Below are 72089 nucleotides of genomic sequence, written 5' to 3' on the forward strand. Positions count from 1 at the left end.
AATACTGGATATTCAAGCCCGTATGGATATTCTTTAGCCAGAGCAAGAACAAGCATGCTCATCAAAACCAAAACCCTAGAATCCATGGCTCTCATCTTTCAATTCTTTGACTTTTCAGCTAGCTTTATTGTTAACCAACAATTTATAGTAGAGGGTGAAGACCCCCTTTTCTAATCTATTTATTGGAATGATTTGTACATAATATGAGTTAGGAGTAATAGAGCACAAATTACGTCCTTTGATTTGTTAACTTCAGTCACATTATAAGGGAAATTATAGAATTAGTGCTAGTTGATTGATAATTTGGATAAACTTTGCTTGCAAGATAGTGGAGTACTTACTTTTCGCCTTAATATTGCCCTGTTGTAGAGAAACTGAAATTGAGAGAAATTTGCTGTGTATTCTCATTGATAACAGGGGCCTCTTTATATAGAGGATTACAATGCATAGAGTCTCAATCATACAAGGAAAGATAATCTCTAGATTCTTCTAATTAAACCCTATTACCACTAGGTCAAGTAACCTAGAGTTTGGGCCAAACACAAATTAGGGTTTACTTGAACACTCCCCCTTGTGTTGCCCAAACGCAGTACTTCTCTCGTTGCCTCGTTAAAAACCTTGCCGAGTAACAAAAACCCAGGGGGACAAAAATAACCTCGGTCGAAGGGGGAAAAGAGCACAACACACCCTTCACGTTTCGAGACGAACATGTAGACATCTCCCCCTGATGTCTGCGCCTCCCCCTGATGACTACGATCATGGGAGTTCAGATAATTTCCGCAAGCCAATTCTTGCCACATGTTTCTCGAACGTGGATTTGGGCAATGACTTAGTAAACAAGTCTACCACATTGTCCTCAGATCGAACCTGGTTCACTTTGATCTTGAGGAGCTTCTATTGTTACTGATTGTAGAAGAATTTAGGCGATATGTGCTTGGCCGGTGTTGTCGCCTTTGATGTAGCCTTGCTTCATTTGTTCAATGCAAGCAGCATTATCCTCATAAATGCTTGTTGGCTCATCTGTGGTAGACTTCAAACCACAATTGCTTCGAACATGCGTAACTATGGATCGAAGCCATATACATTCACGAACTGCTTCGTGAAGAGTAATAATCTCTGCATGGTTCGAAGAAGTAGCGACTAAGGTCTGTTTTGTAGACCTCCAAGATATCGCGGTCTTTCCCATGGTGAAAACATAACCAGTTTGGGAGCGACCTTTGTGTGGGTCAGAGAGGTACCCAGCATCAGCAAAACCTTCCAAAACACTTATATCGTTTTGGGATGGGGAGAGGGAACGCAGTCCACCATGTGTGGCGTCCCTGGTACTTGATGAGTCTGAATCCATCTTCTCTTTGTAGGGATAGAACAAGCCCATATCGATTGTACCACTTAGGTATCGAAAGATATCTTTAACACCAGTCCAATGGCGTCGTGTAGGCGCAGAGCTATATCTAGCTAGCAAGTTCACAGCGAATGAGATATCCGGTCTTGTGCATTGTGCTAAGTACGCCTATTGCACTTAGGTAGGGCACTTCTGCCTCTAGCACTTCTTCATCGTCATCTTTTGGACGAAATTGATCCTTCCTTGGATCAAGACTACGGACGACCATTGGGGTGCTTGAAGGCTTAATCTTGTCAGTGTTGAAATGCCCAAGCATCTTTTGGGTATAAGCTAATTGATGAATCAGGATACCATCTCTACGGTGCTCAAGTTCTAAACCGAGACAAAACCGTGGTTTCCCAAGATCTTTCATCTCAAACTCAGATTTCAAGTGTTCAGCGGTTTCCCTTAACTCTTTAAGGGTGCCAATTATGTTCATGTCATCGACATAAACCGCTACTATTGCAAATCCGGAACTTGTCCTTTTTATGAACACACATGGGCATAGTTCATTGTTGACATATCCCTTTCCAATCAAGTAGTCACTTAGACGGTTATACCACATCCGTCCGGATTGTTTCAATCCATATAGTGAGCGTTTCAATCTAATCGCAAACGCGCTCCGTGGTTTAGAGCCACTTGATTTGGGTAACTGAATTTCGTCTGGAATCTTCATGTATATCTCTGTATCTAGATCCCCATATAGATACGCAGTAACCACATCCATAAGCTGCATGTTCAGTTTTTCGGAAACTACCAAACTGACAAGGTAGCGGAACGTTATGACGTCCATTATGGGAGAATAGGTCTCCTCGTAGTCGATTCCAGGGCGTTGTGAGAAACCTTGCGCCACAAGGCGAGCTTTGTACCTTACAATCTCCTTTTTCTCATTACGCTTTCTAACGAATACCCATTTGTGACCAACTAGTTTGGTGTTGGGCGGTATTGGCACAACTGGTCCGAATACCTTTCTTTTTGCTAGAGAATCAAGTTCTGCCTGTATCACATCTTTCCACTTTGGCCAATCAGCTCTACGTTGGCATTCATCAACGGAGCGTGGTTCGATGTCATCGGTCTCAATAATCTCACGCGCCACTGAATACGTGAATACATCATCAATGATGATGGAGTTTCTTTCCTACGTCCCATGTACACTAGTGTAATTAACAGAGATCTCTACGTTCTCAGGGATAGGTTCTGACATTGAGGCGTCCCCCAATGATGTCTCTTGGACATAACCATAATCCGGAACATTCTCATGGGATGGATTTTGAGTATCGATGATCAAATGATTTGTTTGTGCCTCATTAATTCGCTCTCTTTCTCGGGCTAGTATCCTTCGACCCAATCGGTCTACCGCGCTTTCTTGCGGGACCTGCGGCCATAGATGCCACATCATTGCCATGTTGGGCAATGGCGCCATCTCCTGGTGTCACAGGAGTGGCGTGATGTCCAGTATTTGGGACATCGATCCTTGCAGGCACGTTTGCAGCAGGTATGTGTGATCTCGTCACTTTGGCAACATCAGAAAACGCATCAGGCATAGTGTCTGCTACGATCTGGAGCTCGATTATTCTTCGCACTTCAAGTTCAGACTGTGCGGTACGGGGATCGAGATGAGACATAGTGGGGACAGACCACGACAATTCCTGTCATTCCTGTTGAACATCTGTGTTCTTATCTCCCCCTAACGATGGGAAGACTGTCTCATCAAAGTGACAATCCGCAAATCTAGTGGTAAAGAGATCGCCTGTCAAGGGTTCAAGGTAGCGGACGATCGTTGGAGATTCATATCCAACATAAATGCCTATTCGTCGTTGTGGACCCATCTTAGTACGTTGTGGCGGCGTAATAGGCACATAAATGGCACACCCAAAAATGCGTAAGTGCGATATATCAGGCTCGTACCCAGTCACTAACTGTAACGCAAAGTAAGATTGGGTTGCAGTGGATCGTAGACGAATTAGCGTCGCTGCATGCAATATTGCATATCCCCAAGCAGAAACAGGGAGATTGGTGCGCATAACCAATGTCCGTGCTATCATCTGTAGTCGTTTGATAGCGGCTTCTGCGAGACCATTTTGGGTATGAACATGGGGAACTAGATGCTCTACATCAATCCCCAATGACATGCAATAGTCATCGAACGTTTTCGATGTAAACTCCCCAGCATTATTAAGTTGAATTGACTTAATAGGATGGTCAGGGTAGTGAGCCCGTAGACGGATAATCTGGGCGAGGAGTTTAGCATAAGCAGCATTTCGAATGGACAATAGCGCGACATGTGACCAGCGTGTCGACGCATCAACCAATACCATAAAGTATTTAAAAGGTCCGCATGATGGTTGAATTGGTCCACAGATATCCCCTTGGATTCTCTGTAAGAACGAAATGAGTATTTTGGGATCCTTTGCGTAGGACGGTCTCTGTCCTAATTTCCCGAATGAACAGGCTTTGCAGAAAGAGCGAGGGGCCTTAGAAGCAACCAAGGAGGATTTTGGTTTGGCCTGAGCGTCTGTAGCGCTATTAGAAGCAAAATGTGTGACTACATCTCCCATCATGGCATTTGAGCCATGGGAATTTCTGTTTATGGCGTCATGGCCATTGGGAGGAACAACCATGGCGTTATGCTCATGGTTGGCGCCATTGATGGTGTCATCACATGGGACTTGGGCGGCCCTATGGCGCCCTAAGACGGCTGCAGCGCCAGATGCTGCAATTGTTGCGGTCTTGCTAAGTCCTGGAATCAATTTTCGATTCTTGCTTCTTCTCACTCTGAAGAATGGATGTTCGTGTGAAGTCTTTAGTATATGGAGCATCATATCACGACCAGGATGTCCTAGTCGGTCATGCCAAAGCCAATATGTGTCTGAATCCAAGAGATCGTCTCTTATGACATTGTTGGATTCAATAGGTCGAATTGTAGTGACGTAAAGTCCACTAGATTGACACATAAGCTTCTCTAAGATGCGCTTTCTTCCGCAATCATTAGAGGTAATGCAAAGGAATTCTATTCCGTTCTCACTATGCGTTTCCGCATGGAATCTGTTGGCTCTTATATCTTTAAAGCTCAATAAGGTACGATTTGCCTTAGGAGCGTAGAGAGCTTCAGTGACTTTAATCAAGGTGCCATTAGACAAAAGGAATTGGGCCATTCCATGTCCTTGAACTAAACTTGATGGCCCAGCCATTGTAGTCACAGCTGAATATGTAGGAAACATCTCCAAGAATAATTGCCTATGTCGTAGAATGGTGTGCGTAGTCGCACTATCCGCAAGACATTGAAGTTCATCCATTCCTAAAAGAAAAGCTCGTAATTAAAAAAAGGAGTCATAAAGAAAAGAACTCAACTTTTATTAATAAGCCAAACGGAATTACATCATCGTTTCTTTAACCAAAGGAAATCTAATCCAATAAACTAGTTAATGCAAAACAATGGTAGTCGTCTAACTCCTTTCAGTAATTCCAATGTAAATGTGACCAGGTGAGTAGAGAGATGTCGGTGGAGCGAGGCTCACTTAAGTACCACTTATCTCAAAACCTTCCTAGACATCACACTCACATTGAGTACGCCTACTTTGAAGAAAGACTAATAGCATTGGCATCAACTACAAAAATAATATGGCAATTGCCTACATCTCTTGGAAATAAAAAGACTTAATCAAAATCGCCAGTTTCTTGGTCTTAATCCTTGTAGTCTTCCACCCTTAGATCGAGATCTCCATCTTGATCTTCTTGTTCCATATAATTTGCCTCCCTTGCTTCACGATACATCTTGTATGCGTTTGCAACGTTCTGGGATGCAGTACACTTCTTTGCCCAATTTCCACTTGATCCACATCTGAGACAAGCATCATTATGGTCAGGTTCCCTTGATCAAGGCGCTCTGGGAGCGTTTTGTAGACGGTTATTGCCTTTGGTGGCGTTACTACCATAACTAGAGGCTTGGCCTCTCTCTCTCTTCACACATTTACCTCCACGGTTCCGTGCACGCCTATCTTGGCGATTTCCTTCCTCTTTAGGGCGAGAATATGGACCAGAACGTCCAGAATTATCCCTACTCCTAGGGTTTCGCTCCTTGCGTCCTCCCTTAGAGGTGCGACTATAATTAGACTCCGGATTTGACTTGGTTCCCACGGGTCTGGAGTTATAGTTCTGCACAAGTATGTTGTCGTGCTTTTCAGCTACGTTCAAGGCACCAATTAGCTCATGAAATCTTGTGATACGTCTAGCATTGACATCAATCCGATAGTTTTTGGCTATCATCAATGCAGAGACGGGGAAGGTGGAGAGAGTCTTCTCGATCAACATCGTATCAGTGATGTTCTGTCCACAGAATTCCATCATAGACTTGATACGAAGTGCTTCTGAATTGTAGTCAAGTACAGACTTGAAATCACAGAAGCGGAGGCTATGCCATCTCACTTCTAAGTCTGGAAGCAGGGAATCACGGACGTTGCCAAAACGCTGCTCGAGTTCTACCCATAGTCTTCTTGGGTCTTCCTCATTGAGGTACTCATTTTGGAGCGCGTCATTCATGTGCCTTGTCATGAGAATGATGGCTTTAGCTTCATTCGCCTCTCTCGTAGCTCTATTTGCTTCAAAAGCAGCAGCTTGTTGAGGAGTACGCACGTCCTGACTTGGCTCTTGGATAGTAATCAGGATCCCATCAGCCTTAAGATGCTGGCGCACATCACGGAACCACTTGTGGTATCCAGCGCCTGTTGTCTCTAGTGGAGCGAAGCTCAAATTGTTGAGGTTACTCATCCTGAAAAACAATAAGAAAATAGGGTTAGTTTCAGAGCGAAAAAGGCTACCACGAAAAACTATAAAATTTCTGAGCGTAGTCGCTTCCAAGAAATTAGGGATTTTCTGAGCGTAGTCGCTTCCAAGACAATCCAATTCCAAGAGGGGTTTTGGATTAGATCGAAACAACGATGTATGTGGTCGATCGTTTTCTTCTCAACAAACTCTAAGTTTGGAGGACTTTACAAGCTCTAAGCTTGGAGTGAGCACGAACCCCCACAGTTCGGCTATTGGTCTCCCCTATGAAGAAGAAAGGGGGGTAGAAGAAGGGATGTTGGAAGTCCCCGAGAAAAAGAAGAAGAAATTGAAAAACTTCAAAAACGAGAACTTTTAGAAAAGTTTTCCTTAAAAAGTTGTCGGAAATCTTGACCGGAAAAATTGGCCGGAAAAAAGTCGCCTGAAAGTGGCCGGAAGTCGCCGGAAAAAGGTTGACTGGCGTTGACCAGAGGGTTGACTGACGTTGACCGGAGGTGCTGATGTGGCGGCCGGTTGCTGACGTGGCGCTCTGACGCTAACGTGGGCTGCTGACTGGATGCTGACGTGGCTGGGGTCTGACGTCAATGGGCTATGGGCCTGGTTCCTTTGCTTCTGGGCCTAGGGCTGCTGACTGGGCCTGTGGTTGACTGCTGGGCTTGGTTGACTGAAGTAGGGGCAGAGAATACAGGCGGCGGTTTGGTGATGCAGTCACTTCAGGCGGCCGGTTCGGGCAGTTGCAGGCCGGTTCAGGTGGTGATTTTTCGGCTCCAGTGATCTGGGGTTAGGCTACAGCTTCTGGTGGAGTATGGAGGCAGTAGGCTGTGAGGAAGACTTCGAACTGAGCAGAGGGGTTTTCGGTATTTCCAGGGGTCGGTCCGGATAATTTCTGACCGGTTCTGGGGGCAGTGCCGCCGGTTCTGGGCTTCTGGAGGTTAGATCTTCAAGGTGGGCGGCGGAGGTTTCTGGGATTTGAAGGCTACAAATATTAGGTTTCAGGGTTAGGGCTTCGTGCTGATAACGTGTTGTAGAGAAACTGAAATTGAGAGAAATTTGCTGTGTATTCTCATTGATAACAGGGGCCTCTTTATATAGAGGATTACAATGCATAGAGTCTCAATCATACAAGGAAAGATAATATCTAGATTCTTCTAATTAAACCCTATTACCACTAGGTCAAGTAACCTAGAGTTTGGGTCAAACACAAATTAGGGTTTACTTGAACATGCCCTTATTTTAGGCATTTTTATTTTGTTTGTCTGCTAAAATAATGGTTTCAGTGTTTATTACATGAGGAAATTGAAATTAAGTTTCTCCCTGAATTCAGGGAAAAGATACATCAGATTAATGGTCTAAACCCATATATTTCAATAAGTCTAGGGTTGTTTGATTATGTGTAAAGCGATGGGGGGACTTAACGTTAGTTTCTTTTTTCATATAAAGGGTATTAGGGGAAGAGTAGTGGAAAGCTACCAAGTATAGAATAAACTGACCATCTGAGTAAGACTGTAATGCCACATTCACAGAATCACATCAATGTTAAAGAGATTTCTAGTTTTGCTAACATAACTAAGAAACTACATGATCTAATTAAGTTCTTGAAATAGGGTGTCACGTGAAATTATAAGTTTAAGGGGCAATTTGTGAAAACCGAAAACATAGGTATAGAATTGTGATCTAAGGGTAGCTAGTAATCTAATTTTTCTGGTGTGCATGGTTAGAAGAGATTGGATTAATTGAAACCCTGGAGCTGGAATGATATAATCTCTTATTTCAATTTACAACGATATATTAGTACACATTCACTCTTTTGGATTCAGGACGGGATGGCAAACTCTCTTATAGGATACAAAACTGGGACCAATATCGACCAATTATGGATACAATAACCTTATATATGTGGTTAGAAACTCGGTTCAACCTCTTCATCTTCTTATTTTAGTTAGGTTATTTTGATATGATGAAGATGAAGCTTCTTCAGCTGTCAATACATGTATCTAGCTAATAACCACCTCCTTCCTTCTCATCACGGATGTGATAAGATCCATCTTTAATTATTACGAAAAAAAATAAATAAACAAGCAAAAGGTATATAAGGGAAAAAATATTTTAGCCTTAAACAAAAAAAGGAAATTTGTATTAATTGCTTGATTCTCTTAGTAGATATTATTCCCTCTGAAACTAAGCAAGAACAACTTTCCTTTCAAAAAAAAAAAAAAGCAAGAACAACTTTAACGCGTAAAGGGTAGTTTGGGTAGTTCAAACACTCAGCAGTTACAGTAATTTACCAGCACATTAGAAACAGTAGAAGCAAGAATTCACAATAGCAGTATAGCACAAAAGACGAGGAGCACACATTTAAGTGATTTGGATACAGTATATATATAGCTCATTCATACGTTCTTCAAATTATTTCAGATAGCAGTTTGATTTATTGTCTTTGTTCTTATAATTCTTTTCGGATTATTATTAAGAACATTAAACAATGAGAATATTATTGGGGGCACATGCATTCAAAATTAAATTAAAAAAAAAATTAAGAGTGCAGAATCACGTTTGGAGAATGTCCACAAAAAAATACTAGTTGCTCAAAATTCACTATGATGAATAATGATTATTTACTCTCTATAGCAACCTGGTTTCCTCCGTGATTAATTGAAATACGAGAAAGCTTCAGTTTAATGGCCTCAAAAACTGCATTTTGCCTCTCTTCATTTGTCAACCACAAAAACAAGCAACGATCAATCATGTCCTTGCCGCAGCTTAAAGGGGAACCTCCCTTCCCAAACCTTGTAATCCTTGCTAGATTTGAATCTGAAGGTTCGTCAGCATAGTTCTCTAATATGTGACTAATGGCACCACACCAAATTGGTCGAGCTACTTTAAGAAAGTCACGCAAAACCAAAACTGGAAGGTTCACACTACCCAGCTCAGACTCACCATGTCCACCTTTGCCATGGTAATCTGACCCTCCTAGCTTCAGAAGACCGTAAGTATCAGCTAGATCACTGTATGCTGTCAACAGAATAAGCAGATAAGATGAGAACCGAATGAAGAAATCTTTAGGATTGTAAGCATTCAAATGCCAGAAGCCAGTAATGAAGGGATTAAAGGTTATAGAACCAAGAGGCTCTACATGACAATTCATGCCAGTTGAAAGTAATTACATCCAGAATATCACTTAAAATTGCTTCATGTCTCACGGAGTATCTGGCGTTAACACTTACTAAGAACACTAAGAGTCTTAGTAAAACATACCAATTTTCTAATCTATCTTAACTCTTTAAAGGATATGTTTGGTAAAACTGTAGGCGCATCCCGGGGCCCCTAATGTAATAAGGGATACCGGATACCATATGAACTGATAATGGTCATTTCATATCCTTCGAAAGCAGATTAATGATATCCAAAAGTGTTGGGCAACAACCACCCGATCTACCCTATATGTCCTTGATTTAAAAAAAAAAAACTTAAAACACTGCTTTACCATAATATAAAATTTACATATAGGGGTAATTTTTCTCTTTAAAAAAATTACAACTCATTTAATTTATTACAGCCTACAACATACTTGTATCTATACCCAACGTTCATTCTCACTCTCATCTTACAGCAACTTATACACCTCACTACATATGGATTAAAAAAAAGAAAAAAAAAATTCAAATTTCAATATAGATAAAAATATGGAGGATGTGACGAGAAGTTGAGAACGTAGGTTAGATGAGAAACTAGTAGGATCATAGTATCCCCACCCTATCGAATAATTTCAGAATATTACCATTTATTCAGCAGTCTAAGATAAAAAGTAGATTTTAAGATTACATACCAGTCAGTTTTCCATCACTTCTGTAAACTTCCATCCCATGAAGACCAGCTTCTTTCAAACTTCTGATGATGGCAACTGTATTTTTCAATGCCCATGGATGAGCTAGCACAGCCACACCTCCCGTATCACATATCATTTTTATTGCATCCTCTGTTGGCGGTTCACTTCCCCTGAACCCAATGAAATGTGAATCTTTTATTACAAAGGTTTCTTAGTCATACATATACACAAAAGGTAACAGCATGTGTGTGTATGTAACAATAAGCTTAGAATATTACGTAGCATATGCAGGTCCACCATCGAAAAGATAGCGGGCAAAAGCTTGTTTCAGATTTTCCACATAACCGGCTTCAACCATGGCTCGGGCCACATGCAATCTCCCAGGAGCAACTCCCTTGCCTGCAACCCTTGCAACATGCTCCCACGTAAGAGGAAACTTAAGCTTGTTCAATTTGGAGACCATATTCTTTGCACGAAGATAACGACCATCCCTTATATTAGACAAGAACTTTTCAAGCTCTTCAAAACTTGTTGGCCCGCAGCTGCTGTAATATGCAAGGATGTGCACTGGTTCCTCCGGTTCAGACTCTCCTCTGAAACCATAGTCCCAAAATCCATAGTTATTGAAGAACTAAACATATAAAATTAATCCGATAAAACTGATTTATTTGATATTCTCTTGCATTTTCTTGGAAAAAAACAATTTTTATGAGAATAAGGTACGGCATTCTGTAATCGTATATCATAAACTGATAAAATTGAAACAAGGAAAAGAAACTTGCACGGAAGAAGGTAAATCACGAGTAACCAATGTAATGGTTTGCAGAGTTTGATATCATGCACAAGGCATAACTTTGGATAATTTACCTTGGTTGGAAAATTGTACTGATTTCAACACCAGGAATTATCTTCATGCCAAATCTCCGAGCTACTTCTAGGGCCTCAGGGATGCCAGACATTGTGTCATGATCTGTCAGAGCAAGAACTTTCACCTGTTATAAGCAAATATACTAATTAAACCTCACTACGTTTCAGTATGTACTCAGTTGTTCTCAAGTATTATTAATAACAATTTTGCTAGCTAAAGAACTTCTGATACTCAATTATTCAAAATTAGGAATTACAATTTTGCTATGCAAAGAACTTTCACCTGTTATAAGCAAATATACTAATTAAACCTCACTACGTTTCAGTATGTACTCAGTTGTTCTCAAGTATTATTAATAACAATTTTGCTAGCTAAAGAACTTCTGATACTCAATTATTCAAAATTAGGAATTACAATTTTGCTATGCAAAGAACTTTTGAGTGTTCGGAACATGTATAAATTTGATGCATTGTGAACATCAATTACACCACAAGATTAATGCAGAGAAGAAAGCTCAAGTATGTCTTTTTGATACTACATCCAATTCCAATGAAGGTATATCAGTTTGCCTCATTTTGACAATACAAAGAACTAGGTATGTGAAGTTGTAGACATAAGAGATTAAGACGTCCTTGTTCCCCCTGTTTGACAAGGGCAGTCACTAAGAAACTATGGTGCACATTACCGATTGCATGACTGTACTATCTAATTTTGAAAGATCACAATACAGACCAACCACTTGCAAATTATGGCTCAAACAGTAAGCTGACATGATCCTTTCTGGGTGCTCAAGAAAGCTAATTATATATATATATATATATATATATATATATATATATATATATATATATATATATATATATATTGGCTAACGGCTTCTACCATACAGTGCACGCAAGCAGTGAAAACAATTGTCAGCAAATACAAGGTTGGAATCCATCAAAGACAGTGGTTTCTTAACATCTGGAGCGGTCTCAATTAAAAAAATAAAAAAACGCTATGGTTTACTTTTACAGTTTGTAGTTTGCATCATGTTTCATATACATGCTCTGCTGACATCTATGAACAATCAAGTATTTTCCAGCATGGGATTGGTAATTGGTCCCACCATCCATATATACCATACCTCTATTGATGACAGTATAGGTGAAACTAAATAAACGACGGAAAATTCGCTCTGAAGCGTATAACTCAGAATAAAGATACAACATATGAGAAGGAATTATGATATGAGGTGAAACATTATATGTGTCTTTTATACTAGGTGAATATATATATATATATATATATATATATATATATATATATATATATATATATATATATATATATATATATCTTATAAGTCACTACTTATAAAGAATTAAGCCCAAAAGTATATGAAAAATTTACAATATATATCATTTATATTAGGTGATAATGATATATAGTTCTCAATACATAAGCCAGATACATAGACAGAAACCGATACCTATTTAATCTTCTCAATCAATCTGATATAGAAAATTAAGCCCAAAAGCGAAACATAAAAAATAAAAATAAGAAACGGATCCAGTTTTAGGTGTCCAGCTGAAAGACCAATATAAGCCAAACTGTTGGACGAAAAGAATAAATGCAAGCAGAACTCACCCCATTTCCATGAGCCCTTTCCACCAACTTGGAAGGCGAAAGAAAGCCATCACTGCATTTTGAATGTGAATGCAATTCAAACACTACCTTCTCTCCACCTCTTCCGAGAGTCTTCTGAACCCCAAAATCATCCACAACACAAGAAGCTGCAGTGGAAGCCGGTGAAGAAGCTTGATCCAAATAAACCCATTCACTCACAGACTTGAAAGCCAGAGTCTGCTCAGTGGTCATTTTCTTCTTACTCCCCCCCACGCTTTTTCTTCTTTGTTTTCTTGGGGCTCTGTTTGTTGGAAATACTTGGGGTGTGAATGACATAACTGTCGCCCATCCCTAATTGGAACAAGCAAGACTGTGGTTTGATGTTCTGGTTTGTTTATTTAGACCATCAGTCAATCTGTCTATCTATAGCAACCTATCTCTTTTGTGGGCTAGTTTGTCTCTATTTAAATACGTGGGGGGTGACCTTCTGAGCTGGTTGAAGCCTCTGATACCTTCACAACCAGCTACGATTCGAGGTTGTGCCTGGAAGAGATACATAAACGAGAAGCTAAAAATTACAACGAAAACCAGTTGACAGAAACATGCAAAAGCAGAGCAACCCATGATAAATATACAAAAAGAAGACATATGGGAAATGGAGAGCTAGTTATTTGACAAGTTCAAAACTTGGGATTTCAAAAATTTGTAAACAATCAAAATGTGTCTTCAAAAACATTCATCCTAATCAATTACTCAACTTGGGTCTTCCTCAAAACAGATACTGAATCCCACAGAATCAATGGTAAACCTTTTTCAATTGAACTTTGAGAATTACTTTTTCCAGTAAAAATTAAAAGTCCGTACACCAAGCTTGACAGACCTATGAACACATTGTGAACAAGGACAGAGACACAAGTGAAGCAACATATAAATCTCTCAAAGTTGAGGTAAGTGATAAACATAGGAAAGGAATCAAATCCAATTCGACGAGACCTAGTTCTCTATTCAAAACAAAAAGAGTCCCCAGAATCACATACCTTAACCTCGAATGGAACTCACCAATTCTGTCTTCGTGTTGGTGCGGCTCCTTTCTTCTTCTGGGTTTTGCCTTCGTTCGTTCCGCAAAACTGGGGCTTGCTTTTGTTCCAGACTTCCAGTACAAGTGTAATAATACTCTATAAATCAAACTCCGGGTTGACCCGTACGAGTGAGTCGGGTTTAACCGCGCTCCGCCTCATCTGCTACTTTTTGTTTTTGGTCTGCTGGTTCCGGGGGGGGGGGGGGGGGGCCTATTCTACATATACTACAGCTGGGTTTATTATTTTCGACTGTTCATCACTGTTCACCTGAAAAAGACATCTTTGCCCTTTCATTGTTTCTTCAATTGACGGTTGCCAATTGGCGAGTAATAAGCTCCTACAAGTATTTTGTAGGCCTAGTCGAGCTAAATGCCTGTGTATGCACTCTAAGTGCCTTGTCTGATCTAGCGAGGCGACGATCCATTCTGATTAAATGGGAGCAACCTCCTAGTGGCAGAATGAAACTAAGTGTCGTCAGATTTATTTTCCGACGGCAACATAGTAGGAAAGCTGTGAAATTGGTAATTATGCTTCGTTGTAATCGAGTTATCTTTCCGTTATGTCACCGCTATTTCAAAGCAAATGGAGTAGCTGGTAGAGCACTCTTTGCTAGTTGGTGTATGCTAGAATACATATATTTTATAGAGACTCCTGCTATTATTTTGGGACGTTCTCTAGATGCTTATTGTAATCCGGGGTTTAGACTCAATGTCCCCCCCCCTTGTATTCGGCAGTTTCATTAATCAAGACTTGAGGGCAGCCGCCGCACCAGCCCTTTATTTCAAAAAAAAAAAAAAAACTCGGTTTACTATTTTCGATTGTTCATCACTGTTCACCTAGAAAATACATCTTTTCCCTTTCATTGTTTCTTCAATTGCCGGTTACCACTTCTGAGAGATTCTATTTGTTTCAGTGCAAAGACAGAGAGAGACTGTGAAAGGAAAAAAAGAGTGATCGATCTAGATTTGTTTGACAAGATCGAGGTGCAAAGATAGAGAGAGATTGTGAAAGGAAAAGAGGAGGAATTGGTGTTGGTTTGGTTGGGAAGAGGTACGTGGATGCCAAGATTTGGATCGACTTTGGGAAGGTCCTTTCAGCAAGAGAAGAGGTGTATGTTTGATTGCAGAGACGGAGAGAGACTGTTAATATCGTTGGAGAAGAAGCTTTGAACCTAGAAGAGAGGACATCAGTTGATAGCAGGTAATTTAGAAAGAAGAAGAAGAGGGATTTGGGTCTGGGTTTGTTTTGGATTGCTTATGTATCTTCTTTTTTTTGTCTACTACTGGGTTTTTGTTTTGAAATGCTCCGGGGAATTGCAAGTTTAGTCACCGTGTTGGAAGGAAGAACAACCGGGTAATCAGTGTTGAAATTAAGATTGACTTTTTATGCTTTGCCTCATTTATCATTGATGTCAGTTATTAATGTGTAATTATCTATATTTGCAGGTGATTGTTTTGAGCAAGAATCTTGGTTTCCTGTTGTGACTAAACGTTAAGAACTGCTTTGCTTATTTTGGCCCTGCAGCACTCAGATCAAACTGCCTAATTATGCAACTGACTCTGTGAGTTAATTTCTCCAAAGTTTCATTCAGCAAAGTGGGAAATTTTGGATTATATGCAGTTTCTGAAATGTGCATATGGTTTGATGGCTGAAATACAGAATTGTGATTCGATTCCAATGCTTTCATCGCATAATCAGTTTATATATGTTGCATCTGATTAGGCCATACTTTGCTTCTCACACTCTATTAATGTGAGAAAGTGCATTATACTTATGCTTTTGATGATCTCCCATTCTTACAAATAAATGGAGTGAAGTATATTGATTACACGCATTTTTATACGTGTAATTATATCTAAAATATTAGAATTAAGTTAATTCTCAAGTAAATTATTATGTAATTAATTCATTTTTATTTATTGTGTAGGAAATAAGCGGGATTGAGGAAATCAAAGGAAAATGACGCAAAATGGAGCAATTTGGAGTTTTTAGCAAAAAGACGAAATTGTGGAAATCTTAATTAAGCAATTAAGTTAATTGACTAATTATGCAATTAAGCTTAATTGGTTAATTAAGCACAAAATGTGCAGCTATGTTGTTTAATTGCTTAATTGTTAAATTGCTTGTCACTTCATGGTAGGGCTGTAAATAGGCTCGATACAGCTCGTGTTCGACTCATATTCGGCTCGATTTTAACTCGTTCGGCTTGTGTTCGTAAAATAAATGAGCCGAGCTTGAGCTCAATACTAAGCTCGATAAAAAAACAAGCCGAGCTTGAACAAGGATATATTCGGCTCGTCTAGCTCGTAAGTAGCTCGTATTTTTCATGAGTAGTTCGAACTTGTTAAAACTCGACTCGTTTGTTAAACCTCGACTCATGAAAATTTATAGTATAAATAAAAATATAAATTTTTTAATCTCAAAACTTTAATTCGTTTTATTACCTTCCTTTTTAATTGGAAGAGAATCTGAGAATTTAAGTAAAGTATATTACAATAATCAAATTTGGATTATTATTTTAAATTTTCTTTCTTCCTTTCTTATCTTTATAATTTAAAGTCAAATGAGCTAAGCCGAGCCTATTCAAGCTCGAGCTCGTTCAATAAATCGAGCCGAGCCGAGCTTGAGCATGGAAAAAAAAATTCAAGCTTTAGCCTGGCTCGAGCTCGATAAAAAGTAAATGAGCCGAACATGATCACCCTGGTATTTGCTCTGACTCGGCTCATTTGGACCCCTACTTCATGGTCTGTTGGCTTTGTTTAATTCCTTTATTTTCTTTTGTTTTCTTAGCCGTAGATTTTCCTGGGATCCCTCGCACCCATTATAATCCAAGCGCCCATTTGTTAGCGAGAGAGAGATATATATACAACCATCTCTACCACTATGAGGGACTGACACCAGCGCCGCACTCACCATTCTCAAAGGAGCCCTCTCCTCTCCACCCTTCCATTTTTCTTATTTCTTTACTTTTCTTTTGGGCATTTGGAGAACTATTCACACAAAGCTTCAAGGAATCCATCAAAGTTTACAAGATTCAAGACTTGGGTAATTGTGAGAGTTGTAATTCAAGACTAGTCATGCTAGCTTTTTAGCTATTTGTGACTATTCTTGTTTTCTCATATTTCTATACTCTTTTCTTTTTGAATTTTGTATCTTTGATGTTCATAATTATGGGTAGTGAGTAATTTTCTTGAATTTTGTGTAAAAGATGTTTAATTTAATGTAGTGATGCAATTTTGTTAGGATCACAATGTGTAGTAGGCCAATTGTTACGATCCCCGGGATCGTAGCCATGGAACGACATCGCAGAGGAAAGGAATTAAGATTAAATCTAAAGAAACTAAGAAGATAAAGACTGATTTTTCATTGATGCCTCAAAATGGCTGGAATACAGAGAATATAAGATGGATGGTATTGTCCTTGACACTACGGTAGATCAACACGTGTATCAGGACCACAACTGAAAATGGGCTGCTCTAAATGGGTTCAGGACTTATGGGCTCATGCATAACTATTGGCCTAGTACACATTGTGATCCTAACAATCCTCCCCCCTTAAAGAAGGCATGTCCTCATGCCTTGGTAAAGAACACTGTAAACCGCAGGTCGATGTAGCTCTTGTATCTGTATGCTGACCAAGAGTATTGGTATAGTAATAGCCTGTGAGTAGAAAGAGTGACAGCTTCTTAGTAGAAAGAACATTTGTCACTGCAATCGTCCTACTTGTTGCATCCGAACTGGTGCCATTATACCGAACACTATCAACATCGGAAAATGATGTTTTTGTGCCTAAAGGAGGAAAAAAAAAAGTGACTTGAGGTACATATGCAAAGCTAAGCTCTTTGTTTTTGACTTAACCACCAAAATGCTTCTATCAGAGTGTTGTAGAACCTCATTCCTAGCCCACATTCCTCATATTTTAGTTTGTCAAAAACACACTCTACCATCTGCCAGTTAGAGTTGCCATCATAGTCTCCCTTGATCATCTCCTCCATCACTTGATGAATATCTGATACCCTATTTGTGAGCATCTCGTTCAGCAACTTAGTGACATCATCCCACTAGTCAATCCTTGCATAAACAAGATGCATCATGCAATAGCACATGACGTTGGGCAATATCCCTAAAGCTTTAATCTCTTTAAAGTGCTCCTCATACTCATTAACAAGATCTCCAAAACTCTGTTGCCCACTGAACACATGCGGCTTACAAGTCTTCTCAAAAATTGCAGTGATAACCAAACGTGAAATTTCAGAAATTTCAGAAACTGCAGTGGTGGTAAGTGCATAGGGCCAACCTTGAAGACTTTCACAGATCATATTAATTTTGGTGGCATGCTTGCAAATGTTTCCTTGCATCGACCACACAGTCACAAAAGGAAAATTCTAATCCCGGAATCCACACTAGATGTATAATGTTACAGTTCTTCTGGCTTGAAACCTTGGCAAAGAGAAGGCTTTTATCATCCATGGTAACAGTAGAATAAGAAATTTGCAGTACCCTGTGCCAAGACTTAGAAGCAATACATTCTTCATTGACGTTTTGAAAAGAACCACATTTATCAGCATATTGGTCCAGCCCGTAGCCTGAGTGCAGCTCTGTTGTCAACTTGTGTACTAACGAATGAACTCTTTGGAGTGTTCCAAGATGTGAATCAGCAAACAATTTCACTTTCAACTCTACATGATATGCTTCAATAGCACCACATGCCTCCTGATGCGCAAAATTAACTACAGGTGTGAAAAGGAAGTGTAAGGCCTTGAGAACAACCACTTTACATTCAACTTGAGGCACAGACAACATAATCTTTGTTTCATTCTTGTGTTCAGAACAACCCCATGTAGAAATAGCTCCCTCAAAATTTTGTACCATGTTGTCCTTGAAGTTTCTCAATACAAACATAAGATCACAGTAAGAAGAAATTAGGTAATATGCCCATGTACAAGTGGTGTGAGATTGTAGTGATATCACCTTTGCGTGCAGCGAACACATGTTATAGTGAGCCATTTGTGAATCTGAGTTGTTAATGTGCAAGTCTTCACCAAAATAAAAAACAAGTCTAGTAGCAAATGCTCCAGTGGGAGTGATGAGAGATATTATCAAATAGCATAGCTGGCAATAATCAAAGATAGGCTTCAAGAGAAACCATTGTGGCACCAGAGTAAAAAATGGAAATTTAAGAAGTGAAGTGCTCTTGCCAATATTGCTTTTATCTTCAGGAATCAACAGCAAGCAAGCATGGAAAGTTAGGTGCACAATAGGTTGAATAGCAATTGTAGTCATTAGAACCACTGGACAAGAATGGTACCCCGAAGATGAGAAAGCAAAATTGATTTGGAGAAAATCAATAGTTTCAACAATAGAAAAACTTCTTGGCTGAAAGATTGCTCTAATTATATTCTCAAAAATGACACCCATTTCAATTGTAATGATTATTGTACCACGGGTTTGTAACAGAACTATGTCCTTGCACATTTGAACATACCAAAAAACACTACGTGGAGCAGCATGAGTTAAATTTCTATGAGTCATCCCACAATTAATGAAGGTGGGCTTTACCTTTGGAATCAGCAAGCAAATCATCACAGAGTCAAACCTGAAAGAAACCATTTGTGCAGAGGTTGTTGGCTGACAAGGATTTACCTTCAACAAGATAAAGTCACGAAACTGACAACTAAACACTTGAGGAATAACCCTTGAATAGAGAGATAACCCTTTTACCTTTGACATTTGAATGAACATGCAAAGAGGAGGTTGATTTTGTGCACCTTTGATACCAGAAACAAGTTTTTCAACAGCTTCTTGTTTGAGCGGCTCAACCACTAGGAACAATTTGGACCCACCTTTATGAGCCACATTGCTAACCTCAATTTCAACATCAGAATCTTCTTTAGATCTCATATCATACTCTTTTTGACAAGGAAAACTATGCAAGAGTTCCTTTGACTCCTGCCCATTTATATTCTCAACTGGAGCACATATAGGATGAGATCGTTCTCCATTGATACAAGGAACAATCTTATCAATTGCCACAATTGCACAGTCCCTATTTCCATCGGTAACGGTCATCTGAGGATTCAAGAGAAAGTCAATATCATTGAATTGTGACATAGACTTGAAAAGCAATGGAGCCCTCTCAGCTGACATAGATCTTTTATCTATATGTTGTTTAATTGTTGGCCGGGGAAAATTGCCGCCTGACAAGTCCGTTGAATCATCTCCAATATAACCAGTATGAATATCAGTGTTATCATAAAGCAACTCCTGAAATTCCTTGCTTTCATCTGGGTTGAATCCATCTATTACACCTTTTTTATCAATTTTCCAACTAGTATTAACACCACCCACAACTTCCATACTTTGATCACCACAAACTAATGTAGCAATTGAAGCAGTAGGTGTACTGCCCACAACATGATTCATACTAGCATTATCACTAAATCCCAATATCACATCAGTGGAAGACAAAATCAATTCACAATCGACAGGGGTTCTACGAATAATACCATTATTAGCAGGAATAAGTGATGACAAAGCCTCAGTTGTAGCTGCAATTAATTTGGGTGTTGATGACGGTGGAGTATCAACTTGGCTCGCCGGAGATTGCGACGAACCCCTCAACAACCGTAGCTCTTCCTTGAATTCAGATATGAAGGTATCCATCGAGCTCTTCAAAGATTTTGGCATCTCACACAGCTTAGCATCTGTGTGTTCTTTATGAATTTGTAATTCGCCGGAACCTCGTGGTGGTGACAGTGGTTTCTCAGCCCTCTTAAGCTTGACCGTAGGCTCAGGTGTGAAAGAGGAGTAGGATGAATCAACAATTTGGACCTCCCAATTATGTACCCGGTCAGTTTCAAGAGAAATTCGGTCGTACTCGGGTATGGGACGGAGTCGGTTTGGATATGCAATTGTATGTGGTTGCTCACAAGCGGGAGGTGGAGGAGCAGAATGGTAAATAGGTTGTGTAGTCATGGTTTTTGTGGGGACAAACTGAGAATAAACACTGGGAATTGATGGTTCATGTGAATGGCTTTGTGAAATTGAAGGATGAATCCATAGATTTGGGTTAGGATGAGGTGAGTGGTAAGTTGGGATGTATGGGTCACGAGGAGTGGTGGTGAGAGGCTGCTGAGCAACACTTGGAAATCATTTAGGGAATAGGTGGCCATTGATGATGATTGCGGAAGGGTTGAGTTGCAATGGTGGGTAAGGGTTTGGTTGCGATGAAAATTGGGTAAACGCACAGGTAGAGCTACCGTAAGGATGATAAGGAGCGTTATAATACCCGTCGGAGATCCCACCGCCGTAACCCGCCGAAGAAATGCCCAGTTGCGGGCTCTGATACCAATTGTTACGATCCCCGGGATCGTAGCCATGGAACGACATCGCAGAGGAAAGGAATTAAGATTAAAGCTAAAGAAACTAAGAAGATAAAGACTGATTTTTCATTGATGCCTCAAAATGGCTGGAATACAGAGAATATAAGATGAATGGTATTGTCCTTGACACCACGGTAGATCAACACGTGTATCAGGACCACAACTGAAAATGGGCTGCTCTAAATGGGTTCAGTACTTATGGGCTCATGCATAACTATTGGCCTAGTACACATTGTGATCCTAACAAATTTTCATATGATGGATGTTTATATCAATTATTGTTGGGTTGAAATGCATGTCTAGGAGCCTAGTCAACTCTAGAGTGTGTATTTTGAGCATGTCTAGGACGGAGTTAGAGGCTTAATCCTCTCTAATTCCTAAGCTAGAAACCTTCAATTTCGTATTCGAGGGGTTATAAGCATGGTGATTTACACCCGTTGCCTGATTGCACGGGCGGGTCGCTTAGTAGTCTAATTCCTCGATCTCTAGGCCTCTCGATGTGAATTATGGATCCTTGAACCGGCTCTAATTCATGTCAAGTGAGTTCCTACGACCCTTGAACCGGAGTAGGAATACAATGAAAGAGAATTTCAGTCCTTGAGCCTTGAACCGCCTTGGATATGACTACCGCCGAAGTAGGAAATTTGCATCTAGATTAGATTAGCTTCTGACACATAAGATTTGGGTGAAGGAACTTCCCTATCACCCGACATTCCCATCTATTTGGTTTACACTTTTATTAATTTCTTTGCATTTTTATTAATTGTTTTACATTTCATGACATTTTGTTAATCTAAAATCATCTCTCAAAATATTGAATTCCGACTTATTGTAGAAAATCATCACTAGACTCTTAGTTTTGATTAGGCTTTGGTGAAAACTAAAGCCGAGCATTGCTAAGGCTTGGTGCCTTAGATTAACATTTTTATTTGTTTTATTTTCCTTTATTTGCTAAGTGTCTTTAGTTCCGACTACTCAAGGATTGTGGGTTAGCCACTAATCCCCGTGGTACGATAACTTTGGGCTAAATACTTCCCATACTTGACACGATTCGTACACTTGCGAGAGTTTATGCATCAAGTCATATATAATGTCCAATATGAATTTGGCTTAGGCTTTCCAGATTCAGAGTTCCCTTTCACCTTTGACTTGATAATTACCTTTTTGATTGAAGATATATATTGTATGCAGTAAATTGATAGTAAATCCATGGATGTATTGGTTAAGTAATCACAAAAATTATTAGAAAAAGAGACAACTGTAAATATCATAGATCGCTGAAATGTATTATATCATGTGTTCTAGCCGGCCTCAAATTGGTGTTGTGATTTGTATTTCTTCATTGCTAACACGTTAGTGAACTTAAAACATACTTTGGACTCTTAAAAAGTTTGCAAGAATATTGGATCTCAAAAATCAAGTTCTTCCTATACATTGTACAACAGATATTTAATATGTTAGGTAAAAATACAGGTACTTTCAAGTCTTTGCTGTGTTTTAAATAGAGTATCGACTATGTCTATAGACAAACCAATATCAGCAAGAAAACTTTTAGCACCAAAATAGACTTAAGAAGAAAAATGAAAAAAACAGCAACTAACAAGGTCTCACACTCTCACCATCTAGATCCCACCTAACCACAAATGTAGATCTAATGAATTGATACCTAAGAATCAAATTACTAGGTGCCAGATTTTTGGTGTGTCAAATTTTTTTTTTTTTTTAAGCTTTTGCTTCTAGTTCGAGTAGCTTTGTGTTAAAGTTAGTTTTGACAGCTTTATAATTAATTTTGAAATTTCATTGCCGTTTTGTTTGGATTTTCTAGATTCTATGCAAAAAAGTGTACACGTTATTCTTCTACTGCTGTTCCTCTATGTATAGTTTGCTATGACACCCGTCTTTTGCTCTTATTCAGGTATGTGCGTTTTGATATAGAATTGATGTGTTTACATTGGTATTCATTATTGGTGGTGATGTAGATTGATTAGTATTTTGAGGAATAGTTGTTAATTCAGTGATCATGTGTTTGGAGGTGCTCTTTGGTTCAGATTTTTTGTACTCTAGTCATGATGATATTGCATATACTAATTTGTGTAGAATGATATAAACACAGAAGAAATGAATTGCAATGCGTTGTTTTGAGTTTGAACTTGATAACTTTTTTTTGAATGAAATTAGATAGTCTCATAGAAATACATGATCTCATGGTTGCTCTAGAAATTGTTAAGAGTAATCCAAGTCATATAAAAAATTACACTGTAGTCAAATGAATTTTAAAAGAAGGAATACTTTGTTAGTCGTTATCTTTATAAATACTAGAGTTTTGCATTGGTTACTGATTTTCTGCACTAGAAATCATGACTCAATATTTGAGGTGAAAACCTCAGGTTTATAACAATTGATGATGTTTTTACTTTCATCATCATCTAGCTAGCTAAGTGTGCAGGGTCTGTAAGCATCTTCTGTGTTTGTGCATCTAAAGTATTATGATATTCTGTAAGTACTTTTCTTTTATTCTGCAGATCTCAGCAACAGTGTGTGACACTTCTTTAGATGTTTCGGCTTCAAATATAAATATTCCAGGTTGTTTGTTTATAGCTATTGAAATTTTTTCCCTAAATTTTTCTTTAATTAATGGTTGATATTGTTCTTTTTTCAAAAGTGAGCACAATTTCTTAACTAATGGGAATAATGATGTCGATGTTACACATTTCATTTATCATTATATCCGTATAGTCTCAGTATATTTATTTGTTGCAGAAAGTCACAGGATACATGTGATTGTAAATGAAGTTTTGTGTTGATGCATTTTTGACACTAAACTATTACAGAATTTTGAAAATGTCACTCAGCAATGTTCATGCTTGATAATATGTTTCTCAAAGTAAATTGAATGTTAGAACATAGACCTGTTTTCACTCATAAGTCAGATTTTATGTATATGTAGAAAGAGTTAAAGACCCTGTCTTGAGTTGTCTAATAAATTATAATGAGGTGCTAGTAGCAACACAATGGATGGTGAAGAAATCTGTAGGATTAACAATTTTCCTTATTTTTTACCATGTCATCTGATTTCTGAATTTAGCAGAAAAACAGAAGCAAAAAATGAAAAATTATCTTTATGTTTCTGCTTTTATAGTCATTTTATATGAACTTGAGTTTGTTGACACAAAAACTGCCGTTCATATAGATGAAGTCCAAAACTGCAGTTCAAGAAGCATCTAGAAGAAGTCCAAAACGTCATATACAAAGGTGATATGGATTGGGAGTCATTTTTGGCAAGAAAAGATGGATAAAAATCAGATTTAGAGTCCGTATTGGATGTAGATTGAGTTTTGACGAATTTCCAAGTATTTATCTAGAAGACGTCAAAAAGGGAGAGTTTTGAGGAGAATCTACTTGGTATGCAATCAGAAAAGGAAAATAAAAGAGAATATTTATCAATTAAAGTTTCCTGATTACATAAATATTGCAAGATATGCATCAAAGACAAATCCGATTCAAATCAGGAAATCTTCCTGTGTAGATCAGTCAACTTCGAAAGAGTCCTGAGAGCAGCTCAGAATGATCCAGATTATGATCCTTATATGGTTGGAAATCTACGGATGTCTAGTTTCCATATATTTTTACGGTTGATCAATATCAATTTTTTAGAATAAGTTATGGCTGATTTAGCACACGAATGTCAATCTGCCCGAGAATCTGTTTTGTGCAAATAAGGAGAGTTTTGGATGTGAATATATTTTGGACGATCTTGGGAAGGTCTCTACTCCATATTTGGTCTGATTTTGAGGATATATTGCAGCCATGATGATGTGGACCAATGAGAAAATTCAAGTGGAAATCTACATCAACACAAAGAAGGAAATTGAATCAGAATTGAAGACAGAGATCTTGGCATGGGTTGACGTCTAAAGTTTCTCTATATATACACACACCTATGTTGGATGTCCCAAGCATCTTCCTTCACCTCATCTAGCCATCTCTCTCCCTCTATATACGTCCATCCCTTCCACAACTCTAAAATCTCTCAAACCCTTAATCAAATAACGCAATCCTCCCCTTTTCTCTCTCAAAATTTCGTCATCCTCTCTTCAAGTCAAGAAGCCGTGATCAAACTCCATCAACACATCTCCTTGCCGTGGTCCTCATCTTGCCTTCACCACCTTTGAAGCTTTCTTGCATCCTTGAGATCTTCAAAAGTGTAACCATGTCCTTTTCTAGTTTAATTTCTGTTTTCTTCTCTTGTAATTCAAAACAGATTTTTGTTTTGTTATTTTGGATGTTTTGAATTCTTGTTAGATTAAAGTTTGGATGTTAAAGATTGATTTCCAATAACCATGATTCCATGAAGCATGTTTTGTTTTAGGTTTTTCAGATTATAATTTTTGATTTCAGATATGTCTTGATTGTTTGTTGATTTTGTGCTTCAATCCCACCTTTTATGTGTTCATGTTCTTTGGTGCTCAACTTAGAATTATAAGCATGTAATTGCATCCTAACTAAGATATGCTAGCATTCTAGGTCTTAATTGCTTAAGTGGAAGACCTATGATTCCTTAGGTAAATTAACAATGGGCTTTTGCATGATAAGATTAGCATTCTAACTTGTTGTCTTTGCTTAAATCAATCAAACTTCCACATGTTTTTAATGCGTTAATTGTGTTTTGTTAATGAATTGATCACTCACTAGCTTTGCATGATTAATAGGGTTGATTATGGCGTGTTCATTTAGTTAATCTAATTAAGGGAAGTAATAAGGACTTTGTATGCGTTCATCTCCGTTCTTGATTGATTTCTTTTTATGACATGTTTGATTCGAAATTTATGTTTGATAATCTGCTTAACGTGTTAATAGTTGTTAATTATATCTCTACTTCCTCCATTCATCTACTTCCACTTTTATTCAGATTTGTTTGATCACTTGTATCATATTTAGTAGTTAGATTTAAATACAAACTCTTATAAATCCCCTTATCTAGTAATTTTTGTAATTATATACTTTTTTTTATTTTTGTTTTATATTTTGTGAATAATACTTATTTGTTTAACGTTTTTGACAGGAAGTATACCCAAATCCTCGGCTTAGAACGATACCCTACTTGCTCTTAACTACAATCTGATGCAGGGTTTTAAATTGGCACTCACTTTGAGCGTATCATGCACCTCTTATTTATACATTTTTGCAAAAAGGGTCCAATCAAAGTTGAGCAACCAAAACCAACACCAACTTTTCTTGAGAAATTATTAGATCCAAAAAATGGTTCAGAAAGCAAACTTTTTCGAGAGAATATTAGAGTTTAGGGCTAAATACAAATTACTACCCTGTGGTTTAGGTCCAAAATCAATTCAGTCCCTGAACTTCTAATTTCATCAAAAACACCCCTGCACTTTCAATTTTGATCTAATAGGTCCAATTTGTTAGTTTTCCGACAATTGAGTTATTTAACTTGTTAACGTGGCTCATATATGACCTATGTTTTATGATGTGGTGTCGAGGTGGTCTGCATAGTCAATTTAAGATTGAGTCCTACTATTAAAAATAAATAGTTTTTCAACAAATAATCCAACTATAACTTGAACCCATAACAGAATATTAACGAATTGGACCTATTAGATCAAAATTGAAAGTGCAGGGGTGTTTTTGATGAAATTAGAAGTACAGGGACTGAATTGATTTTGGACCTAAACCACAGGGTACTAACTCGTATTTAGCCCTAGAGTTTATAATTCGATGTTTTCTTTTACATCAACGAGAGTAACAATTGATCGTGAAATAAAATTGGATCAGGTCCTTATGTTTTTAAAATTAGCAGTCAAGTACATCATTTAATAGGCTCTATATTACCTTCTAATGGACAATGTCCTAAATATGCTCAATTGTATATATATGATACAAAAAATGAGATTTCAAATCGTATTAATGCTATTGATCCAGCTCATGTTAATCAAAATATTAAACCAGACACTGTTGCAGGACTTATTAAAATGTTTGATGAGATTAATGAATTAGTAAAAGAATTTCGAATGAGGAGAGATAAATTTGAAAATCATTTAACATTCCTAAGAAGCTGAAAGAAATCTTTAACATCCTCAAGAAGAAGAATGACCAGGATAACGGTGATCAGAATGAGGAGGAGCTGCATCTAAGAAGGAGAAGGCTGCATCTAAGAAGAAGGAGGTTGCGTCTAAGAAGAATGAGGAGGCGGCAGCAAAGAAGGAGGCAGCAGCTAAGAAGAAGGAGGAGGTAGCGGCTAAAAAGAAAAAAGCTGCTGACACCACCTTGTATGTGAAGTATTTTTAGTTGGTTGGGTGGCTTGCCGACATATTATCACCCCCTTGTGGTAAACCGGACTAAGCTAAGTGTAGCTAGCTCTTACTCACAGTTTCCAATTGGACTGGCTAGTCATCAAAACTTTTGTTGGGGGCTATTTGGTCCTCCGAATCATCTGGTCAGTTTTGCAAGTCCTTAAGATGGTGGGGATCTGGAATAGTGATCTGGCACTGCTACAAATCTTTTTTGAGATTGCAGGACTGATACATTAATTGAAGACCTTGCCAACATATTAGGGTTAAGACAAAACAGGGTACACCTAGTACAATATGTTTATAATTAATGTAAGGGAATGGAGAGAATGGTAGAGAGACATTTCTCGTGGAGTAACGAAATTCCTTTTTGCATTTGGCATAAGCTGTTTTGTTTGAACCGATGACTAAGATGTAAATGATTGGATCATTTTAAATATATGAAGTTTCATTTTTCGGAATTGGCATGTAAATGATTAAATCTTTGCAAATTTATGATGTTTCCTTTTTCTTCAAACTGTTGGGTTTAATCTATTTCTTTATATACTTTGAGTACTTTCATAAACTGATCTAAGAGGAAAGAAACAGTCTCTCTTAGAGTAATTTCATGCAGAGATTCTTGCTGGATATTGATACGTGCAAAAGCAATCGCCAATTTTATACCCTTTAAAGATGTCAAACGTTAGTATAGAGTAAGCAGGGATAGTTCAAGCCGGGGATTGAGGGTACAACATATAACAAACGAAATCAAAGAATCAAAGAATACAATTCACACGAAATTTACAAGAACACAAAGTTTACAAGTACAATCATGCATAAAATTTGAACAACAAAGAATTAAAGAACAACACATACATGTAGCACGAAATTTAGAGAGCAAACAACAATAGAGAGCAACGAATTCTAAGTATATATACACATATATTTCGAAACAAAGAGAGCAATACAAGTTAGAATGGGTTTTAGAAATCCTACTCCTACTTATATACATTTTACAAGTCATATTCACATTAGGAATCCACATACAACAAGGATTACTAGTCATACACTAATTAGGAATACAAATATTAGTAGGAAACAAATTCTAAACCAAGTCAAACAAGGAATCCATGTACAAAACTAATTCTAACTACTTTTCCTAAAAAACACCAAAAGAATCCCTAAAATTTAGCAATCCCTAAAAAAACACAAAACAAATTCCTAAAAACCACCAAACTAATTCCTAGAAAACACTAAGAGTATAATTCGGCAAAACTTAATTCCTAAGCTATTATTTACGAATTTAAAAAAATATTTTCAGATTATTAACTTGATATTTACTGTTTACATGCTACCTAAAAACCTAAAACCAATTTACACATATACACAAACAAGCAAACGTAAAGATGGGGGTTTTGAAGATCAAAATATAAATTTTTAGAAAACATAAAGATTGAAAACGTTTTATATACATAGGTGGGAAAAGAAGAACTTTTGGAAAACAATTCATCAAGAACAATTCAAGATCAATCCATTCATGCAATCTTTTTATCTTATTAGTTACCATGGAACGTTATCAACCAAGAAACAAAGATCAAAGCAACCAATGTCCCTTATTTTACTTTCCTTTACACAATTGATCAAGCAACGCACTCAAACAATATATTTCAAAAGCAAGTATCACACAATCAACGCAATTTGTAATCTCATGTTTTCGAATCGTTAAGAACGAGTGAAAGTTTAGTCACTAAACATGCAAATCCAAGTACTCAACGCAAGTCAATTCAAAGCATGCATAATCTGATTTCGACTTATGTCCTAAGCCTTTACTACTCAATTGAATTAGGGTTACAACGCATAAACCTAATTACTAGCTTCAATTACATGCAATCATTCTATGTTTCGAACCAAAGAACAAGAACACATAAAAGATTTCAATCAAACAAAATCAGATCATCATTCCATAAATTCGGCAACTAACAAGAATCAAACACACATAAACAAATCAAACATCGAAAAGAACATCAAAATTGAATCCAAAAATCAGATTACATACTCATGGTTTTGGTTTTACACAAAGAAAATCAAAAGCAGAAATTCTATCTAAAAGAACACTAAACCGTGAAGAAAACATATGGAAGGTGGTATGAACAACCCTTAGTCACGTCCCAAAGATCCAAAGCAGCTCCAAGGTGATGGCACAAGGTAGAATTCACGGCAAGGATGGAGGATGGCACGACTAGGAACTTGAAGTTGCGAAAACCTGAAAACTCAAGAGCACAAGTGAGAAATCGAAATTGTGTAGAAAAAGTGTAATCTTGAGACGTCAAATACACTAGGTATATATAGGGAGACGTCCCAAAGCCTCTCCCAATTCGTTTCTACTTGATTCTCCAAGTTCGTGTTGATTTAGGACTTTGTTGTTAGGATCACAATGTGTACTAGGCCAATAGTTATGCATGAGCCCATAAGTATTGAACCCATTTAGAGCAGCCCATTTTCAATTGTGGTCCTGATACACGTGTTGATCTACCGTAGTGTCAAGGACAATACCATCCATCTTATATTCTCTGTATTCCAGCCATTTTGAGGCATCAATGAAAAATCAGTCTTTATCTGCTTCTTAGTTTCTTTAGCTTTAATCTTAATTCCTTTCCTCTGCGATGTCGTTCCATGGCTACGATCCCGGGGATCGTAACAATTAAAAAGGAAAAGAAAAAAGAAAAAAAAAGAAATTAAAAAGGAAAAAGAAAAAAAGGAAAAAAATAAATTAAAAAGGAAAAAAAAGAAAAAAGAAAAAAGAAATAACTGAGGGGTATATTGGACATTTCACCCAAGGCGAATTCCTAATTTCCCGCGGAAAGGACCTATTAGACGGAAATTGAGACCTCAGTGACTTTTCAGATTAAATTGGAATGTCAGGGACTGAAACGATGAGAGAGGCATAGTACAGGGACTAAACATACTTTAACCCAAAAATTAATGACTATCAAAATGAAATACAAGAAACTCAAAGATAAGACATTTGTTTTTTCCATCATAATATCATTGTTTTTTCATATAGCCAACTTTTACCATAAACCAATTTTAGATTCATGCATTTGCAGATGTTTAAATGTAACCCAGATAAAACCATTGCAGTGGTCACAGGAGGTAATAGGGGGATTCGATTTCCACATGTGGAACATGAAACTGATGACGTATTTCACATCATCTATATATTCACATCATGTATAGACTGCATGCATTAATGTATCTCACTATGGGAGCATTCCACCAATTGTGTTAATTTATGAGTTTGCCATTTCCTTTGATTCAGATGTCTATATATTCTTTAGGGTTATTATCACAAATGGTACCTGAACTATACCTCAATCTTATCGATGGTACCTGAACTTCAATTTTGATCACAACCAGTACCCGAACTTTTCGATTTCATTTTAAATGGTACCTAGAGCCAACTCCGGTCAATATTCCGACTAAAAATGGCATGTGAGGCTATCATAGTGATGATTTTGATGATTTTAAGGGTTGCGATCATATATTAGTGATGATTTTTTGGAAATAGACTTGCCTTGAACTTGATTTTTTTTTTTTTTTTTTTTTTAGATTTGGCTTTTTTGGCCGGAATAGTGACCGAATGTGGCCTTAGGTACCATTTAAAATGAAGTCGAAAAGTTCGGGTACTGGTTGTGATCAAAATTGAAGTTCAGGTACCATCGATAAAATAGAGGATAAGTTCAGGTACCATTTGTGATAATAACCCTATTCTTTATCTGTGAAGTTCAATAATCCTACAAACACATAAGTAAAACAAACTTTTAGACATTAAATCATGTAGTAGCCTATTGGAATTCCATAACACTACAGGTAAAAATCATGCATGAACTATTTTATAACATTTTTCCTGCTTACAATATTTCATAGTGTATAATATGTTTGATAATACCTCTGTGTCATCACAGGCAAAACAATAGCTCACTTACATCTAGCAACCGAGATGTGCAACATAAAGTCGCTAAGGTCTTACAAGAAGAAAGTCGCAATCTACTTTTTCATCAGCTGGATGTGTTCGCACCAAGTTTGATTTAAACTTACTGATTGTAGTTGGAAATTCAGGTAACATACTTTAATCATGCAGCTAAACAATTCAAAAGGTATAGCTGACCTCAAAGGGTGTGTAAAGACAGCTACACCAGAATGAGCTTAAGATTCAATTAGGACATAACTTCAACCTGTGTTACGACCAATTGAATCTCAGGCTCATTGTGTTGTACTTGTCTTTACACTACCCTTTGAGGTCAAATACGCCTTACCAACTACACTTGCACGATTAGAGAATGCTACCCGAATTTCTCCATCACAATCAATAACTTCAAATCAAACCAGATCTACAATTGCTATGTAATGTTATAAGATCAGTAGTATTGTTGTCTATAGAAGCAATTATTCTTCAGTTATCCCAATAATATGTAATAATTTCTTTCTGCCATTGCGTACTTCTAATTCATTGATAATAGTAAGTTCTGCGGCAAAGCGCGGGTAAATTTTCTAGTTTGTACCTAAATGTGTGTATAGGTAGAGGGTCCTCCCTTCTAATCAGTTTTTTTTTTTGGCCATTTAAAGGATTCCTTGTAGCATTCATTTTTTTATCACATTTCGGTATCTCGACCCTTCAGTTTTTAGGACTCCGTGAATAGATTACTTCTACAAATTTTCAGTCAAATTGATAACCGTTAAGGTATCGGACTAGATTAAATCAATGGACAAACCAAATCTATCCAACTTAAACCGTACATGTTTATTATTGTAAATCATAATTATGAATGTCTTAACGATTATCAATTTGGTTAAAAATTTGCATAAGTGATTTACTCATATAGAGCTAAAAATTGAACGGTCAAAATGCCGATATATGATCAAAAAATTGGTCTAATAAGCAATCTCTTAACATTGCAGAAAAATGGATCACTCAATAGAATGACCCTGGTATGTGTGTGTATATATTAATCAATAAAGCGTCAAAATTACATAATTGGATTGACACCATCTCAATAAACCTTACAATTTTTAACTAATCAAGACATTGAATTGGTTGTCCACATGAGTGAAGATTAAGCCGGTTGAAGTGCGATGGTCTTGATTTGTTAACTGTTCACAGTTGCTAAACAAACCTTCGGATTAGTAGGAAGACCCCATCCCCAAATAAGTGTAGTAAATGACACATAAATTTACCTATAGGAAACTTATAATTAATCATCAAACCTTACAACCCCTCAGGTTAGTAGGGGGCATCGACCCGTGTCATCCTCACATTACAACTTCATCAACTTTGCCATTCCAGACCTCGTAATAATTTTCAATGCAATCTAAGAATTGAGATCCGATATGACATACATAGAGCTTCAACAAAGCGGATACTTTTATTGCATATTACTCAGTCATATTTAGAAGAACTGCAACCTCCTTCATATTCTGACATACATCTAAACAATAAGCAAAGTTTTTGAACATCAAGAGCTTACGGTATACAGGGAGGGAAAAAAAACGACATTTCCACATAAAATCGTCACCATCTCTCTAGGATTGATGCAGAAGTAGATTGAGCAATGCCCGTGTGGTTTCTTTATTTATGTTCCTTCGATCTACTCCGGGGTCTACTTATACCTTGAGGCAGAACTCTGGCATCAAGAACAGTCAGCTTGGAGAGAACAAAACTACATTATCTCAACCACTGCCCGACCAACAATTTTTCCCTGGTTGAGATCCTGGAATGCAGTGTCAGACTCCTCGAATTTGTATCTTCTTGAAACAGCACTAGTGAGATCAAATATACCACTTTCTGCTAGTCTGACTATCTTTGGAAGATCCTGCCTTGCCCTTCCTCCGTATGATCCAATGATTTTTATCTGCTCCACAGGATCATTATCACAGGAGTAAGGTGTTAGTAATTCTCGACAACTTGAGCTTGGTTTAGCTCTTCTTAAAAGGATAGAAAACAAGCATGGAAGCAGATCTGGATTCAAGTCCATCGGAATTTGAATCCAATGTTGCAGTGTTTTAGATGCAAGGTAATAAATCTTTTACAATCAAAGGAACAATTATAATATCCATGTAGCAAGGATATGATACAGCTCTCGAATCACTTTTACTGTATATACATAGCTGCCAATCTGCCATTGCCAATGACTTGCACGTGTTTGGCAACTATTCTTGTTTTGATAAGATGCCAACAAGGACCAGCTAATGTCTAAATCTTTAATTGAACATAGATGACAGTAATTGATCAGAGGTAACAAATAACAAGAAGGAAAAAAAAAGGTTTGATCCAAAGCAAAGTAAGAGCAGAGAGCAAACATAATGACACAATGCCCTACATATTGCTGGAATCATAACAGAAGAGGAGGAGGACGGTTAATATCATGCTGATATGGTATCATAAACGTCATACCATGTTGCAACTAATGAGAATCAATTTTCACCAAGATAGATGATTGATCATACTCACCTTTCTACGAACAAGACGGTTAATATCTACTTCCCCAATTGCACCGGCTGCTGTAAGCCCGATGAAGACAGCTTTTCCTCCATCTCTCACACTTTGCGTGCATTGCAAAAAGGTCTGTGGTTTTCCCAGGGCTTCCACAGCAACGTCCACACCTTTCCCACCAGTTATTTCCTGTCCGCAACAAGTGAAAAATAATAAGAAAAATAGCAAATGAACAACATAAGAAAACAATGTTTGTGTTTGTATGCATATCTACCTATTTGCTGTGATAGAAGTTAGAGTAAAGAAAAGGTTTTGCCCCAATCTTAAAAATTAGCTTCATCTCTTTATTCTCAGAAACACTATAGGTAGCAATGTTGTTTAGAAGAAGAAATATCTTTCTTTACAAATCCATGTGCTTCCTGCATCTTCACTTGGAAGTGTTCTTGAGGAAGAACCTGCTGGTGCTTCTCCAGGAAGGACCACAAGTGGTTCTATAGCCCTAAAAGCACCTTTGAACTTTAGTGCTAAACGCTATGTAAATCACTTTATAATTTTAATTCTATACCTATTGAGAAGAAGAAAAATCAACCAGGATATGCTCTTATTGTTTACCAGTCAATGATTTAGCAGATCACAGTTCATAGAAGCCAATTTTCGATGCAATTATGCATAAAATATTAGGATATCCATTTTTTCCTACCACAGCTACCACAGCCACAGGTAATAGTGAATGATTTAGCAGATCACAGTTCTTTTATTTTATTTTATTTCATCTTATTTTAAAGGAAACATTTTTTTATTAACAAAACAAAAGGCATAATAGAAAGAAGCGGACAAGAAGTCCAAAGAAAACACAAAGGAAGACGGTTAGAGCATTAGAATAGACAGCTCAACTGACTTTAGAATAACAAGCAGGTCACAGTTCATAGAATCAATGTACTATAGATAGTAGGATATCCTCTTTTCCTACCACAGCCACAGGTAATACTAAATGCCTGAAGATATTAGAAGAGGAAACACGAAATCAAACCTTTTTACAAACTAAATAAATTGTCCATATTGGAATTAGCACAAAATCACATTGAGCTAGTATATTAAATTCAGGTACTGGGTCATACCAATATTTTTTCAACAGCATCTTCTTTAGCCGCATTTATAACATGAGTAGCACCAAATATCTTAGCTTTCTGCAGTTTATCGTCTTGAATATCAACTGCAATAATATCGGAGGCACCAAATGCTCTGGCTATCTGCAGACAGCTGTAGGAAGTGACATTGTATTTAATGAGCAGAAGTAAAAGCACTACCAAAAGTTAAAACCCACCCAAACTATGCCTGGATGTTGAGTACAAAATTGTACAAGTTTACCTGGATCCAACACCCCCAGTTCCAATAATAGCAACTGAATCCCCAGGACGAACCTCAGCCGCATGTGCCATAGCACCATAAGCAGTAAATACTGCACATCCTAAAATGGCAGACTCTGTATATGGCAATGACTTCGGTAAAATAGCCAATCCATTTGCTGGTACAACACAGTACTCAGCAAGGCCTCCCATACTATACATGTATACAGGTTTTCCTGCAACACAGAACAGCTTTTAGTAGTCAAACAATAATATGCATCCTTCCACAGTATCTAAACCAACCTTACCAGTGATGAAAAGTGAAAACTCATCCAAGGAGGAAGAGAGTAGAAACAGATTACATGTGACATAAAAAGATGGCAATCAAGATCAGACATGATTTTACCTGAAAGAACCTTAGTGGACTCTTTTCATTCAACTTGTTCTTTCTTTTGCCTGGTGACTAACGGCTACATTCTTTCAATTATTCAACCATTAAGTGCACAAATAAACAATCACTTCTCTACTTTTTCATCACACCAAAGAAAACTTGTATTACATTAGTTACATACAGGAAACAAAATTGACCAGATACACGGAGTGTCTACTGGCCAGGTTTTGAATTAGAATGGATAACAGGATGGAAATAAAATTCCGGTTTTAGTTGTGGAAAGGCCAGAAGATACTTTGTATACATATTCATCAAAGTCTTTGAGTACTCCGGCACTCAATCAATACTAATTCGATTGAATGAGTAATTGGCTTTTACTCATATACTTCTTTTCTTTTTCCATTAAACTCTAGTCAAGAACATAACATTATAGGGCATCCTCCGATTGTTTCATAGAGACATTTCTTTCTGTTCTCTTTTTAAAAAAAAAAGGATCTTACAACAGAAGTTAATAGTAGTTGGAACTTGAAACTATGCTTATTTCACCTACTTTACTATTAGAATCCTAATATAATGCTCCCATTGTTCCCAGTAAAATAACCAAAGTAGATTGAATTACAGGTCCCACTCAAGATTGAATACTACTATGAATCGTGTCCAATTCACTTTCTGCTACATGCTGATTCAGTTTATTATGACTCAGACGGAGTCAAAAATGAATTTACAAAACAAAAGAGTGACTATAATTACATATACATTTTATATGAGAAACATGAATTTAATTAAAAAAGAAACATACACATGTCAATAAGTAGTCTGCAGCTGCCGCAGAACAAGCCAGAACATACACCAAAAAGAACAAGTATACGTCAAATGGTATGAGCAGTTTTACAAAATAATTAAAAAATAAAAATAAAACAGATTTAAGATGGCTATTAATATGAAATCAAGAAAGATGCAATCATTATAGGATAGAAAATAAATATTGGAAGGTTAAATACCAGAAACAAAATGCTTGCTGAACAGAAGGACTATAAATGCAGTGCAGGCATCAGGCATGGGAAAAAAAAAGAAAAACAAAACGAAATAAAAAATAAAAAAAATAATAGAGAGAGAGAGAGAGAGAGCACGCTTACCACTGCTGCGGAGGAATAACCGAGTTTCACCATCATAAAGGGTTCCTTTGGCACGGTTGTAGGCAAAGAAATCCTCACATAAATCGTCGTGGCCCTTTTCTCAATTCAGTCACCAAAAAATTAAATTAAGTGATACAAAGTTTCTCCAAAAAGAAAATGGTAATTGCCACATTCCTAAGCAGTCATTAAACATTACCAAAAATCAATCAATAACTGATTAAAGACAAAGAACCAAAGTTGATCGCTAAGTAATGTTACCTTTGAACAGAAGAAACAGGTACCACAAGGCATGATAAAAGCTCCAACAACATTAGATCCAATCGGTAATCTGAAACAAATTATTTTCGTTAGAACTAAAGATCAGGTAATCTGAAACATTGAGAAGATGTTTGCCTATACAAGATACTAAGGTGAAAGAGCTAAATGCAAGTTGTTACGAGAGACCTCAGGTCATCTGCACATGCAGGTTTATAACCATTCACCACAATCAATAAGTCACTTTTGGCCAGAAGTAGACAGGCTCTAATAACTTTCCAGTGGGGCATTAGTCCATCAGTACATGCGAAACTATTTTTTCTTAAGCTTCATCTCCATCATTTTTCTAAGATAACATGAAACCAAGATTCTTCCAATGACATCTTTGGAGCGGCACTAGTATACAACAGCTCTCTCCATAAGACCTAATAATATGCGATCATCTCTTCACCTCAAACTTTCTCCGGTAGACAAATTCGAGACAGGATATCCACTTCAACTCCCAAAAAGACCTCGACCAAGTACCAACCAGTCACTTGACAATTTTCTTATACAAATAACTGTCAAATTTTCAAAATATTTAAACCGATGGACTCTTATTGACGTACAACCATAAATATGAATGACATCAAAATCCATAGAAGATTACTGAAAATACAATGGTGCACCTTACCTTTGTGTGATCTTTTTGTCTGTAGCGGGTCCATGTTCGACAACCTCACCAGTAATCTCGTGCCCCACGACACAAGGGCTAGCAAATGGAAGCTCACCCTTCAAAACATGGAGATCAGAATGGCAGACTCCACAGGCTACAGCCAACAAAAGACAATCAAAATGACAACACCCAGAGCGATGATTGGAATTTGATAAAGAGAAAAAGTGATTGTTGTACCCTTGGTTTTGATGAGAATTTCACCGGATTTGGGGCGAGGGATGTGGAATTCTTCAATGGAGAGAGGTTTGTTTGGTTCCCAGAAGACGGCTGCTCTCATGTAAGAAGGCAGCCCAACAGGTAATGACGAGCTGCTGCTCCTCCTCCTCTTCTGATGATTCCCATGGAGGCTTTGATCAACCAACTCAAACGACGTCGTACTAGTGGTGGCGGTGGTGGTGGTACTCAACCAAGCATAAGAAGATGAAGATGAGGTTGGCTTGGAGGAAAGTCTTCTGGCGATGGCACTGCGGATCATCATCATCGTCGTCAGAGGGAGAGAGAGAGAGAGAGTCAGAGAGGGAGTGAGTTTGGGTCAAACCAAACAAAACCTTTAAAATGGATGTAGTCACACGCACACGGTGACGTGGAGTTTCATTATAATACTATATATAACGGTCGGGTTCTTCTTTCTTTCTTTTTTTAATTTTCTAATCTTCATCCAATCTAATCAAGATTAGATCTAATCTTGATTAGCAGCCATATTTGTTAATTCGCTTTGGGGTTTAGGGTGATTGATGTCCAGCAGTGAGGAAAGAGAGAAGAGAAACAAATAATGAAAGAGAGAGAGAGAGAGTGAGCGAGGATCTGAGGGAGGAGGTATCGCCTTTGAAGGAACATAATAGAAAAAAAAAAATTATTAAAATTTTTGGAGGTCTAAACAACAAGGGAAATTTTCAAGAACAGCACATGAAGTAACGTCCGTTCTAACTTTTCGTGAATCAACTTTTGTTAAAATCAAAACGGTACATCAAGTTCAAATTTCTACCCAATTTGGATACATGCCATTACGAGTTCCGTTAATGAGTGTGCTTTCCATCATATTTGCAAGGGCAAATCAGTCACACCCTACTTTCCCTCCGTTTGACCAAACAGAGAGCGCCACATCATCACATTTCCCTCCAATTCACTAACCTCCTAAACAGTAAACCTAAAGTGGAGATTTCCCTCCAAAAAACCAATGTTCAGCAACAACTATTGACCTAAACTTCAATAGCAGGACTATGAATAGTAGGAAAACTACCATATTGTAACCAAATGGGAAAAAAGCAAGACCCAAACTTGTAATCAAACCAAAAATCAAAGTAACCAACTGGGAAAAAGGCAAGACCTAAATTGGTAATCAAACCACAAACCAAATATGGGAATCCAAATATCTTCCATTCAACTGGAATTTGACATATTGTTCCAAATAAAACAAAACAAAAACAATCGGTTACACAAAAGCATGGCATTTGCCGAATTTCAAAATCAAAAAACATACAACAAATGCCACCATAACAGACAGATTATAATCATTATATAGTCAAAAATACCAGTTTCAGTCAATTAACATCTATTCAGCATAGTAGGCTTTCATGGCTTCCATAGTCTCCTCTGCACTTGGTTCTTTGGAACTTGAACAGTTTGACTGGATCTATCAGATGCTACAGCAAGCCTGGGTGATTTTCTTGGCTTCATCCTCCTTGCTTTCATCTTGTATCTCTTGCCCAAGCTTTTTGGTGCAACCGAAGTTTCCTGTTATTTGGATAAATACAAGAATTACATACACCAACAACAATATCACAATTGTATAATCTAAATTCATATTGGACAAGAAAGAAAACTACCTAAGAACTTTCTTGCAGCACATTGGTCTGTTCAGATGGCATAGAACTGTCATTGTCAGCTCCAGATTCTTCATTCATAGAGACGTGGACATTGAGGTTGACATTCACATTCACATTCACATTGCCATTCCCATGGTTGCTATGATTGTGTATGTTTGGGACAGATGATGCCTGAGAGAAGACTTGGTCTGCAACTTGAGCGTTTGGTAGAGATGATGCCTGAGAGAACACTTGGTCTGCAAGTTGAGGGTTTGATTCTTGGGTGGGCTGTGGTGCTTCAGTTGGACTCTGTTCTTAATGCATGTTGGTCTCTGGCACAGGTTGTTGAGCATTTGGTTCTTCTTCTTGAATAGCTTCACCTTCATTGGGAACCAGCAAAACCAAATAGCATAATTATGAAGCAGTTGACCCAATAATGAATTACCTGAAACACAGAAGCATCCAAGTATACAAAATCCCTACTCACTCAGCTTAAGCAATTATACCTGGTTCCTTTTGTGACAAGTTCTTTTATTGTGACCTTTCTTGTTACATGTCCCACATATGACTTGAGAATAATAGCTCCTTGGCAGCTTTTCAATTTCAGGAGGTGGAGGTGCTTCACCTTCAGTTTAAAGCATATACATTGGTCAGTATTTATTAAAAATAAACTGATACACACAAGTGGATATAAATGTAGCCTAGAACCTGGTTCCTTTGTTCTCTTTGTCCTAGACCTCCCTGGTTGCCTCCTATACAGTGGAGGTGCAATCTTTCTCTCTTTGTGTTCCCATTCTGCAACACCAGCAATTAGATTGATCATCACATCATAAGCTTCCATATACTTCTTCTGTGTATACCATTCAATCACAAAATCATCTAGGGACCATCCTTTGGAGTAGATTGCAGAAATAACATGGCCACAAAGGATTCCACAAAGATCCCACCTTCCACATGTGCATGACTTTGTGTCCAACTACAACAGAGTGCTAAGCAATGACTCTAGACTCACAAACAACACCTCTCCCATGTAATTCAAATCTAAAATTGCTAGACTCAAGAGGTCTGTAGTCATTGGCCCATGATGCATTCTTCTTCAAAAGTTTCTCAATTCTTGGTCCTATCTTGCACCTCCATCTTGCAGCAGAATTCCTCCTATTAGCTAATCTCACCATGCAGGCAACCCTTATATCCTCCAAACAGGGTAGGATAGGCTTCTTCCTTGCATCAAGGATGGACTTGTTGAAAGACTCAAAGTGGTTATTGAGCAGAATGTCACATTGAAACTTTTCAGCAAAGTGAGATTTTGACCAATGCTTGGTAGGCCTGTCAACAGACCACTGCCAAGTAGTGAATGATGCCTTCTGCATATCTTCCATTGCCTTTGTGTACTGGGTCATAGTTGTTTCTCTAGCCACTGCCCAAAGCCTTTGCTTCAAGTTCAAGCCTGTATGACAATCACCTTTAATATTATTGTGCAGATGCCTGACACAATGTCTGTGCTCTGCATCAGGGAAAAGGTCCTTAATGGCCTACTCTAAGCCCTTTTGCTTGTCACTGATAAAGGCATAGTGGCTGGAATGGTGGATCATTAAGTCTTCTTTCAGGAAAAAGAGAAACAAGGTCCATAAATCCCTTCTCTCTTGCTCCACAATGGCCCAAGCAATGGGGTAGATGTCATTGTTGCCATCTATGCCTACAGCTGATCATATAATATATATTGGTCAGTAAGCATAAATACAAATTAATTTGCAGATAAAAATTTAGAGAATCAAACAATTCAGCATAGTACCTGACAGTAATTGTCCCTTATAAACAGCGTTCAAATGACACTCATCTAATCCAATGATGGGTCTGCATCCTGCCATTCATCCTTCTTTTAACGAAGCTAAGCATATATAGATTCTCTTGAATCTAGCCACTTCCCTTTCAAGCTCAGTTTGAATCCATACACTAGTCCCTGGGTTTATTCTATTAAGCTCATGAGCATAAGACTCTAGATTGTTGTACTGATCCTCAACGGTGCCCTGTGCTAGCTTGACTGCCCTTGCTTTAGCTCTATATGCAAGTTGATATCCTATTTCCATCCCAAAGTCTATGTTTACAGCACTCTGGACTCCCTCCCTAGACCATTTTGAGTCAGAAAGGAAAATTTCCTTGTACTCTTTAGCCAAAAATAGGGCATGACAATGATACACTCTCTTTGCAAATGAACTACATGTATGTTGAGGTCTGAAGGTCCTAATTTGCAGAGTTGGGTTATCAGTAGATGGACTACTTGCGTACATCTAAAATGGATAAGCTGGAGAAGTCTTGCATCTAACCAGTATCTGATGCTTTGTGTTTCGAGGAAACCTAAGTTCCTTCTTGGTCAGCACATCATGCTTCCTGACTGCATGCCTAAACACTTGACAGTTGGGAAACACCATTCCTAGACTAAATTTAGGGTTCTTCATGTCTGTCTTCTCATTGAACTCTATCCAGTTCGAGATCTCTTCTTATGCTTCACCTTAGACATGCCTACATCTTGACCATCACTATCAGATTCCTGAACACTCTGTAAATCATCTAAATCTACATCATCAGCATCACTTATGTAGCCCTCAAAGCCCATTTCATTGAACTCTGGCACAGATTGAGGGTTACCATCAACATGAGCATTAAATGCTGCTTCATCATCTTCTTCATCAAATTTGTGGTCACTGTCAAATATGGCATCATAGTCTACATCTTCTAAGTCATCACTGTCATCACTAGACTCACTCTAATGAACAGGTGGAGAAGGCCTTGAACACTCACCTCCACTTCTTAAATCATAAGGTCTTTGCTTCCTAGGTCTCCCTTTCTTTCTCTTTGGTTCTTCCAGCATTTTTTCTTTCCCCTTGCCCTTATCCCTTGTTGCATTTGAAGCTTCAGCAGAAGCTTATGTAACTTGACTACCATCAGGCTCTCTAATTCAAATTCCAGCAAAGGACCTAGTCCTTGGCCCAGCAGAGGACCTTGTCCTTGGCCCATTAAAGTTAGCAGTGCTTGGCCCAGCCCTATCACTGGTTACAGGCCCACCCTTGTCACTAAAGATCTCTTCCATCAACTCTTCATTACTGAAAAAACTGTCCATATCCACACTCGCTGTAAATCTAGGCATCTGTTGTGTCCCAAGTGCAGGGTTAGTAGTAGGATTGGGTTCTTCATCAAGCACAGGATTGGGTTCTTTATTAGGCACAAGATTGGATTCTTCATCCTCAGTAAGAGGCAAATCCTCAATATAGTGCCCAAAAAAAAAAGCTCAAATGATCAACCTCATCATCATAGCTGTCCAATTCCCACTCACTGAACTGTCTCCTTCCAGCTAAGCAAACTATGTATATATTTAAAACCCTGTTATTTGCTAGAATAAACTGGATCATGTCCATGGCGTCAACATCACTGGTGCTTGGCAAGTGCCCAATCCCTAGCTTAGAACCTGGGATTCTAAACTAGCTAGTAGCCAATTGGGCCTCCAGTGTAACCTAAATCATTGGCCCAATAATTAAACCCAATAACATAGACCTTGTCTGGGTCAACACCATCCACAAAAATGACTGGAACCCCCCCCCCCCTCGGGTACACCCTATCCATCCCTCCATTACTGTGGAACTTACCTCCATGATGGATAGCAACAGAAAAGAGATTATCTCATGCAATCATAAAATTGCAATTGAATGTCAGTTATATCCACGCAAAACCCACATCCTTCGAAAAACAAAAAACATCGATCATTCATTTACTTCCTATTTCAGTATGCTTGCATTCAATCAATGCCTTTCCTTTTCACTTCACATGTAAACTGAACCCTATTAACTTCACCAACAACAGACCAACCATACCAGACCTTAATCAATCAAGTATGAATTTCAAAACCCTAATCACATTTAATTTCATTTCCCAACCAACCCTAAACCCTATTGTTGTTTATTTCAGAAAGCACAATGCGACAACACAGAAAACCCTAAAATATACCCTAAACCCCCCAAACCCTAGACAGTAAGAATTGACTCCCATAAACAAATATGGAAACTTTGGACCATATTCATTCAATAATACCCTAAATGGAGACAAAACCATAAAAGGAAATCAGATAAAAAAAAGCACCACGTTTTCCATACCTCCAAATCTAGTTGGATCTCCACCGAGCCTAAAGTACCTCCAATAGTTGTCCATTCTTCTAAAAAGCTAGGATTTCGCAATCTATTCTCCTGCAAGATCATGATTCTACCTTGGATTCTCTGATATCTCTATTTTCTACTCCTTAGCTGAAACAATCGAAGACCAGACTGAGGTTTCAACTTCCAAATGAAGAAGAAATGACTTTGACTCCATCTGACTCCATGTTGTCTTATATATCTGATAAGGTTAGGGTTGCCAGCTAGAAAAAATACAATTTTACCCTTCTATTATTTGACAATGGAAGGCATCGAAACGGAACCCGTAACGGCAAGTACCCAAATTGGGTAAAAATTTGAACTTGATGTACCGTTTTAATTTTAACAAAAATTGATTCACGAAAAGTTAGAACAGGTGATACTTCATGTATTGTTCTTGAAATTTTCCCAAACAACAAATGTGGAGATCTGAATAAACCCACTCATGTTTTTATGAGAAATTTTATTCACATATACCAAATTACTTAATGCACACCCCAAATTTTTTGAAACTTTTTTTTAATACATTTTTACCCCTTTTGATAAAGATGAACAAAAAGAAAATTAAAAAAGAAAAAACCAAAAACAAAATAAGGAAAATAAAAAACTTTGACCTAGCATTGGAGATGGTCAGGTTGATCAAGATCCCACATTCAACAACACAACTATTTTATCCATGCACTCAAAAAACTTCTCATACTCTATGTAGGTACAAGTTTCTTGTGTGTGTGTTGGCATCCCTATACAATGCTCTAAAGAAGTCACCCAAGTCAGTTTGAGTTGGGTTGAGTCAGTCCCGTGTGTCAAAGAGTGTTTGATCTAGGAATGTATCTTTTGGGTTTAATATGTTTTATTTATACAAAGATATTTTTCTGTTGATCAAATCGGTTTATTGAAATCCTAGGTATTTTAGGATTTGGTGTTTTTAATTAGTTATCCTTAATCAAAAAGATTTTGTTTCCTAATAGGAATATAATTAAGGTAGAATCTTGGTTGATTGGAACACACATTGGTTCTGAATATATTCAATAAAAGAGCCATTTGGGTGAACTATGCATGCAAGAATTAGTTTGGTAGTCTTGCTTGCTGAAGATCAGTTTTGTCATAAGAGTCAAAGACACTTGTTCCATGCTAAAGTGTTCTTGGTCGTGTTTCTCATATGCATAGATTCTCTTGATATGAAGAAAGAAGAGTGATATTTGGTGATCGTTCAAGTGAAGAAGGAGTTCAAGACTGAAGACAAACTTCGTATTAGTTTTTGTCTAATCATTGTAGCCGAGCTAGTGCTATTCGAGTTTGTAAAGAACATATCCTTCATCATAAGTTTATTCTTATTTTGGGTTCTCAAGAGTAAGAGCCCCGCAGTGTTTTTAATCTCACATTTGAGGTTTTCACTGCGTAACCAAAAATCTGGTGTTCTGTTTGATATTTTTGGTTTCTGCCCAGTAAGGATTAAAACATGCCTATCAATCCCCGTTTTCTAAAAAACACATTTTGTCCTTGTATTTTCACTCTATTCAAGTTTTTTCATGGATAATCAGGTTAAAGTAACAAATTTAAATATGAATACTAAACTTTTGATTTTTCTCTACATATTGAGGACTCCTGCAAGCTTCCTGGTGATTTCAATTGTCCATGCTATATTGATTAATTGAAAATCTTGGAGGTTAATTAAGTGGGAAATTAATAGAATAAAGAAAAAATCTTCTCTCACTTTGCCTCCGTTGATTGTTTACTGAGTTTCATTTGCTTGCCAGTTTCCTTCAATTTGGTTTCACTTGGAGGAATGGTGGTATGGGTCATAAAGGTGAGAAATATAGTGCAAGATTGAGGAGCAGTTTGCTTGGGTTCGATTTGGCTTAAGGAAGAAAATGATAGGTTTAAGTTGTGTATTAAGTAAAACTAGCATTTCTCTACACATGCTCTGCATGTGTAAGTATGTTTCTTTTCAGAAAAAAAAAATACTAGATGAAGATAGCTATTGCAAAGAGAACCTAGTGGGATAATATGATCATAACTAATATGAGACCTAGTAGTGCGCTGCTAGGGTTGAGCGGCCGCCGCCCTTGGGCGTGGTTTTGCAGAACCTTCCCCCTTCAATGAGGTTCTATTCCTTCACCTTCTGTGGTGTCGGACCTTTGGAGCGGGGACCTTCGTCTTCCCTCCTTCTCATTTTATCCAATGACGGTCCCCTGCGTGGAGTTGGAAGCGGCCTGCTCTTTTCCTGCTCGATCGGCGTTGAGGATGATAGCCTATCTATCATCGCGGATGGCGGCTCACGGTGGTGGTTCGTCAAGACCTCAGCGGGCGCGTCTCAAATTTGGTGAGGTGGGTCGGGTTGGTTTGTGCTTGGATGTTCCGGGCATGCCCAGACCAGATCGATCGGGTGGTGTTGTCACCGAATCGGTACTAGGTGAGGCTGACCCCGTCCGGTGTGCTAGGTTGGAACGATGGTTGTTTCTTCTTCGACGAGGGTTGGAGGGGTTGCACTCGGGCCGCCTCTGGCAGAATTCGCAGATCGAATCGACGTGGTGGGGCATCCCAGATCTATTGCGCAGCTGCCTTCCCCGGAATGGTCTTTTCCATCAAGGTTTGGTGGAGCCCCGGATTGATTCAGACAGCGCGACCGCTCAGATCACTGGGGTTTGGGTGGGAGGCTTTCCAGTGCTCAGAGGTGGAAGCTTTCGAGTGCTCAGAGAAGAGATGGTGCTGGGGTGCCCATGAGCTTGGGTGCCCTAATCAGATTCGAATGGGCTTGGGCTGTTGTCAAGGCTGCTCTGGCAGACTTGACTTTGGTCTCGGGCCAGATTTGGATCCGTATTTGGGATCCTGGTCGCTTACAAATCCGGATCTTAGATCCGAGACAGCTGCTCATATTGATCTGGTATTTGTTCTGGTTCTTGGGAGTTTGTTTGTTAACTTTCGAGTTTTTGACACCCTCGGTTACTTTCAAACTCCTGGTGAGCAAATCACCTCTCCTAAGTGATCATATCACCGGTTACGGTTACGGTTACGGTTACTCATATATTTACACTGCTCTCGTGACATATGCAGTGCAGCGATGTCGTCCGACATCAAGTCACATGGTTACCTTTAATTTTAGATGCGTCTGTGCATCTTGCTATCCTTTATTATTTTCCTACTTTATAGATGCGTTTGTGCATCTTGTTATGCTTTATTGTTTTTCTTTCGATGCTGTTGCATCGCTCTACGTACTTCTCAGTTTCACTTAATATAGTTTGTCGTCATTCCCTTCAAAAAAAAAAAAGAGAAGCTAGTGGGAGAGAAAAGTGGAATTTTTGGGATTTATTTTTTTATTTTTGTTAATAAAAATATAATTTGCAATTGTCATAATTGCCTTGTGATTTAATTAATTCTCAAAGTATTTTAATGTTTTAGGGTCATTTCTGTCAAAATTTTTGATTTTGGCTAACAAAGCCTCTTCTCTTAATAATAGTATAGATTTTTGTTAATAAAAATATAATTTGCAATTGTCATAATTGCCCTTGTGATTTAATTAATTCTCAAAGTATTTTAATGTTTTAGGGTCATTTCTGTCAAAATTTTTGATTTTGGCTAACAAAGCCTCTTTTCTTAATAATAGTATACATAAAGAGGGCATAAGAGGAGTTTGGTGAAAAAGTTTGAACAAATTTTTTTTTTAATTTGAACAAAATTAAGTTAAACCACTCAATTTTTTATTTTTATTTTTTTGAAAAATTCTTACACCCAAACAGGTTTGAACCTGTGTGTCTAAACACTCTCTTATTTGCATATGTTCAGCAATCTAAGTCCATGATTTAGCCGCTCAAAAGTTACATCAATTATTAAATATCATCTCTGCAAAAAATAAATATAAATAAAAAATTGTTTACTCATTCGATTGCATCAAATAAATGGACGGTTGATCATAAAATAGATAACTTTCACCATAACTGTCCATTTGTTTGATGCAATCGAATGAGTACACTATTTATTTATTTTTACATTGATCTTTTGCAATGATCTTCAAATGTTAGTTTAACTTTTGAACGGTTAAATCATGGATTTAAATTGCATAATGTATACAAATAAGAGAGTTTGGACACACAGGTCCAAACCGGTTTGGATGTAAGTTTTTTTTTCTTTTTTCCTTAGAATCATTTACATATCTTATAGACATGTGTCTCAAAGTTCACTAGAGATAAGCACGAGTATGAACCACTTTCAAAGCAGCTCTACTCGTTTTTTTTTTTTTTTTGAGTTGAAGGAGGTCAGACATTTTTATTCAATATGGAAGAAGCAATATTACACAGTGACCCGCCCCTGTGGGGCCGTCAGAAAGAGACACCGCTAAACGCAATATCACACAACCTATTGAGTGAAGCTCAGGGGTGAGTAAACTAATAAGAAACTGATAATAAAATTTTTCTACAGAATCCATCAGTAGACTCGCTGACAACCTCAGACCAATAATTCCGTCAGTTCCTCGCGGGTACTGATCCCAATAAAAAATTAGGTATCTAGACAAAAACCGTCCTGGATCCCAAATTTTTATAAAAAAACCACCGGGATCCCAAATCCAGATCCAAAACTGAAGAGGCCCACATGGACCACATGCTGCAGCCCTAGGCATTCCATTAAGTCCCAAGCCCAAATCAGAAAACCAAAGCAAGGCCCAACAGCACTTAGGGTTAGCCCTGGCAACCAAGACAACAGAACCGTTGACTTTGCCGCCCCTGACACCTGCACCCAAGCTGCACCGACGTCGGAAACTGCCAAAATCCCGAAAGAAGCTTACTGTAATTCTAAAGCGTCGCCCCACCGTGCCTCCATCCAACCGACGATGAGGGACCAAAAGATTGAGCCCAACGTCGTCAACCTGGAAAACAGACGAGCAAAACGAAATCCAACCGACGATGAGGGACCAAAAGATTGAGCCCAACGTTGTCAACCTAGAAAACAGACGAGCAAAACGGAATTGGAATCGCAAGTTGACTTTGCCCCCATACCAGTAGACGCCGGTCAGCCGGAAAACAACCATGAAGGGCCTTGAACAGAATCTGACCCGACCCGTGCAAAACCCAACCCATCAATCGCAGCTGCCATGCTTTAACCAGATCTGCCTGCATCTCAGATCCTTTGAGCCGCGCACGTCGTGGCCTAGACGAGCCACTAAAACTTGATGGCACCCTTGAGATTGCACAGTCCTGCACCGTACAAGGCAATCGCTCCAGAAAAGACCAGGTCCCCAATCCTATGAGCCACGATGGCGCAGGAGAAACCTGCAAAAGAGAAGACACGGCAAAACCCTGCCTTGATTTGGGCGATCCCAAAAGAGACGCCGTAGTTGTACTCCATACATGACGGAGAGAGGTACAGAGAGGCCAAACCCGAAGGCGGCTCTCTCCCAACCCAAAGCAGCTCTACTCGTTAGTTCCTCCTTTAGGACATATATAGAAGAAGAAAAAACTAGGTGAGATAAAATTTTAGTGTTAATTAATCATATAAATGTATTTTATGTCACTAGAGTTAGCATCTCTATGGTTCATGCAATGATGAAGAGCTAAGTTCATTAGTTTTTCTCCATCACAGATTTGAGTACTCACTAGCTTAGATTATTTTTTTGCTATAACCCACCAAAAGTTAGCCAAGTGTGCATTGAGCTCCGCCATTAGCCTACATATGTTTAGCGATTTAGAATACTAGAAACAGCCACAGATCTAATACCATCAAGAATCACAAATGCCTTTAAAAAAAAAAAATATATCACGAATGAGATAACTACTCCTACACCAATAAAGGTTCAAAGGCTCCATCAACATTCACCTTGAATCAACCCTATGAAAAAATCGTACATAATGCATTTACAACGGGAATGTCGAATGCCTTAATGAGTTCTGAGCACGACACTTGTGGAATAGCATAAATGTTGACTACAATCTCTAACTCATTGTAACTACTGAAATACCATAGGCACAACCATTTCCCGTTGTTGATGGGAGTCCATCGGCATCATCATTGGCATTGTGATCAAAGTTATTGTTGTTTTGATTGCCTCATTTAGATTGACATTCTTGCATGTTTGCAAGCAAAAGTTAAAAGAGGATGGATAATCCCAATGAGATTCAAAGGTTGGGGACAAGAAATATTCACTCCAAGTATCAAGAGATGCAATTAAGCACTTCAGCCTAGCTAATATACTAAAACAATGGGGTTTCTTCTATGTTTAGATGAGTAATGGAGAATATGAGGTGTGTTAGTATAAGAACTTTGTGTACTAGCATTTCCTATACAAAATAATGAGTTTTAGGCGTAGGTTAGAACTGTATGAGCATTTGAAGTAAAGACTAAAGCAATTGAATCACAAGATGAATATCAAGACCTAACTGATCCTAGATGATTCGCTAAATAGGTACTTCATTCATTGCATGTTTGTTTCTTGTGTGATTGCATGAAGGGATTGAAGACTGTGTTTCAATCCCGAAGTGGTCTGAAATTTGATTAATGTTAGTTTGTCATTATGGACGAGTTTTAATTGCAATCAATCATATATCTGATTTGTAGGATTGCATTTTATTTGATTGATTTGGTTAATTATGCATAGCATTTTGTTTAGGGATAAAAATCAGTTTTTATTACCTAGATATTTTTTAGGAATATTTCTCTCCTAATAGAAGTCAATAAGTTCTAGAGTTTTAATTTTCCTTGATGTCTTGGGATATTTTCTATGCATACATATAGCACAAATGTTATGTCTCATACTTAATTTACTAGTTTACTAGTCATTTGGATGGTAAATGATAACTATCGTTACTTTTTACCTTGTTTCGAACTTTTAGTTGACCAAAAAGTTGACTTTTTATTTCATTCGTCATTTGAGAAAATTTTCTTCACAGAAGTTTTAGAGGACTTAAACTGAATTCGTGGACATGTGGCACGCTCAAATCGGAGTTTGTATGTTCAAGTTATGGTCAGAAAACGTACTAAAGTAACTGTTTCGAAAAACTGACTATAAATGGCAATTTCACTTTGGTAAGTTTCCATTTTCATAAAATTACCCCAAAACCCTAAGTCAGTTTCTCTCAGCGCGACCCATCATTCAACTCGACCCTGATTTGGCGACCCGACCAATTCTCCATTGTCGGTCACCTTAGGCCGCCGCAACGGCACCATCCGGAGCGCCTTTTCCCACCCATTTGGTTTCTAGCCTCACATTCTGTCAACAGCTGACCATCGAAGCACATCGAAGTCAGAAAGCTCGAGGCCAACCCGCTTTACTTTGCCGATTAGTTCTCAGTTTTCTGGCCACCTCAGGCTGCGCCACCGGCTGAGTATTGAAGCTGTCATCACCCTCTTTCCAACCATACAAGTCTCTTACATCAAATCGAAGTGTGGAGATGGAATTGAAGAGAGTTGAATTTCAGATTCCCGATTTGTTTCGAGGTAATTTCCGCCTCTAAACTTAAAATTGGACGTTCTAGTAGTTATAAAAGTTGTTGGCGATGTTATAATGAACATTTTGGCATAAGTGTTGTGATCCAATTCGGGGTCGGAGTTGGCAGGGCATTGGGCTGCCGTTTCTGGTCTTCTGTCGTGGCTCGTCAGTTAAAGCATGGCGATACGAACACGTCGATATGATTTTTGTTGTGCTTGGTGAACTTTTGAAATTGATCAGAAATTTTCATATTTAGGATTTTCGGGTTACAATTCAAGGAAATCCAACCGTTAGATTGTCTCCATTAATCTCTGCATTACTATTTTACTATTTAGGAAATCATGTTTTATTTATTAATCGCATTATTCTTTTCTATGTTTTATGAGATTGATCTCACTTACGAATTTTCGAGTGTGGTTGGGAATCATACTCGGGTATCGGTTTGTAAGATTTTGGGGAAGCTTTATTGATTTCAGTTTTCATATGTTTTCTTTGCCATACTTGTTGATGATTATATTACCATGCTAGCATGTTGTACTTGTTTTTCCTTTTTAGGCGATGTGACTACTACCTTCGCGGTGAACTGGTCGAGCCACCAAAGCCCTTTCCGCCTTTGTGGTGATGTGGTCCTACCTTAGTGGCAGTATCACAAAAGCCCAGTACCCTATCTGCCTCAATGGCGTAAAGTTACATGAGTATGGGAGTACTTTTGGCTTGAGAAGTTATTACCCGAGCCTGGGAGGCTCACTTTTATGGCTATTATCTTCCCATATTTATGTTTTGCTATTTTTGACTAGAGGGCTAATCGGTTTTATTCTTTTGAATATTTTTCTTGAACACTTGCATGCATCGTCAATTTTATAAACATAAGTGGGAAAGTATTAACTTCTCGTTTTCGTTTGTTCCGATTATTTGTGTGATATCTATAATTTTTTTTACCGAGTGTTTGTTTCCTAGACTAGTAACTTGATATGGTTCCACTTTTTATTTTATTTTATTACTTTGCTATGCTTCTTTATTTATTTTGTTTTTGGGGTTTGTTGTTGTTTATTTGTGTGGACTGAAACAAGGTCTTATGTTAGCTTGTTCTTGTGCTTGACGTGGCTAGAGTTTAGGAAGACACCTAAATCTAGTTTTATTCTTCTTTTGACTTTTCAAACCTATGTTCCTATCTGAACTGGGGGGATAAGGGTGGAGACCCTGCGTTTGAGAGGAGAGGAGGGAGAAGAAAGAAAACGAATAGATTTGAGTTTTGGTTTGGGGGTTTTGACGAAACTAAGGGGAGAAATTTTGGTTTCTCAACAGGTTTGAAGGTTAATTTCTTTCTTACCTCAGTTTTCTTTTGACTCTTGAGATAACTAAAATCTTTGTTTTCATAATATGATTTTGTTGGTGTACTTTTGTTGTTTAGTATCAAATTTTCATGCAGACCAGGTGTATGACAAAATGACTCTAAATTGCTTTGTGATGGGTCACCATATAGTCTTGAAGTAGTTTTATTCATTGCTTTTGTTTATTTATCTTACTGAAGCATGAACAATATTCAATTAAAGATAGGTGCCTTTGTGTGTTTGAAGGTGTTGACGCAGGTACTTGAACTCTTGTTCTTTGTGGTTGGAGGACCTACTTTGTACCAGGTGAGAGTCTTACCAAAAAGGATGAGTTCCCAATTAAACGTTGATTTTGTTAATGATAGAAGCATTTTAATGCGACATTTTAATAGCTAATTCCTCATATTTTTCTTAGTTATTTCCTTAAATGAATCGAGTTTTAATAAAGTTTATATTTTTAGGTACCTTAGAGCAATTGGAGAAGAAATGAGCTTAAAGGCGCATGAGAAGCAAAGGGAACGTTGAAAATGACAAAGGCAAGGCACGAAGGCTGCAGAAATGAAGAAATGAAGTTTTCCTGGTCCAGCCAGGACATCCTGATCCAACCAGGAAATCCTGATCCGACTAGAAAACCCAGTCAAAGTAGGAATCCTGGGTCAACTAGTGTAGATACCTCTACTAGCAAGGCTAGTTTGCTATCTCACCAAGCATAATTAACACCCTCTTTGGGACACCCACAAGCCATGGTGAGGCCCAACCGCTACTTGCATCTTGTAGCCCTATGTTCAAGCTACGCTACGGTATCCGGAAGCGGCAAATACGTCGCCGGGAAGCCACCTTCCCGGCCTTGCCAACATGCCCTCACAACTAGGCTTTTTAGACTAGAAATGGTGGTTGCTTGTCCCACATCGAAAACCATGTAAAGGAGAAGCATTCCTTCACCTATAAAAGGAATGCCTCCTCCCACAACTCAACAGATTCCATATCATCCCATTACATCTCTTGTAATCCCCCTTGGGCCGCAAGGCTCAACACACTAGTATAAGCTTTCAAGTGGACGTAGTTTCCCGCTAAGGCGGGAAACGAACCACTATACTTCGCTTGTGTCGTTCTCTCTCTCTATCTCTCTCTCTCTCTCTCAAAAGCTAACTAGAGATCCCACGGATCACTAACATTAACAACTAGGAAATAGGTTGAGAGAAATGAAGAAAAATGCAAAGTCCTAATTGGACTAGGAAACCTACTTTTGCCATGAAAAGGAATCCTAATGGCACAAGGAGTCCCAGTTGAACTAGGAAAACAACAGAAGATTTCGGAAAGATCAAGAATGTTTCATATGAAGAGTCCTAGTTTGACTAGGAGTCCTGAAGACACGAGAAGTCCTGATGGGGCTAGGAAACCTGAGAGCACTAGGAGACCATGTGACTTCAAGAAGACTCAAGAATTATCAAGGTTATTTTAGATATTTTGTGAATTTCGGCAAAAGGAAGAAACCTAGTTTTTTTGGGTTTCTTTAACGTCAAAAGAGAAATCCTAGCTAAATATTTGGATGTTTTGCCGTCCTACATAGAAGAATCTAGAGGATAATGACGCCTTGGAGAGTTTTAAGGGATTGCATAGTGTCTGCAACAAGAAAAGGTGAAAACAAGACCGGATACATTCCTTATTGCACTTAAGCTTCTTGGCCGAAATTTGGAGAGAAAAATCAGATTATTTCTTTATTAATTCGACAAATATATCTCTTTGAATATTCATGGTCTCTCTTTACTTAATTTTGGAGGCTTCTCATTGGTTGGATGACATAGCAAAGCTGACGTGGAATTAATTGATTGGTTGGAGCTATGTGGCGCAAGCAGATAATTTCTAGGAAATAAAAAGAAGGATCCAGAACCTTGGAGACTAAGAAGTCGTTCCCTATATATAGCATCACCCTTGGGACGTCATTTACACTTCTTCTCCCATAAAATTCCAACGCCAAAATTCTTCCCACTCTCTAGTTTTCAAGGTTCTACGTTCTCAAGCAAAGAGAGGAAGAAGAAGAAGCCATGAAACCTTCCTAGCCACCATATCTCCACCTTGTGCCGTGATAGTGAAGCCTTGCTTTCAAGATTCAAGATCAACGTCTCAAACTCTTCATCATTCATTCCATTCACAGTGTAATTCCATCTTATTCGTATGAACCATGAATTCTAGTTAACATATACGTTAAGGGCAAGGTTTCAAGCCCGTCTCTATGTTTTGAATAAAGTTGTGATTTCTATAGTTGTGATATCTATGTTGCTTATGTGAGTTTGCTCAATTGGTTTTGCATGATTGAATTCTTTTATGTGTTAATCTTAATTGATTCGAAACTTTTAGGATTCACATGTAATTGGTGCTAAATTTAGGTTAACAATTCACCTAATAGTTTTATAACCCTAAATCATAAGTAGTAAAGGCTTTGGACAAAAGTCGAAACCAATTGTGGAGGATTGCAAGTAGATGAACTTATTCATACTAGGTTGTGCACTCAAGTTGACATCCTTTCTTTGTTCTTCATGCATTGAACATGTTTTGATTAGCTAACTTTTTAGACTATGATTGCATGTTTGATAGGATTAATTTATGTGCTTTCACTTAGATTAATTAATCAAGGAAAGTAAAAAATGGGAAATTGTTTGCTTCTAACGTTTCACATGGTCAACTTCTTTCTCATGACTTAGATAATCAACTATAGGAATTGTAATTGGTTTCAATTATATGAGTTTGGTTCTATCCTTTGTACCTAACGTCCACCTTTATCTTGTATATGTATTTTATACTTTTGTTTTATTTCTTTTTAATTTCCGATTTTCTAATCCTAAAATTTCCTTTTTGATTCTTTATTTATTTTGTACAAATTTCGTAAATATCATACCTTATACTCATAATAATTCTTTATTTATTTTTTCAATTACAGGTGTACCCTCAATCCCCCAGCTTGAACGATCTCTATTTACCATAGACTAACGATGACATTTTTCAGGGTTAAATTGCGCGCTTATTTTTAGCGTATCAGTTAAACTCTATCAATATTTTGGATTGTTTTCTGAATGTGTGTTTGTGTACTGGAATGATTGAAATTTATGTATGGGTGTTTGATCATGACCTGTGAATTTTATTGTAGGAGCAACAAAACCATTTTGGTATATATTCACTATATATTAATTCTCTAGCCAACAAGAGATGGGGTGTTGGCAATGTGTACATTACTTATGACGTGACCATGATTATGGCATGATCATTGAGTTTAGGTAGCTCGGGCTGAGACAGCCAAGACATAGCTAACGGGCAAGTTGACTAGCCCAATATTATAATTGAGTATGCGATAGCAACTCAGACATAGCTAATGGGCGTGCTTTGCAGCCCAATATTATTACTTGGAAATGGAGTGCAGCTCTTTGTTTTGCATTAGAGAATGGGGATTGAACGAACTGCTTCTCATTACCAAATGTAGTTCATAAGTCTGCAGTGGTGATTTGATGTTCCTTTTATATGATTGTTCTGGAGATTAAATGTTCTAGTTAGTTAGTTAGTTACAATTTGTGTAATTGTGTTCTGGTGAGGAACCAATTTGTTAGATTTTGCTTATGGTTTGATACTTTGATTTCGTACTTGTTTAATCTTTCTGTTTGTAAGTTTGAGTATTTTTTTTCACTGAGCTTTAGTTGCTCATGTCTCCTTCGCGGTTCTTGTTTTGCAGATTCACAGGTGGGAGGGTCAAGAATTGAGTGCTGAGTGTTAGAACTTGTGTTTTGTTTCCAATTTTGGTGAACCTGTCTTGTAATTATCTTCTATGCTTCTGGACATGATTCCTTGGTGTAAGGGTTTTTGCAATTGTATTATAGGCAAGTTTAAATATTATACATACGCAACAGATCATGCTAAAATGTTTATAAAGACATCTTTCAGTCTATTTGTTTCTTCTGCTTTAATTCAGTTACCTTCTTCTGCCTTTCTTGTGGTAAATATTTGTCATAGCTTCTGATCTCATATGTATTAGAGATCGGGGCGTGACAATTTGAGATGAAGAAATATGGTCTGTTGAATGCTAAGGTGCTAAAAGACTTTAACCTTGAAATTAGAGTCCTTAATTTGGTGAGGCATGCGAATTTGGTTGCTTTCATGAGATATTATCAAGATGTTGAACACTTAATCCGATTGTATGAGTATATGTCTCAAGGTACCGTTGGAAAACATCTGTTCAATTGGATGAAGGGATGCAACCCCTTAATTAGGTCAAAAGGCTCAATATTACCATAAACATTGCAAGAGGGGTTGAGCACGTCCACAAATATGCTAACCAAAAACTTGTTCACATGGAATTGTAGCCATCCAACATTTACTTGGAGATGATTTTAGTGCTAAAGTTGCTGATTTTGGCCTCATTCATCTGAGTTCGTCAAGAGATAAATCATTCTCACCTTTTTCCCATCCAAAGAGAATCCAAGGTTATTAGGCTCTCGAATGTTTCTTGCATGGAAATGTAAAGGAAAAGGCATATGTATTTAGCTCTGGAGTCATTCTAATGGTGCTAATCACTGAAAAAATATCAATTAGTGATCATTGTCTAGTTGTCAATATGAATTGTTTGGTTTCGAAAAGTGCTAATTAAAGATGGCGGTGTCCTTCAGATGGACGAAGTAGTTGCCAATGTGGTTGATGGTGAAATTATTTCAAGGGAAGAGGAGATTGTTTCTTCTTTTCGTGCTATAGCAGAGCTTCCACCAAAAAGGAACACGAGAGAAGGCCACACATGTCAAATGCAGATACAAAACTTGCAGTGTTTAATGAGTTCATTAGTGCAGGCCACACATGGTCGAAGACGACTAATGGAAACTCACTGCCCAAGCATTTAGAGAAAGCTTTGTTGTCTCGATTTGATTTGAAGATTGAGTTCATTAGTGTCGATATGGAGAATGAACATGACTTTAATGAGCACCATTCCAATGCCTATATTGGAGAACTGTGGATCAAGCAATGGAAAATAATAACAAAATGATGGTCAAATGTGGGTGTATTAAGTGCAACACCTAGATCTCTAGCTTGCATCAAGATTTTTGGAACAAATTAAGCTCATGCAATGTAACACGCTGAAAAATGATGATGGGCCCAAGTGAGGCCAACAACCCTCATCTTCTCGTGTTGTGGGAAAATGAGTGCAGGGGATGAGCTTAATTTTTTTAAAAAAAAAAAAAATTTAGATTTATTGAAGACAAATAATGAAATTTTTGAAAGAAAATTTTTATTAGGAAAATGAAAAGTGAGCTTCATTTAAAACTATTGGAGAATTGTGGATCAAGCAATACCCCAAATCAAATAAATGATATTCAAATGTGGGTATACTAAATGGAAGATCTAGTTCCCTAGCTTGCAACAAGACTTTTGTGACAAAATCTATGCAATTCAACCCGCTGAAAAATGATTATGAGCCCAAGTGAGGCCAGCAACCTCATTTTGCTGTGTTCTTGGCAAATCAGTGCATGGGGTGAAGTTAATCATTTTTTTAAATTCTTTTATATCTATTGAAGACAAACCATGAACTTTTGAAGAAGAAAAAAAGGTTTTTGTCCATTTACCCTAATTTTAGGGTCATTTATCCCACTTACCTCATTAAGTTTTTTTAATTCTCCCTTACGCATAAAGACTCTAACAAAGTCTTCCCTAATACCCAATTAATTTTTGTTTTTTTTTTTTTAGACTATTTTACCCTCACCACTTAATGGGGTAAGTGGGATGTATTATTTAATGGACAAAAACCCATTAAATAATACATCGATTTCAACTTGTCCATTTGTTATATATATACACCTGATGTAAGATCGGAAAGATGCAGCCCAGATTAAGACATTTCTTTTTGGTTATGGAGAATTCTCTTCTTTTTGATAAATAGTGATTTTTGCTAGTCAAATTGCAATTTTGACCAGATCTGGGCATCAATGCGCGCCAATTTCCAGTGGCATATGCATAGCTATCAAAGCCGGCGGCTCGCACTGGCCATAGACGTACAGCTGGTAGCTTGGAATTTGCGGATTGTTATGATTCCCGGGTCGGACACGGCCGTGTACACCACCGGAGCCTTCGGCAAATACCCTAGAGAGAGAGAGAAGAAGAAGTCAGCGCCGGCAGAGAGAGAGAGAAGAAGAAGTCGCCGGTAGAGAGAGAGGGAGGAGAGAGAGAGAGAATAAGAAGAAGTAGAAATCGCCGGGAGAGAGAGGGGGGGGAAGAGAGAGAGAGATATATATATATATATATATCGATGATGAGCGAGAGTGAGTGGCAATTTGTAATTTTTAACTTTTGGAGCCCAAAATCGTCATTTTAGCTGTTAAATTGGGTTAGTGTGAATAAAAATCTCTTAATGGTGTAAGTGGGCTAACTTTATCCCATTTTAGTGCTATGGGTCAATGACCCAAAAAAAAAAAAAAAAACTTTATTACGGGTGAGTACTTTCATTTAGTGAGTAGTTTATGGGACATTTAAGTACAGTTAACCATATAGATTGGAGTATAAAAAACTAGCGAAACATTTTGATTCATTTATAGCGATCATTCAGTTACATTGTGCTATGCACAAGTAAATTATTTCATTTCTAGAGATCATGATTAGTTAAAAGCGAAACAGTACAAGTCTAATCTTGATCTATGTTGTTTGTGACTAGAAAAGGCCAGGTACGCATATACGTTTACACTCCTCTTCAGTTTTATAGCAATGTTCCTTTCCCGTGAGCCAACAACACCAGGTATGACAATCTTTTACCGATTTACATTGTGCATCACAAGTATGTATTGTGAGTTCTGGAGCTGGAGCTCCTACCAACAATCTACCAACATGTATCTTCTCCATGCTGCTAGTAGCCCCAAGCGTACTGCTTTCACCGCCTGTCAATATCATACCAAAAAAGAAAACAGAAAAATCAAATACTCTTAAATCAGTAAGAAGAACGAGAACGACAATAACATGACCAATTAGCATAGGCGGACACTTTTACATACATTCAGTAAGAGCCAAGAGGGCTATGAAGATGATGGAATAGATGGTCAATTTGATTGATTTATCAGCCGCCATGATGTTTGTGTGTGAGAGAAAATTAATTCTTTGGTGATGGTGCCATCAAATTGTTGAGGCTTTTATAACAAGTTATTAGAGAGAGTCCACATAAATACAAAGATTAAAACATATTTCTTTCTCATTTAAAAAAAAAAAACATATTTCTTTCTATACTTGAAAGGAAATTAAATATATTGACTATAGCTAGTTAACTTTTTATAGTAAGGAATATTTAGGTTCATATATGACTGTATTTTTATAGTAACATATATTAGATATTCACACTAATTAAGCACACTATAGAAGGTCAAAATCTTGACTCCTAATCCATTGAAGGTATATTTTACCGAAAATTTCTTTAGGAAAGTTTCGATATTACAATACAATTTCACAATGACTCTTCCTCAACAGGACTTCACAATACAAGTACAAATTTAACCTGTAGCGTTTAATTGGTACGATGTTGTAAGTTAAGAAAAAACTTATTTTATAATGTACCAAACTACCAATAACTACATATTATTGGTACTTTTGTGTTGTTGACAAAATCTATCAACAATTATTTGGTACATTTTCCAATAGTTATATAGATGCAAGTTCTTTTTTTATGTTCGTACAAATAGAATTTCATTTTTGAGAGGGTACAGTTATTTTTGTACTCCATCGAAGGCATAAACACTCCATCCATCTTCAATTTCAGAATTCCAGTTATAAGAGGGCACCAATGTTGAACCCCTTTCTACTGCGGCAAAGACTGACGTCCAAAAACCTTATTTGCTTGTTTTGTACACATTAAACCAAGCCATAGTGCTTACAATAATAGCAAGAGCAGGTCTGAAAGAATCAGTTCGGATTAGTTTGGCCAAATTTTCAGTGGATAATGAATAAGCTTGTTCAAGCATCCATTTCTTGAAACTGAAAGAAGATGTGATATGCAACTTGAGAGTAAAGGGAGAAACAATGAGAATTTTCTTTGATATTGAACAAATGAACAGCCACATAAAACATATTCCACCGTTTGAAACTGATGAGAGCACAGTAAACAACCCTAGTCTTCAGAATTCCCTCTTCTACTCAAACTCTTGTGGAAGCATATTGTGGCAGATTCTCTATATACGTACAAATTGAAACCTTGCCAGAGATTTTGGTATTCCATAAAGTTTTTCATAGCAAACTACACGAGCCACAAAGAGACGTAGAAAAAAGTATACTCCCAAGCACGTAATCTCGAGCTATCCAATCGGTGGTTTTAACAAAAAGAAACCCATCCTTTCAAGTTTCCATCTCAACCGGTCTCTAACACAACAATAAGTCAAATTAATACAAAGGATGTGAGTCATTACCTCCTTAGAAAACAAATTTTAAAGTATAGCTCCTGCTTCCAAGTTCTGTCCTCCGCATTGATGAGCTCCGAAACTGAAATTATTTGATAATTACTAGGTTGCGAAGACTATGACTCTAAATACTACAACCTTCAACAAAGAGATTTTGAAAGAAGTTCATACTATTTTGAAGATAACGGTCGTATTCCTCAACGCATTAAACACTTGACGGCAGCGCAGAGATCGTGGAGCTGCTTCCGGCGACGCTCGTACCCTTTGTGGATCCTCTTCCTCTGTTGGTGGTTGTTGTCTTTCAAATCCAAGGCCACCTCTGACGAGGGGGGAGAGAGAGAGAGAGAGTGGCACATTTTGTAATTTCATACTTATTGGATCCTAGAAATAATAGTTTGCTTGTAAATGAGGTGAGTGATTACATATGGTGGAGTGAGTGAGAGACTGAGTGTTTTCTGTAAAAATTGAGCTACGAGTCTAGGCCCTTAAAAGAAACTAACCATTTTTTTCATTCCCATCTAACTAGATTACTGTTGGACTGTAATACTTAATTCAGATAAGGGTACACTATTAAAACCAAAATGTCATTGTATCATCTTTGACGTTGCTTAAAGATCAACTCCCAGTATGTAGTAAAGATAATTTGTTGTATAAGCTGCATCACTTTGATATCACTAGCTCTCGGTCATTGCCACCATAAAGTTACAGCTTTACCAGAACAGTATCCTAGTCCTTAAGGAACAATTATGATCTCCGACCTAATTAAGGATGGTAATTGTAGGAAAATCCAGCCCTCAATCCACTTCGCTGCAGAACATACCTATTTTGCTGCAGAAGGCATAAAGTAGCCAGCAGAAGAAGATGAAAAAAATTCTGCAGTCAACTATCATTGGCACCCTCGGTAGCCTTCTTCTCCTTTTGTTTCTCCCTTTTCTTCTTGTTTCGCAATGCATTCTTGCTCATTGTTCTTCATTATGTAACATGGAGAAGCATTATTAGAATAAACTGTATGAAAATTGGAACTATTAAGTAGAGAAGAAATAATTTAAATATGCATTTACGTACTCTGATGAGGTCCCTCCAAACAGCTGCATAACAAAATCAGTGAAACAATCAGCATCCAATCAAGCAATTAAATCATTCCACATAGAAATAATAATAATACTAGTAGTAGAAGGTTTTCCTAGAACAGATGTCTATATGTACGATGACATCACCCATGAAGCAACAAAAATCAAGAAGACCAATATGTATCATCTATACCTCTGCCTGAACGACAGCAGCTTGCTTAGCATGTGGGGGGCGATATGCAGCAGGCTTTTGTGCAGGTGGGTTGTTAGGGCTGGCTTTTGCAGAGGTTTGGGAAGATTTGGACCTTTCTCCTGATAATTTGAACCCAAGTTTCTCAGGAAACGAATTACATACATGTAAAAAATCCAAATCCACAATCACTGATCAAATGAGACCAACCTTGAGGTTTGGCGTCATCAACTTTTATTGATTCAAAGGACTTGACAAGTTCTGAAATGTCACTGAACCTATCAGGTGATTCTGGTTTCCAATCAGCCTGAAAAAAAAAAAAAAATAAATAAAAAGGTTCCAAAAGAGAAGAAAGAAATCAAGGAAGTATGCATAAAACAAAAGACTCAGTCATACTCTATTTAAGGAGGGCCACCATCAATACTGACCTGGAACAGCTTGTCAAACATCTTCTTGAAGAACAATGAACCGTTGTGGTGGAAAATCTTAATCCTTCAGAAAAGTAAAAGAAATGTGAAGTGGTTTACTGGTAATTATATTTCTTTAAACCAGACCATCATACTCTAGATATATCCCACATGATAGCATGTCCATACACACCAACATAACAATGACATGGTAAATCTTACCATGCTTGCTGTATTCATTAATGAATAATTCAAGATTCAATCCAATCCAATTTAATTTAGTACAAAGGCAACTGGTTTATAATATCAAGATTTACTTTGTAGATCAGTAGTCAATTGAACAAGAGCCACAAATGCCAAAAGCATAATTTTATTGCACTTAATTAGTTCAATTGAGTGAACCACTAGATGCTTGACCCTTATGCCAACCCCTCATTTCTCCATATTAGTAGCAAAAAGGTTAACATACCCATTGTCAACTTGTAGTCTTGGAGCAGTCGTGGCAGTCATGAAATAGCGTCCATCTGGAGACCATTCGCTTGTCACAGATAATTCGGCCTTGGTTGTTCCAAGCTGCTTTTTCTCTATGTAGTCCCAAAATGCCTATGGTAAACAAACTATAGATTAACTTCGGAAATCATAAGGAAGATTTGAGACCATCATGAGTATATGCACAAGGAAAGCTTGTAAAAATAACATATGATGAGCTTCTTGCATAAGATATTGTACCTGAGAAATAAAATGTGAGCATGCAAAAATTGATGGTTGGAATGGATTGTTAAAGTAAGGCTTCTTGGATGAAAACGTCTCTGTAAAGGAGATTAGGAGTGTGATCTTTGAAAGAATTAAAGAAACACCCAGGCCAGTTGGTTTTCCTATGGTGGTCTACTGGTCTTTCATTCTCAAAGATGCATGGATGTTTTTATGATAGACGTTTTTTAGTCATTGATGAGTTCTACAATAAAGGTGTGGTTAATGCAGTAACAAACGCGACTTCTACTTGCCTTATTCCTAAAAGCTAGACTCTGTGAAGATTAGCCACTACACAGTTCTAGGTTCAGTCACAAGTTTACACATAGTGCTAGTAAAGGTTTTGACTAAAATACATCATACCTTGTAGCGTTTAGTTGTTATAGCTCAGGTAATAAAGTTGAAAGTATTTAATAGTGTACAAACAAGTTTCAGATACAGGAGAAGAAACTGGCATGCTTGCAAGAGTTTGATTTGCTAAAGTTTTTATTGTGTCAAGTGTCAGAATTGCTTTTCCAACTTGATTTGACATTGAGATAGATATTCCAAAAGTTACTAACCGACCACAATTTAGTAACTGATTAAGTTGACTGACAGAAAAGAGGCAAAGGAGGCCTAATGAATATAATAATTGAAAGGAAATTACTTTGGAAGAATAAAATCAACAACAGGGAGAAGAATCGAATACAAAATATTAGTAACATTTAAAACAACATGTTAACATACCATATCACCTGGTAAGTTACCAAAGCCTGCCAAACACAGAACTGCAAACACAAAATTAAGGCCAACATATAGATTTTCATTTTCTCCTCATAACACAGAATAATCAAAACATGATATGCTCTTGGCTTGGTGGTCCCCCGTTTTAACCCATTCATGTGCTCACTTTTTTCTTTTTCTTTTTAATGTGTCTACAAGTTACCTACCTTACTCAAAACTACCAAATAAGAATGAGAACAAAGCACTACTCAGAAACTGATTTTTTAAAACTATAAATAATAGAGACATGTTGTGTAGTCAAAAGGAATATGAATGAGCCATTTCAAGTTCACAAAGTAAATGTTCTCAAGATGAAAGAGACAATTCTGAAGGATACATTTTCCCTTTGGATTCCATCGGATAGTATTGTACGGGCCTGTTCCAAGCTCAAGAAGAGGATTGCACTTCTTGTCAAACACGGTTGTTTTAGAAGGCATAACTATTGTAGTTCAAGGAACTAAACAAATTATAAACATTTGCGAAAGCATTACACTAAATGATAAGCTGAAGATAAATATACAAACAAATATTAAAAGAATCACATAGCGAGTAGCATTCAGACCTGAATAGTGAAAATCTTGCACTGATGAGAGTTCTACCAATAACAATGATTCTGAAGAGTCTCTATAATGCATGGAATATGTTCAGAAAGAATGATGCACCAGCAGAGCCCTACTCAAAAAGTTTAAAAAATGCTGATGGACTTGGTGGTAAAGCATACCATCCTTTCTTGATTATATAAACTTAATAACTAATTCTATCATCCTAGACTGATGATTTGTCCAAAATAATTTAAAATAAATCAAACTGAAATTTACCTCAATTGTCCAATCACTAGTTGCAATGAATATGCCTAAAAACGACATGAACTGAAACTTTTCATGCGTGCTTGGTTTTGACATTAACAATATGTATTAAACATTGCGACTCTCTGGATAAGTGTCTTATAAGTTATCTCTTCAAGACATCTCAAAGACTAAGAAAAAAAAGGATACAGCCATAAACTACAGCAAACTCTGATCCAGAGTATGACCACTGAACATCATGAACAGGCCCCTCTTTACCTGTCAAGTACCAAGGAAAATTAGGCTGTGGGCATTTAAAAATTGACTTGGGTTTAGTATTTGGAACATACGAAGAGGTACAAGTCCTTCATGGGTTCCGTCTGTTGTCAAGTAGTTTAGCTTTGATTCCCCATAGTAACTTTGGTTGGTTTTATCAACATCTGACTGCGCCACAACTAAAAGCCCAGTTGAGCCATTATTCCAATTCAGTTGCACTGATGAACATCGAAAGAAACTCCTTCGAGCAACAGGTTGACTCTGTAAATCTTTTCCAGTGGCAAATATCTGGACACTGGCAGGAATCCCCTGCATGGAAAGAATATTGAACTTGATAATGTGACTGAACCAAAACAAAAGAAGGGACTAAGCATGGGGTATTATGTGACATAGAAGCAGTATTTATATCAGCTATTAAATGAATGACATGCCAGTAATAGTATGCCACCCATTCAAAATCTCCGAAATCCAAAAACACCTTATAAATGAGGGATGCACTCTCACATTTCCAGAATAAGCATTTTCAAAATAAAGCTGCATTTCACATAATAATCCCATAACCCATAACAAAAAACATAGTTCCCAAAGAAGTTCCTACAAACCTTTGATTCCGGGACAAATGCAGCCACATGGGAGCCAGGTGCCTTAGAGAGTTCAACTGCAGCAACTCCAGGAACTCTCAGCCGATTCGTAACTCCTTTCGAGAAGTCTGCAGCATCAAAAAACTGTATCTCATTCGTCGCAAGTTTACACGCAACAGCCTCGTCGGAGCTGAACCTAACCGAGGGCCTGAAACAGCACAAACAAACTCCGCAATTAGTTCCCCACAAAACAGCATTGCACATACATCGTAAAATTCCGAACTGCTTACCAATTCGTTTTGGTTATACTCTTCTGGAATTGATCGTAAGCAGGTTCTCCGGTGTCGACGTTCCACAGGGTCACATTCTTGTTCTGCGGCGTTGAGGACTTCTGGAAAGTCTGAACAAAAGTGCCACGCGGGGACAAGGCGGCGGCGGTGAGGTTGGGGACTTGGAAAGACCTAATCTCGGCGTAGCTTCGGCAATCGTAGATGGTGATGACGGAATCGGGTTTGAGCACCATGAGCCTCGATCCATCGTCACTGAATTTGGTAGTGGAGCAAGCGATTTTGTGTTCGAGCTTGATACCGGGTTGGCCGTTGCTGAACGGGGGCCCGTTCCAGAGTGAGAAGCCTTCAGGCCCTCGAACTAAGATATCGAGAGGCGGCGGAGGTGAAGCCGAGGCTGCCATAGCTGCTTTGTGAGCTTAAGAAGTGCTTTGATGATGCTACCGGGATGAAGAGAGTGACCCAAGACTCGAGAAAGAGAACTTATTTCGGCATCGCTATTTGACCGTGTGAGTATTAACCATGGGAGCCCCTCCAATGAGATTAGTTAAACGCTTTATAATCAACGGTTTAGAAGACTGACTTTTTTATTACATTACGGTAAATTAACCGTTAAATGTTGACGTATACATGAGTCGATCACTTCTGAAAATTTTCATCTAAATTGCGGATCGTACTAGATCGAATCAATGGATGAACCAAATCTGTCAAACATGAATCTTTCATGTTCATAACTGATAAATCACGATTATGAATGTCTTAATGATTTTCAATTTTGGTGAAAAATTGCATGAATGATCTACATATAAATATCTAAACATCTAACGGTTAATTTGCGGAAATATAATCGAAAAGTGGGTCTAACACAAAAGTCCTCATTTTAGTGGTCCTTATTAGAATCGCTCCTTATTAACCATAGTGAATAACTGAGTACTCACAAGCTTTTTTGTTTGGGAAAATGTCCATTTACTCAAATTTGGGAAAATGTCCTCGTATCGAGCGCAAAAGAGGTGGACATATCACATAAGATGAGTGCAAGTGACTGTTTTTGCTATTTTTGATATGCTGAATTTTTTGTTGTTGTGTGTGACTGTGTGCTTTGTCTGCTTAAGAATTGTTTTCATATTAGGGAGAATGTGCTGTGATGGTGCAATTACAATAAAATTATCATTTCTATATGAGAAACTCGTTGACAATAGGCTGAGGCGCGGGTATCTCGCTCTCTTTAAGGAGATTCAAGCCCTCTGCGGAACAATGCTGGTGCACCAGAAATCTCTTGACTTGTCCCCTCCAGGATACAACAGCCCAACAACAAGTTGTATGGCTCACACCAATCTGCACAAATTGGAGGAACCCAAAGCTCCACCAAAAGAACACATTTCTCTGGCAAAAAAAACACACAAGACTCTTTTGGGGGATTTTGGAAAGAAGGTTGATGGGTGAATAGTTGAGTAAAAGTTTGATATATTTTAGCATGCAACAAATGGTGCTATTTATAGGCTCTTAGGACACTCCCTACAATTAATAGGGTAGTAACCAAATGCCTAGGTTACAAAAATTAAAACCCAAAATAAATCAAAATAAAACACCATGAGTTACAAAATAAAATTCAAAATAAATTCAGAATTTAAATACACAAATAAATTCAGAATTTAAACACAAAATAAATTCACCCAAATTTAATTTCAATAATAAATAAAATATTAAAATGTTACAACATTCCCCCACTCATTTTAATATTTTAAAAACAAATATAAACCAAAGTTACCGGCCAAAGACGAACCATTATGCGTCATGAAGGTGTGCTCTGCATTGAACCTTCACTTAGTGAAACAGCAATCCCTACTCCAGAGTTGATAGTGGTCTCAGACTTGAACTACAACTGCTTAAGGGAAAATAAGAACTACTGCTCACACATAATAATTCAGGTGTTAATATGAGCTTTATTAGCCAGCACGTTACGGGCTTGTGCTTATCCCGATTTTCATGAGTGTATTTCAAGAATAAGCCCAATTCTCATAGAGAGCGGCCCCACTCTCACACTCATATAGGTAAAATCCGTCAAGGATGCTCTTGTAACTATGACATCCCACTCATATGAGCTACAGATTTTATTAAGAGTTTTTAAGTAAACTCAACCTTCATATACGTTACAAGATTAATGCACTTACATCATAGGGATGAGTAAGAAAATATAGTGCATTTTTCTTACGGCCACCTTATGATTCGTTTTTCCCATTGAACCCAGTTTTTAGGATCTCTAATCACCGGGTTGGGTGTCCTCATATATGGCTCATGACGATGTGGGCTTCAATCCCATCCCCCTCGATGTACTCCAGACATTTTCTCTTGCCAAGCCCTTACTTAAAGGATCTGCAAGATTATCACATGATTTAACATAATTCACATTAATAATTCCATCACTCAAATATGATCTTGTTCGTGTCGGAATTTGGACAGGGTAATGTCTATGACTTTTCAAACTTTGTACACGTAAGATGCGTTGAAAAGTCAAAGTATCCACGAGGGATTCTGACTTTTCAACGACAACAAAATAATAAATGTCGAACGAAAATATTCAATCATACATTACAACTAAATAAATCTCAGCCTCAACTCCCAACCTTCGTTACTCGAATGCCATGGGTCTTAGAACTGGAAGGTCACTCATATAGCTCGATCATCACCCAAGCCTGCAATGTCATGATCGACCAGCACTGCTCAGCTGGACTGCCAGAGCCTCCCTCAACATGAGATTGCTCACCAATCACAAGGGCTTGATTTACTCAAATCTAGGAGCAAATCTCACCTAATTGGACAAGTGTCACAATCCCATGACCAGCATGGCCATAAACGTGGGTTGAAGATGATGTGATTAGAGGAGACCACAAAATGGTGACATCTGTCACCCACTCTGCCACCCACTCGACCAAACCCATGCTGCTGGCATGTCAAAAAAAGGAGCTGACACCCTTATTTTCGGGGCCAAGCCCATACTCCAACAGTGTACCTCAACCACCTCCAAGCCCTATAAAAAGAAGGACTCTTCCTTCATTCGGGGTCTCTGGATCACTTGAAGAAATACCAAAAAAAAACTTCCCCTCCTTCTCACTTTCTGATTGGATCATTCGGCAGAATCCATGGCAACCCTGGTTAGGCAAGCTGTAGTTGGAGAGCTCGGGACTGTGTACAGACATATGGATCAAATGGACAAGGGGAAGTTACCCTACATTCCCGATCTTGGCTCAGAGGAACTTCCTCTTCCATACACGGAGTCCATAATGCTGGGCAAAACTTCCAAGCATACCAAGTTCCAAAAGATTGATCTTTATGATGGCTCAACTGACCCCTATGACCACTTGGACAACTTCCGGTCGACCATGGACGGAAAAGATGCAACGGAGGCTGACCGGTGCAAAGCTTTTCCCCAAACACTTAAGGGTTCAGCCCTTAACTGGTTTCGTCGCATTCCAGCTGGCACGATCCGGAGTTTCGGGGATATGCGTAGGGCATTCCTGATAACGCTAAAAGTAGCGCGCAATTTAACCCTGAAAATATCGTTAGTAGTATAAGCAAATAGGGATCGTTCTATTCCGGGGATTGAGGGTACACCTGTCATTGTCAAACAATTAAACAATTAAAATTAAAACAAAGTATAATATTCACAAAGATATTCACAAGTATAAACATTATTTACGAAATTAGGGGGGATTTTGTTTTGGTTTTCGAAAATTAAACTAAGTAAAGAAAACAAATAAAACACAAAAACATAAAAGCACGAATGGAATGAGAGAACAAAGATCAAAACCGAAACTATGATTAAAATCGATTTAAACCCTAATATTGTTCATCTAAGTCATGAGAAAGGAGTTGATCATGTGAAATATTCGAAAGCAAATAATTTCCCATTTTTTACTTTTCAATGCTAATTAACCTAAGTGAAAGCACAAAGATTAATCCTATCAAACATGTAATCAAGCCCTAGAAAGCTAGTCAATCATGACATGTTTAACGCATGAAACACATAGAAAGGCTATCAACTCAAGTGTGCAACTTAGTATGAAAAAGTCCACCTAATTGCAATCCTCTTTAATTAAATTCGATCTTTGTCCAAAACCTTTACTACTTTGATTCAAGTTTACACAAAAAAAAAAAGTTGATTTCATGTTCTTAAACCTAGCAACATTCATATCAAAACCCTAAGTGTTTCGAACCACATAAGATTAAAATATAAAAGATATCTATAACGCAAATTTAATTAAACAAACTCACATAAGCAACTCTCGAATTACAATAATAGAATCTGAAAATTTCATTCAATCATATAAAATTCCAGAAATTAATATTTGTTCAAACATATATGTCAACTAGGGCAAAACCAACGAAATTCAAAGCAAATGTTACAAAGTAGAGGTTGAATTACACCGTGGATGGAAGATTATGATGGGTGAATAACGATGAATCCTTTGAAACTCGAAAGCAAGCTTCAAAGGTGGATGGTGGAGGAATAGATCACGACTTCTTCTTCTCTTCCTTAGCCTTGCTTGAACTTCGTGGCTTGCTCTAGAGGATGGAGAAGCTCACGGCAATTCTAGAGGTTTTCTGATTTTTTTTTTCTAAAGTGTAAACGTCAAAGAGAGGAACCCTCGACGTCTTCATTGAGAGAGTATATATAGGGGACGGCAAAACTTGGTCTCCAAGCCGTGTATTTCTTCTTTATTTTCCATGGAATTAATCTGAAAATGCCACATAGTTTCCTCCAATGATAGCTTGCCAAATAAGCCCTATGAGATGGTCCAACCAATCACAAAACTCCATTTTAATTCCCTAAAAATCTTGGCCGAAATACCTTGACATAATTTCTGATTTTTTAGTTCAAATTCGGCCAAACTTCCTTTAGGAATTCTAGGGATGAATCTAGACTCCTTTGAGAGCTTTTTGTGTTCAACACATATTCTCTTTCCTTAAAAGTCTCCCAAGAAAATCTCCATCGAAATCTTCTTCATATTTTCTGATTTTTCACGCCATTCCTTGTTTCTCTCTTGATATTTCACGGCAAACTCTCTCTAGGGTTTACTCATTGCGTCACAAACCCTAATTGCATGGGCTTTATGGGCTTTTGATCCATTTTGCCAAAAATCCAATAAATCTTGAGAGTTCTTGGGCCTTGTTGCTTCAACTTCAAGCCTTGTCACCTTCTAACGTCATAACACTTCATTTTTCCATTTCTTTTTCATGGTTGCGTTGGAAACTTGCTTGGTAAGCTTTCCACCCTTTTGCAGGGTTTCCTGGTTGAAGCAGGAAAACTTCTTTTCTTCATTTCTGCTCATTTCTGTGGCCCATTGTGTCTCATTTTTGCTCCCCTTAACGTTTGCAAGCTCCTTTTTCCGTTTATGAGTTCATTTCCACTTTTTAGCTCCGGGGTCCTGAAAATAGAAATTTTCCTAAAATGAAAAATGGCAACTTTCCTAAACTGAAAATGGAAACTTTCCAAAAATGAAAAATAGAAACTACAAAATAGAAACTTTCTACAAATAGGAACTTTCCCAATCGAAGAATGGAAACTTTCCTAAACACAGTTTTATTAAGGAAATAACGCAGAAAATGTAGGGAAATGCAGTTAAAACGTCGCATTAAAATGCTCCTATCAATTCCTCGATGAATTCATGATAGTCTCCAACCGGGTCTACACTCCAAACGACCTCACCCAGATACGTCAACTCCCCGAGGAAAGTCTGAGAGATTACGTAATCCGCTTTCAAGGATATTACCACCGATGTGAGGGGGCAAACGAGAAGATAGCATATGCTGCCCTTATGGGAGGATTTCGTTCCGGTCCATTCTTGTTTAAGATCATGCAAGACCCACCAGGTTCTTTCAAAGCACTCATGCGTGAGGCAACGAATTACTCTCGGGCGGAGAACCTTAATTGCGCAAGAGACATGATCATGGACCCTCAACCTGCCGCGGGAACAAAGAGAACCAATGATACTTCTTTTGGAGTGGGAACCCAAACCAACGACAACAAGAGGCCCAAACCCACCACCACTGGAGGAAACCCAGGAACTAAGCCGAAAGTGCCGCTGGCGCGATATGGGAAATACACTCCGCTAGTTGGCTCAAAAACGGAGATCTTTGCTGTCGTCTCACGAGACCTTCCGGAACCTAAGAAGATCAGACCTCCGACGAAAGGAAGAATAGATGAGTCTCACTATTGCAAATACCACAGGGAATACGGACACACCTTAGAGAAATGCGTGCATTTGGCATACGCATACCAGGCTTTGATAGATAGGGGTGCCC

At 37.9% G+C, this 72089-nt stretch overlaps 3 protein-coding genes and 2 long non-coding RNA genes across 6 annotated transcripts; 2 read left to right on the plus strand and 3 right to left on the minus strand.

Moving 5' to 3' along the window:
* Positions 1-8744: 8744 nt before the first annotated feature.
* Positions 8745-13732, minus strand: LOC133724662 (uncharacterized). The gene is made up of 6 exons (XM_062151442.1): positions 13503-13732; positions 12487-13008; positions 10857-10981; positions 10268-10582; positions 9990-10159; positions 8745-9175 (listed from the first exon to the last, which is right to left on the minus strand). Exons 2-6 carry the CDS (start codon positions 12799-12801, stop codon positions 8775-8777), a joined length of 1326 nt encoding a protein of 441 aa, XP_062007426.1. The 5' UTR covers positions 12802-13008; positions 13503-13732; the 3' UTR covers positions 8745-8774.
* A 656-nt stretch (positions 13733-14388) lies between these two features.
* On the plus strand, positions 14389-15706 carry LOC133737124 (uncharacterized). Its single transcript, XR_009859807.1, has 3 exons — positions 14389-14897; positions 14990-15105; positions 15472-15706. It is a non-coding gene; the product is annotated as an uncharacterized LOC133737124 (long non-coding RNA).
* Positions 15707-32598: 16892 nt separating this feature from the next.
* LOC133724664 (uncharacterized) lies at positions 32599-38085 on the minus strand. Its single transcript, XM_062151443.1, has 8 exons — positions 37720-38085; positions 37501-37636; positions 36831-36900; positions 36573-36666; positions 35068-35281; positions 34818-34959; positions 33718-33888; positions 32599-33118 (listed from the first exon to the last, which is right to left on the minus strand). The coding sequence occupies exons 1-8, from the start codon at positions 38021-38023 to the stop codon at positions 32927-32929; spliced, it is 1323 nt and encodes a 440-aa protein (XP_062007427.1). The 5' UTR covers positions 38024-38085; the 3' UTR covers positions 32599-32926.
* Positions 38086-54244: 16159 nt separating this feature from the next.
* LOC133735438 (uncharacterized) lies at positions 54245-56208 on the plus strand. The gene is made up of 2 exons (XR_009859020.1): positions 54245-54432; positions 55215-56208. It is a non-coding gene; the product is annotated as an uncharacterized LOC133735438 (long non-coding RNA).
* A 5040-nt stretch (positions 56209-61248) lies between these two features.
* LOC133724665 (uncharacterized) lies at positions 61249-66314 on the minus strand. 2 transcript variants are annotated; one of them, XM_062151444.1, is made up of 12 exons: positions 65790-66311; positions 65521-65707; positions 64993-65227; positions 64853-64921; positions 64195-64296; positions 63822-63862; positions 62815-62948; positions 62367-62430; positions 62149-62245; positions 61942-62060; positions 61744-61766; positions 61249-61645 (listed from the first exon to the last, which is right to left on the minus strand). In XM_062151444.1, the coding sequence occupies exons 1-12, from the start codon at positions 66188-66190 to the stop codon at positions 61558-61560; spliced, it is 1560 nt and encodes a 519-aa protein (XP_062007428.1). In that variant the 5' UTR covers positions 66191-66311; the 3' UTR covers positions 61249-61557. The 2 variants fall into 2 exon arrangements, 1 of the variants encoding a protein (XP_062007428.1); XR_009853875.1 differs by lacking the exons at positions 61249-61645; positions 61744-61766 and having other exon boundaries at positions 62027-62060; positions 62335-62430; positions 65790-66314.
* Between the last annotated feature and the right edge of the window lie 5775 nt (positions 66315-72089).

This window comes from Rosa rugosa, chromosome 1 (genome assembly GCF_958449725.1).
Source record: "Rosa rugosa chromosome 1, drRosRugo1.1, whole genome shotgun sequence".
Lineage (NCBI taxonomy): Eukaryota > Viridiplantae > Streptophyta > Magnoliopsida > Rosales > Rosaceae > Rosa > Rosa rugosa.

What these genes read in the sequence shown, in the direction of transcription:
- LOC133724664 (XM_062151443.1), bottom strand. Translation starts at nt 38,023, where the DNA reads ATGATGATGATCCGCAGTGCCATCGCCAGAAGACTTTCCTCCAAGCCA. An exon ending in GACAAAAAGATCACACAAAG is followed by an intron (nt 36,901 to 37,500) that starts GTAAGGTGCACC and finishes AATTTGTTTCAG; the next exon opens with ATTACCGATTGGATCTAATG. An exon ending in GTTATTCCTCCGCAGCAGTG is followed by an intron (nt 35,282 to 36,572) that starts GTAAGCGTGCTC and finishes TCTGTGTTGCAG; the next exon opens with GAAAACCTGTATACATGTAT.
- LOC133724665 (XM_062151444.1), bottom strand. Translation starts at nt 66,190, where the DNA reads ATGGCAGCCTCGGCTTCACCTCCGCCGCCTCTCGATATCTTAGTTCGA. An exon ending in GTAACTTACCAGGTGATATG is followed by an intron (nt 62,949 to 63,821) that starts GTATGTTAACAT and finishes TGTTTACCATAG; the next exon opens with GCATTTTGGGACTACATAGA. An exon ending in CTGCTGTCGTTCAGGCAGAG is followed by an intron (nt 61,767 to 61,941) that starts GTATAGATGATA and finishes TTTGTTATGCAG; the next exon opens with CTGTTTGGAGGGACCTCATC.
- LOC133724662 (XM_062151442.1), bottom strand. Translation starts at nt 12,801, where the DNA reads ATGTCATTCACACCCCAAGTATTTCCAACAAACAGAGCCCCAAGAAAA. An exon ending in AAAGGGCTCATGGAAATGGG is followed by an intron (nt 10,982 to 12,486) that starts GTGAGTTCTGCT and finishes TGCTTATAACAG; the next exon opens with GTGAAAGTTCTTGCTCTGAC. An exon ending in AGTACAATTTTCCAACCAAG is followed by an intron (nt 10,583 to 10,856) that starts GTAAATTATCCA and finishes CTATGGTTTCAG; the next exon opens with AGGAGAGTCTGAACCGGAGG.